Here is a 72,089-nt window from a genome sequence, read left to right as displayed (position 1 = left end):
AACTATGCTGGCTCAGTTGGGCCTGAGGCCGGAATCCCAAATCCATCAACACTGACGGCGCTTGAAAGTGGCCGTCCTGGCTTGCCCTCCCTGAATGCCCGTGATGTCCGGTTACGCTACCTGGAGTTCTTTGCGGGTAGGGGGGCTATCAATATGCCAGAGAATCTGTGACACCTTTTTCAAATAAAAAACAAACAAAAGAAATTCTTGGTGGACATTTACTGCTTGTGTTTGTTTTAGCTGACCCTGACAGAAATGTTTTGAGTGCAGAAAATGTCGTGATTGGGTAACCTTATAAAAAAGTGTTGGCTGGTACTTCCTAAATGCCAAAACACATTTCACTACAAGTGCACTTGCAACTGCACTGAACCTGCACTTGTAGTGCAAAGTGTAATTGCCCTTAGGAAATAACCCCCATTTGTGCATAAAACAGCAATTACATCACCCCAAAAGTGTTGTAGTGTTGAGACAATAATCCACACATTCTTGAGTAAGGCACTTTTTTATAGCTGCACAATCACATGTGCATTTACGCAAGGTTTTTAAAACAAACCAACATGTTTGTTGTATAACAATGTTTGCAGTAGCATTATCAAAAATCAAAATATCCATTTCAGATAAAACAGGCCTGTGTAAAACCAACAAGAAAGCCAAAAAACTTGAACTTACAAAGTTCACATATGGTAAAACCTGAAGGCTATATCAGACATGAGTATTTAGGAACTGTGTTTGATATAGCGTTCAGATGGGGGGAAATCACCCCTGGAAAAGCCAAATTTGGAAGATGCACACCAATTTACGAATGTCAACATGTGCTATCTGCCATCAGTGGGGATCAAGGGACGTGTTTTGGGGGAGCAAGCCCTTCCTCAATGCGACTTTATAATTGAGGAAGGGGTTGCACCCCCAAAACGCGTCCATTGATCTCCCGTGATGGCAGATAGCACATGTTGGCACACTGTGTGCATCCTCCAAATTTGGCTTTTCTAAACATTGTAAAAATTTTAGTAACATAAAACAGGTGATTTTGTGGGGTTTAAATTCGCCCCAAAACATCAATGATGTTATTATTTTTTTTAATAACATCAGTGATTTGTTGCTGGATGTTTTGCAATTGGAGATTACACCCCATGATCTCCCCGATGAGTATCTGGGCACTTTCAGATGTAAAGCGTTCTGGATCACGATCACCTACAAAGAGATAAAGAACAAAAAAAAAGGTCTCAAAAATCTGCCACCATCCATCTCTTTTACCTGAGCCTGTGGTCGCAGACATTCACCTGTTGTGGTGCCAATCTCCACCACATCTTCTTCCTCCTGCTCAGCTTCTTGGGTTGGTATTTCCCCTTCTTCCAGAGGTGGGGGGTCTCTGGTCTCCTGGGATGAGGGGTGTCCTCCGAGTCTTTTCTCCCCTATGTAAAACAAAAATGGTATAATTAGCACACAGATATTTGAAGGCAGAACTAGAAATAGGAAACATTGCTTGGAAGTGGGGTACAATTGTCTATTTTAGCCGAGTTCCAAGATGTATATTTTTTATTGCCCTTTGTCAAGCTGCAATACTTTACCTGTTTGGTACAAGCTTCACAGATGTAGCCCCCCTATAGTATACACTGGAGCACCTGTGTGGCCCCCCTAATAAAAAGGGTGTTCTGGGGTCCCACACTAGTGCTCCAGTGTCCAGATGTGAAAACAGCTGCTCAGTGTCCTCTCCTTACACACAATCTAGTTAGCATTTCATTCTAGTAACAAACCCATCTACACAAACAAATATTTGGCATCCAAGTAGGCCCCCAAAAATGTGTGAAAATGCAATGGTGTTCTAGAGGCCGAAAGAAAAATGTTTGATACGAACGAATAATGGGCCCATGAACATTAAAGTTGACCTTTTGAAACGTTACAATTACTAAAAGCATATGGAGCAGAACGAACGGAATAAAGACAGAAAGAATAGGAACACAGCACAACTACTTACTTTTTTGCAGCACTCTCCGGATCTTTCGGTACTGCTCTGGCTCTCTCAACTTCAGGTTCGACCACCGCTTCCTGAGCTGATCTTTTGATCGTCGTACCCCGAAATTCCTCTCAAGACTCCTGACCACTTTCGCCATGATCTTGGCCTTTCGGATGTTGGGGTTGGGGTAAGGCCCATATTTTCCGTCATAGTCGGACTTCTTCATGATGTCGACCATCTCCAACATCTCCCCAAACGACATATTTGTGGCCTTAAAACGCCTCCTTCTGGATCGGGACGTGCCTGGATCCGGGCTTTCCTCCTCCTCCTCCTCGTTGTTAGAATTATTATCACGCACCTGTTGTAAATCTGCCATCATGCTCTTCCCCCACTGCGCCAAACGAAAAGGGGCTGGGAATACACTAGAAAGAATGTCAGGGGCAGGTGGAGTTACACGCATGCGCAGTGTGTATAAAGCGTAACACTCGTGCGTATTACGTACGATCTGTGAGCGGAGGAAGGAGCATTGGACGCGCCGATCGTAAGAACGAAGGTAAGAGACAAACTTGTGCCTATACTGCTTCTAGATTGAGGCCTATATTGTAACAAGATTAGGAGAGTTTTGTCTGACATTAGGCTTTGTCTTGTGTTGTGTCTTGCAGTGAACATGGATATCTTAATGAAAGATAATGACTTCATGTCAGTATTCATAGATATGCTAAGTGAGCTGCCATGTCTGTGGGAGATTATCCACCCCCATTTCAAGAACCAAGCAAAGAGGAAGGCAGCACTGGAGCAATTGTGTGAAATTGTGAAGCAGGTGATCCCCACGGCAGACATCACCTATTTAAAGATATTAATTGGTGGCCTGAGGAGCACATATCTAAGGGAGCGCAAGAAAGTCCTGGATTCACAGAGATCCGGAGCAGCAGATGACATCTATGTCCCCAGGATGTTGTACTACGACAGGCTGCACTTTCTGGCAGTCCAGACTGAACCCAGGCCATCCCTCTCCAGTCTTCCTTCCACGCTTCCTTCCCCCCCGCTGAGTCTTCTGACGCCCAACCTGGGCCTTCCAGGCGATATGTGGAGGAGCCCAGATTGAGCCAGGTATAGCATTCCTCTAAATATTTCTGCTTGTCCAATCAATGATGTTAACTAGATGTTAGTTGGGAGTACTAATTTAGGATTGTGATTGATGAAGCAACAACTAAAACCATGTCCCTTTTTCATACACAGGGAAGTCTCAGCCAGGAGGTGGCCGGGCCGAGCCGGCTGGCTGATATCAAGGTCCCTCCACCACACCTGAAAACAGAAAGTGGCAGTAGGACGAGTACCCTAGAGGAGGCTGCTATAGCATTCTTTTGGAGGGCTACAGAGGTCCTGGGAGCACCCCACACCATGGAGGAGAACATTGCTGCATTCATAGCATATAAAATGCAGAGGATGGAGGAGGGCCAAAAAGCCATGTGTGAGGCCCTCATATCAGAGGCTCTGGAGAAAGGTATGAGGGGCCAAATTACACCTCACACACAGCTTTGGGATGGTCCTCCTCCTCCTCCTCCTGCAGGTCCTTCTCCTCCAGGTCCTCCCAGTCCTCCTCCAGGTCCCCCCAGTCCTCCTCCTCCTCCAGGTCCTACTCCTCCTCCTGCCACATCTCCAACTGCACAGCCACAGCCCGGAAGGAAATGTGGAAGGAAGACCAGACAGTGATTGCCCTGGATCCAGTCTGGTCGGCCAAAAGATGCAGCCTCTTGTGGTACCACAGCCTGGGGACACAGATGTCATCTGCTGCTATCTGGATCTCTGCGAATTCTGGACCAGACTGCCCTCCCTTACATATGGACTCCTCAGGCCACCAATTTTGATGTTGAAGAATTGATGTCTGCCGTGGGGGTCCCAGGCTTCGCTAATTTCTCATGTTGATCCAGTGTTGCCTTCCTCTTTGTTTGGTTCTGATCCCTTAATAAAGGATTTTTGTTTTGAATTATACTCTCCTATGTGTTTAACTTCAAAAATGACAGTTTGTTTGTGAGGGTTCAGGTACGTTTCAAATATACAATGTGAAATGAACAAGGGACACCAACACCAAACAATCTCTTTGAGATTAAATAATAAAAGATATCAATGGTGTTGGGGTAACTTGACACACAAAACACACACAAAAATATTCTGGAGTAAAAATAAAAATAACATTGAACAAAGATCAGCCTTGGAAAAAATCCAAACATTAGAGAAAAAAAAAGGCTGAAAATCCAAAAAAAAAAAATAAAAAAAAAATAAAAAACTGTCAGATGTGACAACTAATAACAATATATTGAGGGAATCCCACTAAAAAAACACAAATAAAACTTTGTGAGAAGTGTGTGTGAATATGAGCAGCAAAACGACTTAATTCTTGTCACATTATAAAGAAGAAGAGAGTGCGCTGTATTAAACCATTTTTAACATTGCAGCGTGACGAAAGTGCTGTATCCATTACGAACGCTAAGTTTACCAGAACGAGCTGTCCCGTGTCGGAATTTCTTCTGAGCATGCGTGGCACTTTGTGCGTCGGAACAGGCCACACACGGTCGGAATTGACGCGATCGGATTTTGTTGTCGGAAAATTTTATCTCCTGCTGTCCAACTTTGTGTGTCGGAAAATCCGATGGAAAATGTCCGATGGCGCCCACACACGGTCGGAATTTCCGACAACATGCTCCGATCGGACATTGTCCATCGGAAAATCCGACCATGTGTACGGGGCATAAGACATTATTGGAACAAACTGGGTCCAGACTGCAAAATTGGGGGGGGGGATGCACTATTAGCAGCCATAACATTAATCCACAAAGAAGATAAGAATAGGGAGCTGTGTTCGAGCTATAGACCCATTTCATTATTAAATGCCGATGTAAAGTTATTCGCTAAAGTCCTGGCAGGGAGATTAAGAGATAAAATGACCACCCTGGTTCACCCAGACCAGGTGGGGTTTGTACCGGGAAGACAGAGTAGAGACAATGGAGTGAGGTCTGTGCTCCTGGTAGAGTCCATCAAACGAGGGGGGGCCCCCAGCTCTATTCCTGTCACTGGACGCAGAAAAAGAGTTTGACAGGGTAGACTGGGGGTGGATGTTCAAAACCCTAGAAATAATAGGGATGGGCCAGAGATTCATCTCTTGGGTGAAAATACTATACACCAGTCCAACGGCATTTGTGAAGACTAATGGAGTGACCTCAGAGTCCTTCCGGATGGAGAATGGCACTAGGCAGGGGTGTCCACTGTCCCCCCTTTTATTTGTCCTAACCTTAGAACCACTATTATCTGCCATCCGTGGGGATCCAGACTGCAGGGGGGTGAGGATAGGATCAGAGGAACACAAATTAGCGGCCTTCACAGATGACGTGATGTTTTTTATTACAAATCCTAGGATTACGATCCCGAACATCTTGAAGAACCTGAAAAGATTTGGGGAGATCTCAAACTTTAAAATCAATCTCGGGAAGTCGGAGGTGCTTAATATGAATATGAGAAAAGAGGAGGAGGAGAGCCTTGTAGGTTCTTTCCCCTTCCCTTGGAAGAAGGTGATTAGTTACCTGGGGGTCAAGCTATCGAATAACCTGAAGGAACTGTATCTGAGTAACTATATCCCCTTGCTAGACTAAATCAGACGAGAGGTTGGAGTTCTGGCCTACCACCCCCTTTCATGGTTCGGACATATTAATGCGGCGAAAATGTCTATAATGCCCAAAATTCTGTACAAGTTCCAGATGCTCCCTATCCCCCTCCCTCAGGTGTACTTTAGGGCTTTAAGGGGCCTAATATTGAGGTTTGTCTGGGGTGGCAAAAAGCCCCGAATTGCTAGATCTGTCCTGAGTAGGAGGAAAGAGAAAGGAGGGCTGTCGCTACCTGATTTTCATAAATATTATAAAGCGGTGGTATTGACACAAGCCATAGAATGGTCTAAGGGGGGTCTAGAAAGGAGGTGGGTAGATATAGAACACTGTATGAGTAGTAAAGATTTAAATCACATAATTTGGGACCCACCCAAATATAGAGCACTAAACACAGAGACGCCGACACTAACACATAATGCTTTGAAGGTGTGGGATCAGGTCCACATGCAAAATAAGTGGACATACAACTCACCTTTGATATTCCTTAAAGAAAACAATTTTTTTGCACCAGGGAGGAGGGAGGTGGGAGGGAACTGGATCAAAAGGGATAGCTTACAAATAAGAGATGTAATTAGAGAGGGGAAAATATGCACTTATTCTGAATTAAAAGAGAAGCTTGAGAATCTTTCCATCGATCCATGGAGGTACATTCAGCTGTCTATATTTATTGGGAAACTGCCGAAACCTCTCAGAGGGGTGGAAGAATACAGGCCCCTGGAGCAGCTCTGTGAGAGGGTGCTTCAGAGGGGCCTGGTTTCACAAATTTATAAAATTTTGAGTGAGAGAGAGGAGCTGGAGGTGCCTCAGTATATTAAGGCTTGGGAAAGGGAATTAGGGTCACGGTGTAGTAATTCCACATTACTGAAAATTTTGAAGATGTTACACAAATCAGCAGTAGACAGTAAGAGGACCGAGATAAACTTCAAATGCCTAGCAAGGTGGTATGCCACCCCAGACAAATTGAATAAATTTGATCCGGCAAAATCAGAAGAATGTTGGAGGAAGTGTGGGGCTGTGGGGACAATGGCGCACATTTGGTGGGAGTGTGCTGCCATCAAAACCTTTTTGGAAAAAAATAATAGAATTGATCAAAACTATCACGGGTAAAACTGTGGCAGAGGATCCATGGGTATGTCTGTTTCATGGTACAGAGGAGCCCATCAAGCAATATCAAAATTCGGCAGTCCCCATACTGTTGGACCTGGCTAAGAGACAGATCGCGAAGAGCTGGACCAGATAGTCCAAATATACGAGATTGGGTCTTCTGTATAAACGAGACATATAACATGGAGGGAGTGGACGGAGAGGGACTGTTTCTGGACGAGGGGGAAAACCGGGGGGATAAATGGGCAGGATGGCGGATGTATAAAAGTACATGGAGCTACCTGGAGGAGGTGACAAGGTGGGACTGATCGAGAAAGGACCCCAGACAGCCCAGGCTGAACAGGAGTACTCCAAATCTGCAGAGGGGAGGGGAGGGGAGGGGGGGATGGATTTGGGTTTGTAATGGAATGTTGATATTAATAGTGAGGTTGTAGTCTCTCTGTTGGAGGAGAGCTACATACTGTTGTAATTTTGTATTGAAAAATGTATATAAATAAATATTAAAAAAAAAAAAAAAAAAAAAGATTCAAGCTCGAAGCTCATCCCTACTGGTGATCCAAGACTGATTCATTTTTATGAATGTGAGCTGATCAACAGAGTCTGTGGACAGGCGCACTCTGTGATCGGTTACAAAGCCTCCAGCAGTACTGAATGTGCGTTCAGAAAAAACGCTGGATGCAGGACAGGCCAGTAGCTCAATTGCGTATTGAACAAGCTCTGGCCAGTGGTCCATCCTCAAGACCCAGTAACCCAGTGGATGTTCTGTTGGAAAGGTCTCCAAGTCTGATCTTGCCCCTAGATATTCCTGCACCATGTAATTCAGATGCTGGCAATGGTTGCTGGAACCGATCAGACCTTTGCGCTGAGGACTGAAGAATTGTCTGAAGGCATCGGTCAGCCGGCCACCTTCTCCACCGCTCTTTCTGTGACTGAATGAAGCCTCAGCAACATATTGTCCAGCACCAGGAAATTGTAACCTCCCAGGCTCTGGAAATGCATTGCACAAAACTTTCTGCAAGGCCCCCCAAAGATGTTTCATCCTATGCTCCCTCTGTGAAGGCTGGATAAGTTTTGCAACCTTACCCTTGTAACGTGGATCAAGAAGGGTTGCCAGCCAGTAATGATCCCTCTCCTTGATACCACGAATCCTAGGGTCCTTTTGCAGGATCAGGGAGGCCATGCAGCGTAAGTTTGCAGAGGCATTCGATCCGGAGTCCTCTGGGTCACTAAGGATCACATGATCCACAACCACCTCCTCCCAGCCACTTACAGCTCCATGGGTTTCTGGGGACTGAAAACAATCCCTTGAAGACTGCTGCTGATTCTGAGTGTTATCCTCCACCTCCATGCTGACACAATCTTCCTCCTCCTCTTCTTCTTCCTGTGTGATCGGCGGGCCCGCAGGAATACTATTTGGATAAAGGGGGCATTGAGAGGTAAGGAGGTCCTCCTCTTCCTCCCTCTGCTCTGCCTCAAGTGCCCTTTCCATTATTCCACGAAGCATGTGCTCCAACAGGAAGGCAAGAGGGACAGTATCACTAATACATGCACTGTCACTGCTCACCATCCTCGTGGCCTCCTGAAATGGTGACATGACAGTGCATGCATCCTTGATCAGTAGCCACTGGCGTGGCGAAAAAAAGCCAAGCTCCCCTGACCCTGTCCTGGTGCCATACTCACACAGGTACTCATTGATGGCCCTCTGCTGCATGTGCAGCCGCTGCAGCATTGCCAACGTTGAGTTCCACCTGGTGGGCATGTCACAAATGAGGCGATTCTTGGGCAGGTTGCATTCCCTTTGAAGGTCAGCCAGCCAAGCACTGGCATTATATGACCGGGAGAAATGAACACAGACTTTCCTAGCCTGCCTCAGGATATCCTGTAAGCCCAGGTACCTGACCAAGAACCACTGCACCACCAAGTTAAGGACGTGAGCCAAACAGGGCACATGGGTCAGTTGTCCCTGTTGGAGGGCGGAGAGGAGGTTGGTGCCATTGTCGCAAACCACCATACCTGGCTTAAGCTGACGTGGCGTCAACCACCTCTGAGCCTGCCCCTGCAGAGCTGACAGAATCTCTGCCCCAATGTGGCTCCTGTCCCCTAAGCAGACCAACTCAAGCACCGCATGGCATCTTTTTGCCTGAGTGCTTGCGTAGCCCCTTGAACGCCTACAGAGCACCGCTGGTTCAGAGGACAAATCTGCAGAGGAAGAGGCCATAGAGGAAGAAGAAGAGGAGGGGGTGGAGGAGAGAGCTGTGACAGAATCACCACTAGCATTTTGGAGGCATGGTGGTGGAACAAGCTCCCACAATACTGAACCCTGTCCTGCATCCTTCCCAGCTGCCAGCAGAGTTACCCAGTGTGCCAAGAAAGAAAGGTAATGTCCATGCCTGTTGGACCATGAGTCAGCGGTAATATGCACCTTACTGCTGACCACCCTGTCCAGTGAGGCCAAGACATTACCTTCTACATGCTGGTAGAGAGCCGGAATGGCCTTCCGTGAAAAGAAATGGCATTTAGGAACCTGCCACTGAGGTACCGTACATTCCACAAATTCACAAGAGGGGTCAGAGTCTACCAGCTGAAAAGGCAGCAGTTGCAGTGCTAGCAAATTGTCCAAGCTAGCATTCAGACACTGAGCATGTGGATGGCTGGGACTGAATTTCTTTTGACGGTTTAGCAACTGGGGTAGGGAAATTTGTCTACTAAAATCGGATGTTGGTGTACAGCTAGCAGATTGGCCGCAAGTACTTGGGGTAGCTATTTCTATACCTTCATTCCTCTCGGTGCAGGTTTCTGAGAGGACTGGAGGTATAGTGGGCTTGGAGATCCCAGCTGATGAGTAAGGAGAGGTCCGCCTTGTTCTTTGATGTGGGTCTTTTAAGTGCTGTTGCCAACAGACTGCATGTGAGGTCATTATATGTCTGGTCAAGCATGTGGTGTCCAAGTGGCTGCTCTTTTGGCCACGATTGATACGCTTCAGACATATGTTGCAAACCGCAACAGTGCGATCTGCTGCGCCCATGTCAAAAAAGGCCCACACCAAAGAACTTTTCAAAATATGGGGGGAGCCAGCAGCGACCTGAACCTGCTTAGCTCTGCGGTGTGATGCAATAGGGTGGCTGCACTTAAGCTGCCCCCTGGAGGGCATCCTGCCTCGTTGGAGATGTGTCTCCTCCTCCTCCCCTCTTCTATCTGGCACCCAAGTAGAGTCAGTGACCTCATCATCCCCTCTCTCCTCGTCACTGGAGAAAACTTGGCAGTATACGGCAGCTGGGGGAACATGACTGCCAGTTTCTTGTCCTTCTTGGGCACCCCCTCTCTCTAGGCTCACGTTACTCCCTTCCTCAACCTGGGTACTATCATCAGAGCCTTCAAATCGCTGCGCATCCTCCTGCAGCATGTACCCGACACTGTGGTCGAATTGTTCGGGAGACTCCTCCGTGCATGATGGTGGGGCTAGGAAAGGAATGACTGTTGACATGGAGCCGATGGAATAGGCCGCTTTGGCAGCTGCATTGGCAGGCAAACTACTCTGAGCCTGGGTGACAGAGGATGAGGACGGCTTTGTTATCCATTTCACCAACTCTTCTGCATGTTGTGGCTCAATAACACTGCCAGCTGCAGAAAGTACAAGCGTGCCCCACGGCCACGTGCTGAGGATGCACTGTGTCCATGACAAGCACTGTTGACTGTAGACACAGAGCCTGCTTGCCCTCTTTTATTGGCCTGTGAGCATCTGCCTCTCCTTGGTGGCCTTCCGGACGTGCTGTAAATTTTGTTTAGCAAAACCACACTACACTGTATTGTGTACTGTGTACACCATCAGAAAAGTAGTAGCAAATGCACTATGGGTGCACGGTACTGTGTACAACAACAGAAGTGTAATAACAACCTATGGGTGCACTGTATTGTGTACACCGCCAGAAAACTAGTAGCAACTGCATTAGGGGTGCATGGTATTGTGTACACCACCAGAAGTGTAACAACAACTATGGGTGCACTGTATTGTGTACTGTGTACACTACCAGAAAAGTAGTAGCAACTGCACTAGGGGTGCACGGTACTGTGTACACCACCAGAAGTGTAATAGCAACTATGGGTGCATTGTATTGTGTACACCATCAGAAAAGTAGTAGCAACTGCACTATGGCTGCACGGTACTGTGTACACCGCCTGAAGTATATTGAAAAAAGTACACCAGGAATGGCCTGCAGTCAGATATAGCTACATTGGATGCAGCGTATATGTGTGTGTATGTATATATATATATATATATATATATATATATATTTTATATATATATATATATATATATATATATATATATATATATATATATATATATATATGTATTAAATATACTGCAGCTAACTAAATAACCTGCCTGCTCAATCTAAATCACACTCTCTCTCCGTCCACGCCAACAACACACTACACAGGGCCAACGTGTAGGTAGCCTTATATAGTGTTGAGCGTGGACTTAGTCCCCCTGAGCCATAATTTACCAAAGGCACCCTGCCTTTGGCCAATTATGTCTCTCTTAGCTGAGAGCGCTGGGATTGGCCAAAGCATGCAGGTCATGATGCATGCTTTGGCCAATAATCATACAGCAATGCACTGCGATCTCGCAGTGCATTATGGGGTGTTACGCGGCTCTCGTTTTCCGACGAACGGGCGAACAACCGATGTTCGACTGAACATAAAGCTCATCCCTACCCATTATTATGATTGACCATCGTGCACAATAGACGATTGACCAATGGCATCGACTTATTTAGGCACGGTTGTCTGCTGGCAAATGTATATAATTACACATGCATGTGTTTTGACATGTTAGTGCAGATGTTAGTTAATTATGTTTACAGTTTATAGTTTATAATTTACTTCCTGGTGGTATATGTGTATACATTTTTCAGGTATTTATACCTGTATTTGTATTCTCGTGTACACCGATATCCATATGATGTCCTCTTGATAGATCCTCCACAGTTTCATGTATGCTATACTTATAAATGTTTTTAGTTTTTGGTTTGCTCATGTACTGTTTTATGTTTTTAGAATGATTCTTTGTTATATCGTTTTTTTTCTCTTTTTTTTTTTGTTTCATTATCGATTTTGCATCGTTCATACTATATCAAATGTTGTTTAAATTTGATTGTGCATAACGGGAACTTGAAACAGGAAATGCTAGTGCGGAATTGGATACACCTGAATTCAATTCTGAAATGTATTCACATACAGTATATATATTGAGACAACACTCGCATCTCCATATGGCATTGACAAAGCATGATTTTGTCTGAAATGCTTCTGTCTTTGTTCCCCTGCCCGGGTGAATTGTTTTTACATGTTTTGGATACAAAACATAAAAGAAGAAAAGAGCCTATTAAAGTGCTGAGCACCCCCATTCTGCGGAGAATGTAAACTAGCACTTCATTAGAACTGTGCATAGCATCAGCCAGCTGAATGTCTTGGCTGAACCACCAATGTCAGAGGCTTTAAGCTGAGAACAAGTGGTCCCGTCTGATGGTGCACGTTCAAACATAAAAGAAGAAAAGAGCCTATTAAAGTCCTGAGCACCCCCATTCTGCGGAGAATGGAAAGCAGCACATCATTAGAATTGTGCATAGCATCAGCCAGCTTAATGTGTTGACTGAACCACCAATGTCAGAGGCTTTAAGCTGAGAACAAGTGGTCCCGTCTGATGGTGCACGTTCAAACATAAAAGAAGAAAAGAACCTATTAAAGTGCTGAGCACCCCCATTCTGCGGAGAATGGAAAGCAGCACATCATTAGAATTGTGCATAGCATCAGCCAGCTGAATGTGTTGGCTGAACTACCAATGTCAGAGGCTTTAAGCTGAGAACAAGTGGTCCCGTCTGATGGTGCACGTTCAAACATAAAAGAAGAAAAGAGCCTATTAAAGTGCTGAGCACCCCCATTCTGCGGAGAATGTAAACTAGCACTTCATTAGAACTGTGCATAGCATCAGCCAGCTGAATTGTCTTGGCTGAACCACCAATGTCAGAGGCTTTAAGCTGAGAACAAGTGGTCCCGTCTGATGGTGCACGTTCAAACATAAAAGAAGAAATGAGCCTATTAAAGTGCTGAGCACCCCCATTCTGCGGAGAATGTAAACTAGCACTTCATTAGAACTGTGCATAGCATCAGCCAGCTGAATGTCTTGGCTGAACCACCAATGTCAGAGGCTTTAAGCTGAGAACAAGTGGTCCCGTCTGATGGTGCACGCTCCATCATAAAAGAAGAAAAGAGCCTATTAAAGTGCTGAGCACCCCCATTCTGCGGAGAATGGAAAGCAGCACATCATTAGAATTGTGCATAGCATCAGCCAGCTTAATGTGTTGACTGAACCACCAATGTCAGAGGCTTTAAGCTGAGAACAAGTGGTCCCGTCTGATGGTGCACGCTCGAGCATAAAAGAAGAAAAGAGCCTATTAAAGTGCTGAGCACCCCCATTCTGCGGAGAATGGAAAGCAGCACATCATTAGAATTGTGCATAGCATCAGCCAGCTGAATGTGTTGGCTGAACCACCAATGTCAGAGGCTTTAAGCTGAGAACAAGTGGTCCCGTCTGATGGTGCACGTTCAAACATAAAAGAAGAAAAGAGCCTATTAAAGTGCTGAGCACCCCCATTCTGCGGAGAATGTAAACTAGCACTTCATTAGAACTGTGCATAGCATCAGCCAGCTGAATGTGTTGGCTGAAACACCAATGTCAGAGGCTTTAAGCTGAGAACAAGTGGTCCAGTCTGATGGTGCACGCTCGAGCATAAAAGAAGAAAAGAGCCTATTAAAGTGCTGAGCACCCCCATTCTGCGGAGAATGTAAACTAGCTCTTCATTAGAACTGTGCATAGCATCAGCCAGCTGAATGTCTTGGCTGAACCACCAATGTCAGATGCTTTAAGCTGAGAACAAGTGGTCCCGTCTGATGGTGCACGCTCCATCATAAAAGAAGAAAAGAGCCTATTAAAGTGCTGAGCACCCCCATTCTGCGGAGAATGGAAAGCAGCACATCATTAGAATTGTGCATAGCATCAGCCAGCTGAATGTGTTGGCTGAACCACCAATGTCAGATGCTTTAAGCTGAGAACAAGTGGTCCCGTCTGATGGTGCACGCTCGAGCATAAAAGAAGAAAAGAGCCTATTAAATTGCTGAGCACCCCCATTCTGCGGAGAATGTAAACTAGCACTTCATTAGAACTGTGCATAGCATCAGCCAGCTGAATGTCTTGGCTGAAACACCAATGTCAGAGGCTTTAAGCTGAGAACAAGTGGTCCCGTCTGATGGTGCACGTTCAAACATAAAAGAAGAAAAGAGCCTATTAAAGTGCTGAGCACCCCCATTCTGCGGAGAATGTCAACTAGCACTTCATTAGAACTGTGCATAGCATCAGCCAGCTGAATGTGTTGGCTGAAACACCAATGTCAGAGGCTTTAAGCTGAGAACAAGTGGTCCCGTCTGATGGTGCACGTTCAAACATAAAAGAAGAAAAGAGCCTATTAAAGTGCTGAGCACCCCCATTCTGCGGAGAATGGAAAGCAGCACATTATTAGAATTGTGCATAGCATCAGCCAGCTGAATGTGTTGGCTGAACCACCAATGTCAGAGGCTTTAAGCTGAGAACAAGTGGTCCCGTCTGATGGTGCACGCTCGAGCATAAAAGAAGAAAAGAGCCTATTAAAGTGCTGAGCACCCCCATTCTGCGGAGAATGGAAAGCAGCACATCATTAGAATTGTGCATAGCATCAGCCAGCTGAATGTGTTGGCTGAACCACCAATGTCAGATGCTTTAAGCTGAGAACAAGTGGTCCCGTCTGATGGTGCACGCTCCATCATAAAAGAAGAAAAGAGCCTATTAAAGTGCTGAGCACCCCCATTCTGCGGAGAATGTAAACTAGCACTTCATTAGAACTGTGCATAGCATCAGCCAGCTGAATGTCTTGGCTGAACCACCAATGTCAGAGGCTTTAAGCTGAGAACAAGTGGTCCCGTCTGATGGTGCACGTTCAAACATAAAAGAAGAAAAGAGCCTATTAAAGTGCTGAGCACCCCCATTCTGCGGAGAATGTCAACTAGCACTTCATTAGAACTGTGCATAGCATCAGCCAGCTGAATGTGTTGGCTGAAACACCAATGTCAGAGGCTTTAAGCTGAGTACAAGTGGTCCCGTCTGATGGTGCACGTTCAAACATAAAAGAAGAAAAGAGCCTATTAAAGTGCTGAGCACCCCCATTCTGCGGAGAATGGAAAGCAGCACATTATTAGAATTGTGCATAGCATCAGCCAGCTGAATGTGTTGGCTGAACCACCAATGTCAGATGCTTTAAGCTGAGAACAAGTGGTCCCGTCTGATGGTGCACGCTCCATCATAAAAGAAGAAAAGAGCCTATTAAAGTGCTGAGCACCCCCATTCTGCGGAGAATGTAAACTAGCACTTCATTAGAACTGTGCATAGCATCAGCCCGCTGAATGTCTTGGCTGAACCACCAATGTCAGATGCTTTAAGCTGAGAACAAGTGGTCCCGTCTGATGGTGCACGTTCAAACATAAAAGAAGAAAAGAGCCTATTAAAGTGCTGAGCACCCCCATTCTGCGGAGAATGGAAAGCAGCACATCATTAGAATTGTGCATAGCATCAGCCAGCTGAATGTGTTGGCTGAACCACCAATGTCAGATGCTTTAAGCTGAGAACAAGTGGTCCCGTCTGATGGTGCACGCTCCATCATAAAAGAAGAAAAGAGCCTATTAAAGTGCTGAGCACCCCCATTCTGCGGAGAATGTAAACTAGCACTTCATTAGAACTGTGCATAGCATCAGCCAGCTGAATGTCTTGGCTGAACCACCAATGTCAGAGGCTTTAAGCTGAGAACAAGTGGTCCCGTCTGATGGTGCACGCTCCATCATAAAAGAAGAAAAGAGCCTATTAAAGTGCTGAGCACCCCCATTCTGCGGAGAATGGAAAGCAGCACATCATTAGAATTGTGCATAGCATCAGCCAGCTGAATGTGTTGGCTGAACCACCAATGTCAGAGGCTTTAAGCTGAGAACAAGTGGTCCCGTCTGATGGTGCACGTTCAAACATAAAAGAAGAAAAGAGCCTATTAAAGTGCTGAGCACCCCCATTCTGCGGAGAATGTCAACTAGCACTTCATTAGAACTGTGCATAGCATCAGCCAGCTGAATGTGTTGGCTGAAACACCAATGTCAGAGGCTTTAAGCTGAGAACAAGTGGTCCCGTCTGATGGTGCACGTTCAAACATAAAAGAAGAAAAGAGCCTATTAAAGTGCTGAGCACCCCCATTCTGCGGAGAATGGAAAGCAGCACATTATTAGAACTGTGCATAGCATCAGCCAGCTGAATGTCTTGGCTGAACCACCAATGTCAGAGGCTTTAAGCTGAGAACAAGTGGTCCCGTCTGATGGTGCACGTTCAAACATAAAAGAAGAAAAGAGCCTATTAAAGTGCTGAGCACCCCCATTCTGCGGAGAATGTCAACTAGCACTTCATTAGAACTGTGCATAGCATCAGCCAGCTGAATGTGTTGGCTGAAACACCAATGTCAGAGGCTTTAAGCTGAGAACAAGTGGTCCCGTCTGATGGTGCACGCTCGAGCATAAAAGAAGAAAAGAGCCTATTAAAGTGCTGAGCACCCCCATTCTGCGGAGAATGGAAAGCAGCACATTATTAGAATTGTGCATAGCATCAGCCAGCTGAATGTGTTGGCTGAACCACCAATGTCAGATGCTTTAAGCTGAGAACAAGTGGTCCCGTCTGATGGTGCACGCTCCATCATAAAAGAAGAAAAGAGCCTATTAAAGTGCTGAGCACCCCCATTCTGCGGAGAATGTAAACTAGCACTTCATTAGAACTGTGCATAGCATCAGCCAGCTGAATGTCTTGGCTGAACCACCAATGTCAGAGGCTTTAAGCTGAGAACAAGTGGTCCCGTCTGATGGTGCACGTTCAAACATAAAAGAAGAAAAGAGCCTATTAAAGTGCTGAGCACCCCCATTCTGCGGAGAATGGAAGGCAGCACATCATTAGAATTGTGCATAGCATCAGCCAGCTGAATGTGTTGGCTGAACCACCAATGTCAGATGCTTTAAGCTGAGAACAAGTGGTCCCGTCTGATGGTGCACGCTCCATCATAAAAGAAGAAAAGAGCCTATTAAAGTGCTGAGCACCCCCATTCTGCGGAGAATGTAAACTAGCACTTCATTAGAACTGTGCATAGCATCAGCCAGCTGAATGTCTTGGCTGAACCACCAATGTCAGAGGCTTTAAGCTGAGAACAAGTGGTCCCGTCTGATGGTGCACGTTCAAACATAAAAGAAGAAAAGAGCCTATTAAAGTGCTGAGCACCCCCATTCTGCGGAGAATGGAAAGCAGCACATCATTAGAATTGTGCATAGCATCAGCCAGCTGAATGTGTTGGCTGAACCACCAATGTCAGAGGCTTTAAGCTGAGAACAAGTGGTCCCGTCTGATGGTGCATGTTCAAACATAAAAGAAGAAAAGAGCCTATTAAAGTGCTGAGCACCCCCATTCTGCGGAGAATGGAAAGCAGCACATCATTAGAATTGTGCATAGCATCAGCCAGCTGAATGTGTTGGCTGAACCACCAATGTCAGATGCTTTAAGCTGAGAACAAGTGGTCCCGTCTGATGGTGCATGTTCAAACATAAAAGAAGAAAAGAGCCTATTAAAGTGCTGAGCACCCCCATTCTGTGGAGAATGTAAACTAGCACTTCATTAGAACTGTGCATAGCATCAGCCAGCTGAATGTCTTGGCTGAACCACCAATGTCAGAGGCTTTAAGCTGAGAACAAGTGGTCCCGTCTGATGGTGCACGCTCCATCATAAAAGAAGAAAAGAGCCTATTAAAGTGCTGAGCACCCCCATTCTGCGGAGAATGGAAAGCAGCACATCATTAGAATTGTGCATAGCATCAGCCAGCTGAATGTGTTGGCTGAACCACCAATGTCAGAGGCTTTAAGCTGAGAACAAGTGGTCCCGTCTGATGGTGCACGTTCAAACATAAAAGAAGAAAAGAGCCTATTAAAGTGCTGAGCACCCCCATTCTGCGGAGAATGTCAACTAGCACTTCATTAGAACTGTGCATAGCATCAGCCAGCTGAATGTGTTGGCTGAAACACCAATGTCAGAGACTTTAAGCTGAGAACAAGTGGTCCCGTCTGATGGTGCACGCTCGAGCATAAAAGAAGAAAAGAGCCTATTAAAGTGCTGAGCACCCCCATTCTGCGGAGAATGTAAACTAGCACTTCATTAGAACTGTGCATAGCATCAGCCAGCTGAATGTCTTGGCTGAACCACCAATGTCAGATGCTTTAAGCTGAGAACAAGTGGTCCCGTCTGATGGTGCACGTTCAAACATAAAAGAAGAAAAGAGCCTATTAAAGTGCTGAGCACCCCCATTCTGCGGAGAATGGAAAGCAGCACATTATTAGAATTGTGCATAGCATCAGCCAGCTGAATGTGTTGGCTGAACCACCAATGTCAGAGGCTTTAAGCTGAGAACAAGTGGTCCCGTCTGATGGTGCACGTTCAAACATAAAAGAAGAAAAGAGCCTATTAAAGTGCTGAGCACCCCCATTCTGCGGAGAATGGAAAGCAGCACGTTATTAGAATTGTGCATAGCATCAGCCAGCTGAATGTGTTGGCTGAACCACCAATGTCAGAGGCTTTAAGCTGAGAACAAGTGGTCCCGTCTGATGGTGCACGCTCGAGCATAAAAGAAGAAAAGAGCCTATTAAAGTGCTGAGCACCCCCATTCTGCGGAGAATGTAAACTAGCACTTCATTAGAACTGTGCATAGCATCAGCCAGCTGAATGTCTTGGCTGAACCACCAATGTCAGAGGCTTTAAGCTGAGAACAAGTGGTCCCGTCTGATGGTGCACGTTCAAACATAAAAGAAGAAAAGAGCCTATTAAAGTGCTGAGCACCCCCATTCTGCGGAGAATGGAAAGCAGCACGTTATTAGAATTGTGCATAGCATCAGCCAGCTGAATGTGTTGGCTGAACCACCAATGTCAGATGCTTTAAGCTGAGAACAAGTGGTCCCGTCTGATGGTGCACGTTCAAACATAAAAGAAGAAAAGAGCCTATTAAAGTGCTGAGCACCCCCATTCTGCGGAGAATGGAAAGCAGCACATCATTAGAATTGTGCATAGCATCAGCCAGCTGAATGTGTTGGCTGAACCACCAATGTCAGAGGCTTTAAGCTGAGAACAAGTGGTCCCGTCTGATGGTGCACGTTCAAACATAAAAGAAGAAAAGAGCCTATTAAAGTGCTGAGCAACCCCATTCTGCGGAGAATGGAAAGCAGCACATCATTAGAATTGTGCATAGCATCAGCCAGCTGAATGTGTTGGCTGAACCACCAATGTCAGATGCTTTAAGCTGAGAACAAGTGGTCCCGTCTGATGGTGCACGCTCCATCATAAAAGAAGAAAAGAGCCTATTAAAGTGCTGAGCACCCCCATTCTGCGGAGAATGTAAACTAGCACTTCATTAGAACTGTGCATAGCATCAGCCAGCTGAATGTCTTGGCTGAACCACCAATGTCAGAGGCTTTAAGCTGAGAACAAGTGGTCCCGTCTGATGGTGCACGCTCCATCATAAAAGAAGAAAAGAGCCTATTAAAGTGCTGAGCACCCCCATTCTGCGGAGAATGGAAAGCAGCACATCATTAGAATTGTGCATAGCATCAGCCAGCTGAATGTGTTGGCTGAACCACCAATGTCAGAGGCTTTAAGCTGAGAACAAGTGGTCCCGTCTGATGGTGCACGTTCAAACATAAAAGAAGAAAAGAGCCTATTAAAGTGCTGAGCACCCCCATTCTGCGGAGAATGGAAAGCAGCACATCATTAGAATTGTGCATAGCATCAGCCAGCTGAATGTGTTGGCTGAACCACCAATGTCAGAGGCTTTAAGCTGAGAACAAGTGGTCCCGTCTGATGGTGCACGTTCAAACATAAAAGAAGAAAAGAGCCTATTAAAGTGCTGAGCACCCCCATTCTGCGGAGAATGTAAACTAGCACTTCATTAGAACTGTGCATAGCATCAGCCAGCTGAATGTCTTGGCTGAACCACCAATGTCAGAGGCTTTAAGCTGAGAACAAGTGGTACCGTCTGATGGTGCACGCTCCATCATAAAAGAAGAAAAGAGCCTATTAAAGTGCTGAGCACCCCCATTCTGCGGAGAATGTAAACTAGCACTTCATTAGAACTGTGCATAGCATCAGCCAGCTGAATGTCTTGGCTGAACCACCAATGTCAGAGGCTTTAAGCTGAGAACAAGTGGTCCCGTCTGATGGTGCACGTTCAAACATAAAAGAAGAAAAGAGCCTATTAAAGTGCTGAGCACCCCCATTCTGCGGAGAATGGAAAGCAGCACATCATTAGAATTGTGCATAGCATCAGCCAGCTGAATGTGTTGGCTGAACCACCAATGTCAGAGGCTTTAAGCTGAGAACAAGTGGTCCCGTCTGATGGTGCATGTTCAAACATAAAAGAAGAAAAGAGCCTATTAAAGTGCTGAGCACCCCCATTCTGCGGAGAATGGAAAGCAGCACATCATTAGAATTGTGCATAGCATCAGCCAGCTGAATGTGTTGGCTGAACCACCAATGTCAGATGCTTTAATCTGAGAACAAGTGGTCCCGTCTGATGGTGCATGTTCAAACATAAAAGAAGAAAAGAGCCTATTAAAGTGCTGAGCACCCCCATTCTGTGGAGAATGTAAACTAGCACTTCATTAGAACTGTGCATAGCATCAGCCAGCTGAATGTCTTGGCTGAACCACCAATGTCAGAGGCTTTAAGCTGAGAACAAGTGGTCCCGTCTGATGGTGCACGCTCCATCATAAAAGAAGAAAAGAGCCTATTAAAGTGCTGAGCACCCCCATTCTGCGGAGAATGGAAAGCAGCACATCATTAGAATTGTGCATAGCATCAGCCAGCTGAATGTGTTGGCTGAACCACCAATGTCAGAGGCTTTAAGCTGAGAACAAGTGGTCCCGTCTGATGGTGCACGCTCGAGCATAAAAGAAGAAAAGAGCCTATTAAAGTGCTGAGCACCCCCATTCTGCGGAGAATGTAAACTAGCACTTCATTAGAACTGTGCATAGCATCAGCCAGCTGAATGTCTTGGCTGAACCACCAATGTCAGAGGCTTTAAGCTGAGAACAAGTGGTCCCGTCTGATGGTGCACGTTCAAACATAAAAGAAGAAAAGAGCCTATTAAAGTGCTGAGCACCCCCATTCTGCGGAGAATGGAAAGCAGCACGTTATTAGAATTGTGCATAGCATCAGCCAGCTGAATGTGTTGGCTGAACCACCAATGTCAGATGCTTTAAGCTGAGAACAAGTGGTCCCGTCTGATGGTGCACGTTCAAACATAAAAGAAGAAAAGAGCCTATTAAAGTGCTGAGCACCCCCATTCTGCGGAGAATGGAAAGCAGCACATCATTAGAATTGTGCATAGCATCAGCCAGCTGAATGTGTTGGCTGAACCACCAATGTCAGATGCTTTAAGCTGAGAACAAGTGGTCCCGTCTGATGGTGCACGCTCCATCATAAAAGAAGAAAAGAGCCTATTAAAGTGCTGAGCACCCCCATTCTGCGGAGAATGTAAACTAGCACTTCATTAGAACTGTGCATAGCATCAGCCAGCTGAATGTCTTGGCTGAACCACCAATGTCAGAGGCTTTAAGCTGAGAACAAGTGGTCCCGTCTGATGGTGCACGCTCCATCATAAAAGAAGAAAAGAGCCTATTAAAGTGCTGAGCACCCCCATTCTGCGGAGAATGGAAAGCAGCACATCATTAGAATTGTGCATAGCATCAGCCAGCTGAATGTGTTGGCTGAACCACCAATGTCAGAGGCTTTAAGCTGAAAACAAGTGGTCCCGTCTGATGGTGCACGTTCAAACATAAAAGAAGAAAAGAGCCTATTAAAGTGCTGAGCACCCCCATTCTGCGGAGAATGGAAAGCAGCACATCATTAGAATTGTGCATAGCATCAGCCAGCTGAATGTGTTGGCTGAACCACCAATGTCAGAGGCTTTAAGCTGAGAACAAGTGGTCCCGTCTGATGGTGCACGTTCAAACATAAAAGAAGAAAAGAGCCTATTAAAGTGCTGAGCACCCCCATTCTGCGGAGAATGTAAACTAGCACTTCATTAGAACTGTGCATAGCATCAGCCAGCTGAATGTCTTGGCTGAACCACCAATGTCAGAGGCTTTAAGCTGAGAACAAGTGGTACCGTCTGATGGTGCACGCTCCATCATAAAAGAAGAAAAGAGCCTATTAAAGTGCTGAGCACCCCCATTCTGCGGAGAATGTAAACTAGCACTTCATTAGAACTGTGCATAGCATCAGCCAGCTGAATGTCTTGGCTGAACCACCAATGTCAGAGGCTTTAAGCTGAGAACAAGTGGTCCCGTCTGATGGTGCACGTTCAAACATAAAAGAAGAAAAGAGCCTATTAAAGTGCTGAGCACCCCCATTCTGCGGAGAATGGAAAGCAGCACATTATTAGAATTGTGCATAGCATCAGCCAGCTGAATGTGTTGGCTGAACCACCAATGTCAGAGGCTTTAAGCTGAGAACAAGTGGTCCCGTCTGATGGTGCACGCTCGAGCATAAAAGAAGAAAAGAGCCTATTAAAGTGCTGAGCACCCCCATTCTGCGGAGAATGGAAAGCAGCACATCATTAGAATTGTGCATAGCATCAGCCAGCTGAATGTGTTGGCTGAACCACCAATGTCAGATGCTTTAAGCTGAGAACAAGTGGTCCCGTCTGATGGTGCACGCTCCATCATAAAAGAAGAAAAGAGCCTATTAAAGTGCTGAGCACCCCCATTCTGCGGAGAATGTAAACTAGCACTTCATTAGAACTGTGCATAGCATCAGCCAGCTGAATGTCTTGGCTGAACCACCAATGTCAGAGGCTTTAAGCTGAGAACAAGTGGTCCCGTCTGATGGTGCACGTTCAAACATAAAAGAAGAAAAGAGCCTATTAAAGTGCTGAGCACCCCCATTCTGCGGAGAATGTCAACTAGCACTTCATTAGAACTGTGCATAGCATCAGCCAGCTGAATGTGTTGGCTGAAACACCAATGTCAGAGGCTTTAAGCTGAGTACAAGTGGTCCCGTCTGATGGTGCACGTTCAAACATAAAAGAAGAAAAGAGCCTATTAAAGTGCTGAGCACCCCCATTCTGCGGAGAATGGAAAGCAGCACATTATTAGAATTGTGCATAGCATCAGCCAGCTGAATGTGTTGGCTGAACCACCAATGTCAGATGCTTTAAGCTGAGAACAAGTGGTCCCGTCTGATGGTGCACGCTCCATCATAAAAGAAGAAAAGAGCCTATTAAAGTGCTGAGCACCCCCATTCTGCGGAGAATGTAAACTAGCACTTCATTAGAACTGTGCATAGCATCAGCCCGCTGAATGTCTTGGCTGAACCACCAATGTCAGATGCTTTAAGCTGAGAACAAGTGGTCCCGTCTGATGGTGCACGTTCAAACATAAAAGAAGAAAAGAGCCTATTAAAGTGCTGAGCACCCCCATTCTGCGGAGAATGGAAAGCAGCACATCATTAGAATTGTGCATAGCATCAGCCAGCTGAATGTGTTGGCTGAACCACCAATGTCAGATGCTTTAAGCTGAGAACAAGTGGTCCCGTCTGATGGTGCACGCTCCATCATAAAAGAAGAAAAGAGCCTATTAAAGTGCTGAGCACCCCCATTCTGCGGAGAATGTAAACTAGCACTTCATTAGAACTGTGCATAGCATCAGCCAGCTGAATGTCTTGGCTGAACCACCAATGTCAGAGGCTTTAAGCTGAGAACAAGTGGTCCCGTCTGATGGTGCACGTTCAAACATAAAAGAAGAAAAGAGCCTATTAAAGTGCTGAGCACCCCCATTCTGCGGAGAATGGAAAGCAGCACATCATTAGAATTGTGCATAGCATCAGCCAGCTGAATGTGTTGGCTGAACCACCAATGTCAGAGGCTTTAAGCTGAGAACAAGTGGTCCCGTCTGATGGTGCATGTTCAAACATAAAAGAAGAAAAGAGCCTATTAAAGTGCTGAGCACCCCCATTCTGCGGAGAATGGAAAGCAGCACATCATTAGAATTGTGCATAGCATCAGCCAGCTGAATGTGTTGGCTGAACCACCAATGTCAGATGCTTTAAGCTGAGAACAAGTGGTCCCGTCTGATGGTGCATGTTCAAACATAAAAGAAGAAAAGAGCCTATTAAAGTGCTGAGCACCCCCATTCTGTGGAGAATGTAAACTAGCACTTCATTAGAACTGTGCATAGCATCAGCCAGCTGAATGTCTTGGCTGAACCACCAATGTCAGAGGCTTTAAGCTGAGAACAAGTGGTCCCGTCTGATGGTGCACGCTCCATCATAAAAGAAGAAAAGAGCCTATTAAAGTGCTGAGCACCCCCATTCTGCGGAGAATGGAAAGCAGCACATCATTAGAATTGTGCATAGCATCAGCCAGCTGAATGTGTTGGCTGAACCACCAATGTCAGAGGCTTTAAGCTGAGAACAAGTGGTCCCGTCTGATGGTGCACGTTCAAACATAAAAGAAGAAAAGAGCCTATTAAAGTGCTGAGCACCCCCATTCTGCGGAGAATGTCAACTAGCACTTCATTAGAACTGTGCATAGCATCAGCCAGCTGAATGTGTTGGCTGAAACACCAATGTCAGAGACTTTAAGCTGAGAACAAGTGGTCCCGTCTGATGGTGCACGCTCGAGCATAAAAGAAGAAAAGAGCCTATTAAAGTGCTGAGCACCCCCATTCTGCGGAGAATGTAAACTAGCACTTCATTAGAACTGTGCATAGCATCAGCCAGCTGAATGTCTTGGCTGAACCACCAATGTCAGATGCTTTAAGCTGAGAACAAGTGGTCCCGTCTGATGGTGCACGTTCAAACATAAAAGAAGAAAAGAGCCTATTAAAGTGCTGAGCACCCCCATTCTGCGGAGAATGGAAAGCAGCACATTATTAGAATTGTGCATAGCATCAGCCAGCTGAATGTGTTGGCTGAACCACCAATGTCAGAGGCTTTAAGCTGAGAACAAGTGGTCCCGTCTGATGGTGCACGTTCAAACATAAAAGAAGAAAAGAGCCTATTAAAGTGCTGAGCACCCCCATTCTGCGGAGAATGGAAAGCAGCACGTTATTAGAATTGTGCATAGCATCAGCCAGCTGAATGTGTTGGCTGAACCACCAATGTCAGAGGCTTTAAGCTGAGAACAAGTGGTCCCGTCTGATGGTGCACGCTCGAGCATAAAAGAAGAAAAGAGCCTATTAAAGTGCTGAGCACCCCCATTCTGCGGAGAATGTAAACTAGCACTTCATTAGAACTGTGCATAGCATCAGCCAGCTGAATGTCTTGGCTGAACCACCAATGTCAGAGGCTTTAAGCTGAGAACAAGTGGTCCCATCTGATGGTGCAAGTTCAAACATAAAAGAAGAAAAGAGCCTATTAAAGTGCTGAGCACCCCCATTCTGCGGAGAATGGAAAGCAGCACGTTATTAGAATTGTGCATAGCATCAGCCAGCTGAATGTGTTGGCTGAACCACCAATGTCAGATGCTTTAAGCTGAGAACAAGTGGTCCCGTCTGATGGTGCACGTTCAAACATAAAAGAAGAAAAGAGCCTATTAAAGTGCTGAGCACCCCCATTCTGCGGAGAATGGAAAGCAGCACATCATTAGAATTGTGCATAGCATCAGCCAGCTGAATGTGTTGGCTGAACCACCAATGTCAGAGGCTTTAAGCTGAGAACAAGTGGTCCCGTCTGATGGTGCACGTTCAAACATAAAAGAAGAAAAGAGCCTATTAAAGTGCTGAGCACCCCCATTCTGCGGAGAATGTAAACTAGCACTTCATTAGAACTGTGCATAGCATCAGCCAGCTGAATGTCTTGGCTGAACCACCAATGTCAGAGGCTTTAAGCTGAGAACAAGTGGTCCCGTCTGATGGTGCACGTTCAAACATAAAAGAAGAAAAGAGCCTATTAAAGTGCTGAGCACCCCCATTCTGCGGAGAATGTCAACTAGCACTTCATTAGAACTGTGCATAGCATCAGCCAGCTGAATGTGTTGGCTGAAACACCAATGTCAGAGGCTTTAAGCTGAGAACAAGTGGTCCCGTCTGATGGTGCACGCTCGAGCATAAAAGAAGAAAAGAGCCTATTAAAGTGCTGAGCACCCCCATTCTGCGGAGAATGGAAAGCAGCACATTATTAGAATTGTGCATAGCATCAGCCAGCTGAATGTGTTGGCTGAACCACCAATGTCAGATGCTTTAAGCTGAGAACAAGTGGTCCCGTCTGATGGTGCACGCTCCATCATAAAAGAAGAAAAGAGCCTATTAAAGTGCTGAGCACCCCCATTCTGCGGAGAATGTAAACTAGCACTTCATTAGAACTGTGCATAGCATCAGCCAGCTGAATGTCTTGGCTGAACCACCAATGTCAGAGGCTTTAAGCTGAGAACAAGTGGTCCCGTCTGATGGTGCACGTTCAAACATAAAAGAAGAAAAGAGCCTATTAAAGTGCTGAGCACCCCCATTCTGCGGAGAATGGAAGGCAGCACATCATTAGAATTGTGCATAGCATCAGCCAGCTGAATGTGTTGGCTGAACCACCAATGTCAGATGCTTTAAGCTGAGAACAAGTGGTCCCGTCTGATGGTGCACGCTCCATCATAAAAGAAGAAAAGAGCCTATTAAAGTGCTGAGCACCCCCATTCTGCGGAGAATGTAAACTAGCACTTCATTAGAACTGTGCATAGCATCAGCCAGCTGAATGTCTTGGCTGAACCACCAATGTCAGAGGCTTTAAGCTGAGAACAAGTGGTCCCGTCTGATGGTGCACGTTCAAACATAAAAGAAGAAAAGAGCCTATTAAAGTGCTGAGCACCCCCATTCTGCGGAGAATGGAAAGCAGCACATCATTAGAATTGTGCATAGCATCAGCCAGCTGAATGTGTTGGCTGAACCACCAATGTCAGAGGCTTTAAGCTGAGAACAAGTGGTCCCGTCTGATGGTGCATGTTCAAACATAAAAGAAGAAAAGAGCCTATTAAAGTGCTGAGCACCCCCATTCTGTGGAGAATGTAAACTAGCACTTCATTAGAACTGTGCATAGCATCAGCCAGCTGAATGTCTTGGCTGAACCACCAATGTCAGAGGCTTTAAGCTGAGAACAAGTGGTCCCGTCTGATGGTGCACGCTCCATCATAAAAGAAGAAAAGAGCCTATTAAAGTGCTGAGCACCCCCATTCTGCGGAGAATGGAAAGCAGCACATCATTAGAATTGTGCATAGCATCAGCCAGCTGAATGTGTTGGCTGAACCACCAATGTCAGAGGCTTTAAGCTGAGAACAAGTGGTCCCGTCTGATGGTGCACGTTCAAACATAAAAGAAGAAAAGAGCCTATTAAAGTGCTGAGCACCCCCATTCTGCGGAGAATGTCAACTAGCACTTCATTAGAACTGTGCATAGCATCAGCCAGCTGAATGTGTTGGCTGAAACACCAATGTCAGAGACTTTAAGCTGAGAACAAGTGGTCCCGTCTGATGGTGCACGCTCGAGCATAAAAGAAGAAAAGAGCCTATTAAAGTGCTGAGCACCCCCATTCTGCGGAGAATGTAAACTAGCACTTCATTAGAACTGTGCATAGCATCAGCCAGCTGAATGTCTTGGCTGAACCACCAATGTCAGATGCTTTAAGCTGAGAACAAGTGGTCCCGTCTGATGGTGCACGTTCAAACATAAAAGAAGAAAAGAGCCTATTAAAGTGCTGAGCACCCCCATTCTGCGGAGAATGGAAAGCAGCACATTATTAGAATTGTGCATAGCATCAGCCAGCTGAATGTGTTGGCTGAACCACCAATGTCAGAGGCTTTAAGCTGAGAACAAGTGGTCCCGTCTGATGGTGCACGTTCAAACATAAAAGAAGAAAAGAGCCTATTAAAGTGCTGAGCACCCCCATTCTGCGGAGAATGGAAAGCAGCACGTTATTAGAATTGTGCATAGCATCAGCCAGCTGAATGTGTTGGCTGAACCACCAATGTCAGAGGCTTTAAGCTGAGAACAAGTGGTCCCGTCTGATGGTGCACGCTCGAGCATAAAAGAAGAAAAGAGCCTATTAAAGTGCTGAGCACCCCCATTCTGCGGAGAATGTAAACTAGCACTTCATTAGAACTGTGCATAGCATCAGCCAGCTGAATGTCTTGGCTGAACCACCAATGTCAGAGGCTTTAAGCTGAGAACAAGTGGTCCCATCTGATGGTGCACGTTCAAACATAAAAGAAGAAAAGAGCCTATTAAAGTGCTGAGCACCCCCATTCTGCGGAGAATGGAAAGCAGCACGTTATTAGAATTGTGCATAGCATCAGCCAGCTGAATGTGTTGGCTGAACCACCAATGTCAGATGCTTTAAGCTGAGAACAAGTGGTCCCGTCTGATGGTGCACGTTCAAACATAAAAGAAGAAAAGAGCCTATTAAAGTGCTGAGCACCCCCATTCTGCGGAGAATGGAAAGCAGCACATCATTAGAATTGTGCATAGCATCAGCCAGCTGAATGTGTTGGCTGAACCACCAATGTCAGAGGCTTTAAGCTGAGAACAAGTGGTCCCGTCTGATGGTGCACGTTCAAACATAAAAGAAGAAAAGAGCCTATTAAAGTGCTGAGCACCCCCATTCTGCGGAGAATGTAAACTAGCACTTCATTAGAACTGTGCATAGCATCAGCCCGCTGAATGTCTTGGCTGAACCACCAATGTCAGAGGCTTTAAGCTGAGAACAAGTGGTCCCGTCTGATGGTGCACGTTCAAACATAAAAGAAGAAAAGAGCCTATTAAAGTGCTGAGCACCCCCATTCTGCGGAGAATGGAAAGCAGCACATCATTAGAATTGTGCATAGCATCAGCCAGCTGAATGTGTTGGCTGAACCACCAATGTCAGAGGCTTTAAGCTGAGAACAAGTGGTCCCGTCTGATGGTGCATGTTCAAACATAAAAGAAGAAAAGAGCCTATTAAAGTGCTGAGCACCCCCATTCTGCGGAGAATGGAAAGCAGCACATCATTAGAATTGTGCATAGCATCAGCCAGCTGAATGTCTTGGCTGAACCACCAATGTCAGAGGCTTTAAGCTGAGAACAAGTGGTCCCGTCTGATGGTGCACGCTCGAGCATAAAAGAAGAAAAGAGCCTATTAAAGTGCTGAGCACCCCCATTCTGCGGAGAATGTAAACTAGCACTTCATTAGAACTGTGCATAGCATCAGCCAGCTGAATGTCTTGGCTGAACCACCAATGTCAGAGGCTTTAAGCTGAGAACAAGTGGTCCCGTCTGATGGTGCACGTTCAAACATAAAAGAAGAAAAGAGCCTATTAAAGTGCTGAGCACCCCCATTCTGCGGAGAATGGAAAGCAGCACGTTATTAGAATTGTGCATAGCATCAGCCAGCTGAATGTGTTGGCTGAACCACCAATGTCAGATGCTTTAAGCTGAGAACAAGTGGTCCCGTCTGATGGTGCACGTTCAAACATAAAAGAAGAAAAGAGCCTATTAAAGTGCTGAGCACCCCCATTCTGCGGAGAATGGAAAGCAGCACATCATTAGAATTGTGCATAGCATCAGCCAGCTGAATGTGTTGGCTGAACCACCAATGTCAGAGGCTTTAAGCTGAGAACAAGTGGTCCCGTCTGATGGTGCACGTTCAAACATAAAAGAAGAAAAGAGCCTATTAAAGTGCTGAGCACCCCCATTCTGCGGAGAATGTAAACTAGCACTTCATTAGAACTGTGCATAGCATCAGCCAGCTGAATGTCTTGGCTGAACCACCAATGTCAGAGGCTTTAAGCTGAGAACAAGTGGTCCCGTCTGATGGTGCACGTTCAAACATAAAAGAAGAAAAGAGCCTATTAAAGTGCTGAGCACCCCCATTCTGCGGAGAATGTCAACTAGCACTTCATTAGAACTGTGCATAGCATCAGCCAGCTGAATGTGTTGGCTGAAACACCAATGTCAGAGGCTTTAAGCTGAGAACAAGTGGTCCCGTCTGATGGTGCACGCTCGAGCATAAAAGAAGAAAAGAGCCTATTAAAGTGCTGAGCACCCCCATTCTGCGGAGAATGGAAAGCAGCACATTATTAGAATTGTGCATAGCATCAGCCAGCTGAATGTGTTGGCTGAACCACCAATGTCAGATGCTTTAAGCTGAGAACAAGTGGTCCCGTCTGATGGTGCACGCTCCATCATAAAAGAAGAAAAGAGCCTATTAAAGTGCTGAGCACCCCCATTCTGCGGAGAATGTAAACTAGCACTTCATTAGAACTGTGCATAGCATCAGCCAGCTGAATGTCTTGGCTGAACCACCAATGTCAGAGGCTTTAAGCTGAGAACAAGTGGTCCCGTCTGATGGTGCACGTTCAAACATAAAAGAAGAAAAGAGCCTATTAAAGTGCTGAGCACCCCCATTCTGCGGAGAATGGAAAGCAGCACATCATTAGAATTGTGCATAGCATCAGCCAGCTGAATGTGTTGGCTGAACCACCAATGTCAGAGGCTTTAAGCTGAGAACAAGTGGTCCCGTCTGATGGTGCATGTTCAAACATAAAAGAAGAAAAGAGCCTATTAAAGTGCTGAGCACCCCCATTCTGCGGAGAATGGAAAGCAGCACATCATTAGAATTGTGCATAGCATCAGCCAGCTGAATGTGTTGGCTGAACCACCAATGTCAGATGCTTTAAGCTGAGAACAAGTGGTCCCGTCTGATGGTGCATGTTCAAACATAAAAGAAGAAAAGAGCCTATTAAAGTGCTGAGCACCCCCATTCTGTGGAGAATGTAAACTAGCACTTCATTAGAACTGTGCATAGCATCAGCCAGCTGAATGTCTTGGCTGAACCACCAATGTCAGAGGCTTTAAGCTGAGAACAAGTGGTCCCGTCTGATGGTGCACGCTCCATCATAAAAGAAGAAAAGAGCCTATTAAAGTGCTGAGCACCCCCATTCTGCGGAGAATGGAAAGCAGCACATCATTAGAATTGTGCATAGCATCAGCCAGCTGAATGTGTTGGCTGAACCACCAATGTCAGAGGCTTTAAGCTGAGAACAAGTGGTCCCGTCTGATGGTGCACGTTCAAACATAAAAGAAGAAAAGAGCCTATTAAAGTGCTGAGCACCCCCATTCTGCGGAGAATGTCAACTAGCACTTCATTAGAACTGTGCATAGCATCAGCCAGCTGAATGTGTTGGCTGAAACACCAATGTCAGAGACTTTAAGCTGAGAACAAGTGGTCCCGTCTGATGGTGCACGCTCGAGCATAAAAGAAGAAAAGAGCCTATTAAAGTGCTGAGCACCCCCATTCTGCGGAGAATGTAAACTAGCACTTCATTAGAACTGTGCATAGCATCAGCCAGCTGAATGTCTTGGCTGAACCACCAATGTCAGATGCTTTAAGCTGAGAACAAGTGGTCCCGTCTGATGGTGCACGTTCAAACATAAAAGAAGAAAAGAGCCTATTAAAGTGCTGAGCACCCCCATTCTGCGGAGAATGGAAAGCAGCACATTATTAGAATTGTGCATAGCATCAGCCAGCTGAATGTGTTGGCTGAACCACCAATGTCAGAGGCTTTAAGCTGAGAACAAGTGGTCCCGTCTGATGGTGCACGTTCAAACATAAAAGAAGAAAAGAGCCTATTAAAGTGCTGAGCACCCCCATTCTGCGGAGAATGGAAAGCAGCACGTTATTAGAATTGTGCATAGCATCAGCCAGCTGAATGTGTTGGCTGAACCACCAATGTCAGAGGCTTTAAGCTGAGAACAAGTGGTCCCGTCTGATGGTGCACGCTCGAGCATAAAAGAAGAAAAGAGCCTATTAAAGTGCTGAGCACCCCCATTCTGCGGAGAATGTAAACTAGCACTTCATTAGAACTGTGCATAGCATCAGCCAGCTGAATGTCTTGGCTGAACCACCAATGTCAGAGGCTTTAAGCTGAGAACAAGTGGTCCCATCTGATGGTGCACGTTCAAACATAAAAGAAGAAAAGAGCCTATTAAAGTGCTGAGCACCCCCATTCTGCGGAGAATGGAAAGCAGCACGTTATTAGAATTGTGCATAGCATCAGCCAGCTGAATGTGTTGGCTGAACCACCAATGTCAGATGCTTTAAGCTGAGAACAAGTGGTCCCGTCTGATGGTGCACGTTCAAACATAAAAGAAGAAAAGAGCCTATTAAAGTGCTGAGCACCCCCATTCTGCGGAGAATGGAAAGCAGCACATCATTAGAATTGTGCATAGCATCAGCCAGCTGAATGTGTTGGCTGAACCACCAATGTCAGAGGCTTTAAGCTGAGAACAAGTGGTCCCGTCTGATGGTGCACGTTCAAACATAAAAGAAGAAAAGAGCCTATTAAAGTGCTGAGCACCCCCATTCTGCGGAGAATGTAAACTAGCACTTCATTAGAACTGTGCATAGCATCAGCCAGCTGAATGTCTTGGCTGAACCACCAATGTCAGAGGCTTTAAGCTGAGAACAAGTGGTCCCGTCTGATGGTGCACGTTCAAACATAAAAGAAGAAAAGAGCCTATTAAAGTGCTGAGCACCCCCATTCTGCGGAGAATGGAAAGCAGCACGTTATTAGAATTGTGCATAGCATCAGCCAGCTGAATGTGTTGGCTGAACCACCAATGTCAGATGCTTTAAGCTGAGAACAAGTGGTCCCGTCTGATGGTGCACGTTCAAACATAAAAGAAGAAAAGAGCCTATTAAAGTGCTGAGCACCCCCATTCTGCGGAGAATGGAAAGCAGCACATCATTAGAATTGTGCATAGCATCAGCCAGCTGAATGTGTTGGCTGAACCACCAATGTCAGATGCTTTAAGCTGAGAACAAGTGGTCCCGTCTGATGGTGCACGCTCCATCATAAAAGAAGAAAAGAGCCTATTAAAGTGCTGAGCACCCCCATTCTGCGGAGAATGTAAACTAGCACTTCATTAGAACTGTGCATAGCATCAGCCAGCTGAATGTCTTGGCTGAACCACCAATGTCAGAGGCTTTAAGCTGAGAACAAGTGGTCCCGTCTGATGGTGCACGCTCCATCATAAAAGAAGAAAAGAGCCTATTAAAGTGCTGAGCACCCCCATTCTGCGGAGAATGGAAAGCAGCACATCATTAGAATTGTGCATAGCATCAGCCAGCTGAATGTGTTGGCTGAACCACCAATGTCAGAGGCTTTAAGCTGAGAACAAGTGGTCCCGTCTGATGGTGCACGTTCAAACATAAAAGAAGAAAAGAGCCTATTAAAGTGCTGAGCACCCCCATTCTGCGGAGAATGGAAAGCAGCACATCATTAGAATTGTGCATAGCATCAGCCAGCTGAATGTGTTGGCTGAACCACCAATGTCAGAGGCTTTAAGCTGAGAACAAGTGGTCCCGTCTGATGGTGCACGTTCAAACATAAAAGAAGAAAAGAGCCTATTAAAGTGCTGAGCACCCCCATTCTGCGGAGAATGTAAACTAGCACTTCATTAGAACTGTGCATAGCATCAGCCAGCTGAATGTCTTGGCTGAACCACCAATGTCAGAGGCTTTAAGCTGAGAACAAGTGGTACCGTCTGATGGTGCACGCTCCATCATAAAAGAAGAAAAGAGCCTATTAAAGTGCTGAGCACCCCCATTCTGCGGAGAATGTAAACTAGCACTTCATTAGAACTGTGCATAGCATCAGCCAGCTGAATGTCTTGGCTGAACCACCAATGTCAGAGGCTTTAAGCTGAGAACAAGTGGTCCCGTCTGATGGTGCACGTTCAAACATAAAAGAAGAAAAGAGCCTATTAAAGTGCTGAGCACCCCCATTCTGCGGAGAATGGAAAGCAGCACATCATTAGAATTGTGCATAGCATCAGCCAGCTGAATGTGTTGGCTGAACCACCAATGTCAGAGGCTTTAAGCTGAGAACAAGTGGTCCCGTCTGATGGTGCATGTTCAAACATAAAAGAAGAAAAGAGCCTATTAAAGTGCTGAGCACCCCCATTCTGCGGAGAATGGAAAGCAGCACATCATTAGAATTGTGCATAGCATCAGCCAGCTGAATGTGTTGGCTGAACCACCAATGTCAGATGCTTTAAGCTGAGAACAAGTGGTCCCGTCTGATGGTGCATGTTCAAACATAAAAGAAGAAAAGAGCCTATTAAAGTGCTGAGCACCCCCATTCTGTGGAGAATGTAAACTAGCACTTCATTAGAACTGTGCATAGCATCAGCCAGCTGAATGTCTTGGCTGAACCACCAATGTCAGAGGCTTTAAGCTGAGAACAAGTGGTCCCGTCTGATGGTGCACGCTCCATCATAAAAGAAGAAAAGAGCCTATTAAAGTGCTGAGCACCCCCATTCTGCGGAGAATGGAAAGCAGCACATCATTAGAATTGTGCATAGCATCAGCCAGCTGAATGTGTTGGCTGAACCACCAATGTCAGAGGCTTTAAGCTGAGAACAAGTGGTCCCGTCTGATGGTGCACGTTCAAACATAAAAGAAGAAAAGAGCCTATTAAAGTGCTGAGCACCCCCATTCTGCGGAGAATGTCAACTAGCACTTCATTAGAACTGTGCATAGCATCAGCCAGCTGAATGTCTTGGCTGAACCACCAATGTCAGATGCTTTAAGCTGAGAACAAGTGGTCCCGTCTGATGGTGCACGTTCAAACATAAAAGAAGAAAAGAGCCTATTAAAGTGCTGAGCACCCCCATTCTGCGGAGAATGGAAAGCAGCACGTTATTAGAATTGTGCATAGCATCAGCCAGCTGAATGTGTTGGCTGAACCACCAATGTCAGAGGCTTTAAGCTGAGAACAAGTGGTCCCGTCTGATGGTGCACGCTCGAGCATAAAAGAAGAAAAGAGCCTATTAAAGTGCTGAGCACCCCCATTCTGCGGAGAATGTAAACTAGCACTTCATTAGAACTGTGCATAGCATCAGCCAGCTGAATGTCTTGGCTGAACCACCAATGTCAGAGGCTTTAAGCTGAGAACAAGTGGTCCCGTCTGATGGTGCACGTTCAAACATAAAAGAAGAAAAGAGCCTATTAAAGTGCTGAGCACCCCCATTCTGCGGAGAATGGAAAGCAGCACGTTATCAGAATTGTGCATAGCATCAGCCAGCTGAATGTGTTGGCTGAACCACCAATGTCAGATGCTTTAAGCTGAGAACAAGTGGTCCCGTCTGATGGTGCACGTTCAAACATAAAAGAAGAAAAGAGCCTATTAAAGTGCTGAGCAACCCCATTCTGCGGAGAATGGAAAGCAGCACATCATTAGAATTGTGCATAGCATCAGCCAGCTGAATGTGTTGGCTGAACCACCAATGTCAGATGCTTTAAGCTGAGAACAAGTGGTCCCGTCTGATGGTGCACGCTCCATCATAAAAGAAGAAAAGAGCCTATTAAAGTGCTGAGCACCCCCATTCTGCGGAGAATGTAAACTAGCACTTCATTAGAACTGTGCATAGCATCAGCCAGCTGAATGTCTTGGCTGAACCACCAATGTCAGAGGCTTTAAGCTGAGAACAAGTGGTCCCGTCTGATGGTGCACGCTCCATCATAAAAGAAGAAAAGAGCCTATTAAAGTGCTGAGCACCCCCATTCTGCGGAGAATGGAAAGCAGCACATCATTAGAATTGTGCATAGCATCAGCCAGCTGAATGTGTTGGCTGAACCACCAATGTCAGAGGCTTTAAGCTGAGAACAAGTGGTCCCGTCTGATGGTGCACGTTCAAACATAAAAGAAGAAAAGAGCCTATTAAAGTGCTGAGCACCCCCATTCTGCGGAGAATGGAAAGCAGCACATCATTAGAATTGTGCATAGCATCAGCCAGCTGAATGTGTTGGCTGAACCACCAATGTCAGAGGCTTTAAGCTGAGAACAAGTGGTCCCGTCTGATGGTGCACGTTCAAACATAAAAGAAGAAAAGAGCCTATTAAAGTGCTGAGCACCCCCATTCTGCGGAGAATGTAAACTAGCACTTCATTAGAACTGTGCATAGCATCAGCCAGCTGAATGTCTTGGCTGAACCACCAATGTCAGAGGCTTTAAGCTGAGAACAAGTGGTCCCGTCTGATGGTGCACGCTCCATCATAAAAGAAGAAAAGAGCCTATTAAAGTGCTGAGCAATCCCATTCTGCGGAGAATGTAAACTAGCACTTCATTAGAACTGTGCATAGCATCAGCCAGCTGAATGTCTTGGCTGAACCACCAATGTCAGAGGCTTTAAGCTGAGAACAAGTGGTACCGTCTGATGGTGCACGCTCCATCATAAAAGAAGAAAAGAGCCTATTAAAGTGCTGAGCACCCCCATTCTGCGGAGAATGTAAACTAGCACTTCATTAGAACTGTGCATAGCATCAGCCAGCTGAATGTCTTGGCTGAACCACCAATGTCAGAGGCTTTAAGCTGAGAACAAGTGGTCCCGTCTGATGGTGCACGCTCCATCATAAAAGAAGAAAAGAGCCTATTAAAGTGCTGAGCACCCCCATTCTGCGGAGAATGGAAAGCAGCACATCATTAGAATTGTGCATAGCATCAGCCAGCTGAATGTGTTGGCTGAACCACCAATGTCAGAGGCTTTAAGCTGAGAACAAGTGGTCCCGTCTGATGGTGCACGTTCAAACATAAAAGAAGAAAAGAGCCTATTAAAGTGCTGAGCACCCCCATTCTGCGGAGAATGGAAAGCAGCACATCATTAGAATTGTGCATAGCATCAGCCAGCTGAATGTGTTGGCTGAACCACCAATGTCAGAGGCTTTAAGCTGAGAACAAGTGGTCCCGTCTGATGGTGCACGTTCAAACATAAAAGAAGAAAAGAGCCTATTAAAGTGCTGAGCACCCCCATTCTGCGGAGAATGTAAACTAGCACTTCATTAGAACTGTGCATAGCATCAGCCAGCTGAATGTCTTGGCTGAACCACCAATGTCAGAGGCTTTAAGCTGAGAACAAGTGGTCCCGTCTGATGGTGCACGCTCCATCATAAAAGAAGAAAAGAGCCTATTAAAGTGCTGAGCAATCCCATTCTGCGGAGAATGTAAACTAGCACTTCATTAGAACTGTGCATAGCATCAGCCAGCTGAATGTCTTGGCTGAACCACCAATGTCAGAGGCTTTAAGCTGAGAACAAGTGGTACCGTCTGATGGTGCACGCTCCATCATAAAAGAAGAAAAGAGCCTATTAAAGTGCTGAGCACCCCCATTCTGCGGAGAATGTAAACTAGCACTTCATTAGAACTGTGCATAGCATCAGCCAGCTGAATGTCTTGGCTGAACCACCAATGTCAGAGGCTTTAAGCTGAGAACAAGTGGTACCGTCTGATGGTGCACGCTCCATCATAAAAGAAGAAAAGAGCCTATTAAAGTGCTGAGCAATCCCATTCTGCGGAGAATGTAAACTAGCACTTCATTAGAACTGTGCATAGCATCAGCCAGCTGAATGTCTTGGCTGAACCACCAATGTCAGAGGCTTTAAGCTGAGAACAAGTGGTCCCGTCTGATGGTGCACGTTCAAACATAAAAGAAGAAAAGAGCCTATTAAAGTGCTGAGCACCCCCATTCTGCGGAGAATGGAAAGCAGCACATCATTAGAATTGTGCATAGCTTCAGCCAGCTGAATGTGTTGGCTGAACCACCAATGTCAGAGGCTTTAAGCTGAGAACAAGTGGTCCCGTCTGATGGTGCACGCTCGAGCATAAAAGAAGAAAAGAGAAAAGAATTTTTAGGTGCTGCAACTGGACACCAGAGGGATTGCCTGTGTGTGAACGCTGATGAGTGACAAGTTTCGATTTCCTTGTGAAACTCGCTCCACAGTCCAAACAGGAAAAAGGTTTCTCCCCTGTGTGAGACCTCTCATGTGTAATCATGTGGGGCTTCTGTGCAAAGCATTTACCACATATGGAGCACACATAGGGCTTTTCCCCTGTGTGAGTTCTCCTGTGCGTAATAAGATTGGACTTGTGCGCAAAACACTTCCCGCATACGCTGCAGGAGTATGGCTTCTCCCCCGTGTGAGTCCTTTCGTGGTCATCAAGGACATACTTTTGTACAAAGCTCTTCCCACAGACAGAACACGAATACGGCATCTCCCCAGAGTGAGCCTTCTCATGCATAGCCAGGGTGTATTTGTGAGCGAAGGGTTTCTCACACACTCTGCAGGAAAATGGCTTCTCCTTCGTGTGGGTCCTTTCGTGCATGGCCAGGATGTATTTTTGGGCAAAGTTCTTCCCACACACAGGGCATGAATGTGGTTTCTCCCCCGCATGTGCCCTTTCGTGTGTTGTCAGGTTTGACTTATAGGCAAAGCATTTCCCACACATGGAACATGAAAATGGTTTCTCTCCCGTGTGTGTCTTTTCATGCTCATTCAAGTTGGACTTTTGTGAAAAGCTTTTTCCACATTCAGAACACGTATAAGGCTTCCCCCCCGTGTGCACCACTATGTGTCGCTCCAGTCGGGCTGCATCTGGAAAACCTTTTCCACATTCAGAACAGGAATATGGTTGCTCCCGCTTGTGGTTCCTTTCATGCTTGCTGACGTAGGATTTAGAAGAAAAGTATTTCCCGCAGACCGAACAAGAGTAGGGCTTTTGCCCTGTATGGGTTATCTCATGCCGGTCTAAGCAGCCTTTATCTGGAAAGCTTTTTCCGCACTGAGAACAGGAAAATGGCCTCAACCCCGTGTGAAACCTTGCATGCTTAATGAGACCGCCCTTCAAGAGGAAGCATTTCCCGCATTCTGAACAGGAGTATGGCTTCTCTCCTTTGTGGATTTTTCGATGCGTGAGCAGGTTCCCCCTTTGGGTGAAAGCTTTTCCACATTCAGAGCAGGAAAATGGCCTCTCTCCAGTATGACTTCTCTGATGTGTAATGAGTTTTGCTCTCTGGTTAAAACACTTCCCACACTCGGAACACTGGAACATTTCTGCCCCGCTAAGAGTGGGATGGGAAAACTCTGGAAAACTCCCACCATATATAGAGGGATCAGCTGATGGACTTGCACTTTGATAGATTGGATGGAGACTTGGAGTAGTGGGGTTTCCCTCTGAAGATCTTCCTGTAATACCGTCTGGTGCTTCCAAACTGCACTTTGTGTTGGGTTTATCTGGAAGAGATAGGAAGTCCTTTTATTTTAACCACTTCAATACTGGGCACTTTCACCACCTTTCAATTTTCAGCGCTCTCACACTTTGAATGACAATTACTCAGTCATGCAATGATGTACCCAAATTAAATTTGTATTTAAAAAAAAAATACACAGATGGTGGTATTTAATCAGCACTGGGTTTTTTATTTTTTGCTAAAATACATTTTGGATTTTTTTCTTTTCTTAGTTTCTGTTATAAAATGTTGAAAATAAGTTGTTTTTCTTCTTCATTGATGTGCACTGATGAGGAGACACTAATGGGAACTGATAGGCAGCACTGATGGGGCTGCACTGACAATTAGGGCACTGATGATTAGCTCTGATAGATCAGCTCTCCTTTCCTCACACGTTGTCTTTGTGTGAGGAAAGTAGAGCCGATAACTGGGAAGTCTGATTACATGTGACCAGCTGTGATTGAACACAGCTGATCACATGGTAAAGGGCAGCTGTGTGTTTGGCCATTTACCCTAATCTGTTATTTAAGGGACACAGATCACAGACATTTCCTGATGCGCACCCCAGGGGGCTTGCGGGAAGTGCGTTCTCAAAAGGACGTCCAGGGACGCCATTGGAGGACTGAAAAGCCATGCTGTAGCCATATATCGGCTATACTGCAGTGTTAAAATGGTTAAGGTTCCAAATCTTAGAAGGAATTACAGCAGTTTAGTGTGTTGTAGCTTCCTAAACATGCTCACACTAGTTCTGAGGTTACTGTCTTCATGGAATGCCAGTTAGCAATATCCAACATAAATGACCTCACAATCTGTGTGCTTAGTGGAGGATCTGACCCCTCCATGTGCCCACAAACGAGTCCTACTCTTTTATACTAAGAAACCTATTCTTCAGTGGAATAGACCATACCTGCTTACCTTGTCAAATAGCTTTCCTTGATTAACACTAATTTATATTCCACAAAGAAAGCATGCTGTACCCCAGATTACCTGGGAGACTGGGAACCGGTGATCTGGCCCAAATGCCTTTGAAATGTAGCAATATTCCTCTGATACAATGAAGCCGGCTACTCAGTCACATCCATTGGAACAATTCTTTATTGGCTACCTAACAAGATACAGCAGTAACGTGCTAATGCGTTTCGTCCAAAGCCTTACTCATAGCATGCTTTATCCTGCTATGTAGCCAATAAAGAATTGTTCCAATGGATGTTCCTGAGTAACCAGCTTCTTGTATCAGAGGATTAACATTAATTTATGCTTTTATAAACTAATTCATGTGCTTAGAGTTAATATGAAACAAATTGACAAGATCTGAGGAGACTGGATTTATTCTAGGTTCCATTTTTGTAACACCAATTTGCCATACACTAAAATAAGAGGTCCTGACTGTTTGGGATTTTTATTGTAATGTTCTTGTTTTTGTGTTTTCTTTATTGCAACATTTAATTAAAACATTTCCTTACAAAAAATGCACACCCTTTTGCTGACAGAATGTATAAGAAGTGAGAGACAATGGTGGAAGATGACACCAGGTATAAAAAAGGGAGAAGAGTTTGTTGCGACAAAACAAGGATAATCTGTGAATTTGGTTGCTGTAACTCACCTTTGCTGCTCTTTGGAGGAGTTTCCTCATCTTTAATCTTCAAAAGTATTTTTCCCTCCTCAGCTTTGAATGTCCTCTCATTCATTCGGAGGTCTTTTTGATCTGTGCACGAAAAAAAGAGATAATTATTTCAGATGTGTTTGCAGGCATCGGTCCTCAGCTTGTATAGTACCCTGCGGGGTGGACCTCTCTGCAAAAACTCCTCGTCTCTCGATCCCCCTCCATCCTGCAATTTTGCAGGATAGGCTGGATGCTACAATTGTGCCCTCCATTCAAACTGTGCTTACTTACTCACTGTAGCTAGAGAAGAAAAGAGCGTGGAAGTCAAAAGGTAAGGCTCAGATGTAAAGAGGGAACTGTATGATTGAGGGGAACTGTATGATTGAGGGGGCTCTGTGATGGGGGGGAACTGTATGATGGGATGGGGCAGACTGTGTGCTTGGGGAGCGCTATAGAGGGGATTTTGTATAGCTGGCACTCTGATGTGATAAGGGACCTCTGACCTGATGGGGGGACTCTGATGTGATTGAGGGGGGGGAGGCTGTGATGTTATAGGGAGACCTGTGATGTGGTGGGGAATAGAGGAACCTCTGATGTGATGGGAGACCTCTAACATGACTGTGATGGAGGGTGACCTGTGATGTGATAGGGAATGGGGAAACCTCTGATGTGATGGGGAGACCTCTGACCTGATGGGGGACCTCTAATGTGAAGGGGGACTCTGATGTGATAGGGAATGGGAAAACCTCTAATGCGATGGGAAACCTGTGATGTGACGGGGAGACCCCTGATGTGATGGGAAGATCTCTGATCTGATGGGTGACTCTGATATGATGGGGTGGGGGGGAACCTGCGATGTGATGGGGAGACCTGTGATGGCGAATAGGGAAACCTCTGATGTGATTGAGAGACCTGTGATGTGATGGGGAAACCCCTCATGTAATGGGAGACCTGTGATGGAGAATGGGGAAACCTCTGATGTGATGGAGTGTGACCTGTGATGTCATAGGGAATGGGGAAACCTCTGATGTGATGGGGAGACCTCTGACCTGATGGGGAACCTCTAACCTGAAGGGGGCACTCTGATGTGATAGGGAATGGGGAAACTTCCCTCTAATGTGATGGGAGACCTGTGATGTGATGGGGAGACCCGTGATGGGGAGACCTCTGACGTGATGGGGAGACCTCTGACGTGATCAAGAATGGGAAAACCTCTGCTGTAATCGAGAAACCTGTGATGTGATGGGGTAACCCCTCATGTGATGGGAGACCTGTGATGTGATGGAGAATGGGGAAACCTCTGATGTGATGGAGCGTGACCTGTGATGTTATGGGGAATGGGGAAACCTCTGATGTGATAGGAGACCTCTCACATGAATGTGATGGAGGGTGACCTGTGATGTCATGGGAGACCTGTGATGTGATGGGGAAACCTCTGACCTGATGGGGGACCTCTAAACTGAAGGGGGGACTCTGATGTGATAGCGAATGGGGAAACATCCCTCTAATGTGAGGGGAGACCTGTGATGTGATGGTGAGACCCCTGATGTGATGGGGAGACCCATGACGTGACGGGGAGACCTCTGACATGACGGGGAGACCTCTGACGTGACGGGGAGACCTCTGACGTGACGGGGAGACCTCTGACGTGACGGGGAGACCTCTGACGTGAAGGGGGACACCTGTGACGTGATGGAGAATGGGGAAACCTCTGATGTGAAGGTGTGTGTGACCTGTGATGTGATGGGAAACCTGTGATGTGATGGGGAATAGGGAAACTTCTGATGTGATGGAGAGACATGTGATGTGATGGGGAAACCTGTGATGTGATGGAGCATGACCTATGATGTAATGGGGAATGGGAAAACCTCTGATGTGATGGAGGGTGACCTGTGATGTAATGGGAAATCTGTGATGTGATGAGGAATGGGGAAACCTCTGATGTGATGGGAGACCTCTAACATGAAGGGGGACCTGTAATGTGAGTGGGGGAGACCTGTGATGGGATGGAGAATGGGGAAACCTCTAATGTGACGGAGCGTGACCTGTGATGTGATGGGGAAACCTCTGATGTGATGGGAGACCTCTAACATAAATGTGATGGAGGGTGACCTGTGATGTCATGGGAGACCTGTGATGTGATAGGGAATGGGGAGACCTCTTACCTTATAGGGGACCTCTAACGTGAAGGTGGGAATCTGATGTGATGGAAGGGGACCTGTGATGTGATGGGGAATAGGGAAACTTCTGATGTGAAGTTAGTTACATCCAGGCAGTTGTGTGCACCATCCCAGGCTCTGATTTTGACACATCAGATGCTGACACCATAATTTAGCACCAAAGTCCACTTAATGCTTAAAAGTCATTAGGCCCACATGTTATTTCATTCAGTTACTAAGACTTCTGTCAAAGTCAACATTTATGAGCTATAGGCCTACAACTAGACCATTGTATTGTGTATTTACAGCACTGGATGCAGCCAAACAATCAGTAAACAAGGAATGGCCAGTTCTGTGGTGGCTAGATTGTAGATGGGGAGTCTGTGTATCTGAAAAGGTTAAGGTATCCAGTCCTAAGGCCATTTTTGTTCTACAGCTGAAGAAGATCATACAGACTAAATAAAGATCTGTCAATCTTTTCAATGTGAATAAATGTCTTAGTAAATATATATCCTACCTGTGCCAATCTTTATAGGAACTTCCTCCTGTTTAATCCTCACATGTCCGTCTTCCTCCTCCTCAGCATTGACATCTCTCTGAGTCTCTCCGGGGTCTGTAAATAAAGATGAGAGTGAAGCCCCCTGTACTGAGATGTATGAGAGACCCCAGAGAGTGTGTGTGGGGGGAGACTGGTCACGTCTCTTGGCTGGTAACACACAATGACATGATGTGATGAGGAGATCCGGAGTCTAATAGAGGCTGATGTCTCCTGACTCCCCCACTGGGCACATACTGTCTCCCCATTACTGTCTACTGACAGAGGAGGGGGGAGAAGAAGAGATTGTTGTAGTGACTGAACAAGGAGAATCTGAGACTCTTCTCTGGATTTAGTGTTTATTCCTCACCTGTGCTGATCTCTGGAGGATCTTCTTCTTTGCATGCCTCATCACTGCTTACATACAGATCTTCTTCTTTAACTTCAACTTTGACAGTAGTCAAATTTATACGCTAATAAAAAAATAAAAGATAAAAGACAATGTTAAACCATACAGACCCTTCTATTATTAAACTACTATCCAAGACGACTCTCTATTCTATCTACCTGATCCTCCTGAGGGATCTCCTGATGTTCCTGTGTGGAGTCCCGGGAATACAGAGGACGGGGACATCTCTCTGGGGGATTTCTGTTACTGGATCCATCTGTAGGAAACACACACACTGACTGAATACATTGTTTCTATGTCTTTATATCCACTTTCGGACCAGCGACATACCCATACGACATAATCCTAGCAGCCCCTCCTGTCGCCTTCCATGGTTTCTCGGGCCCTCCCGTTCCACCAGGAGGCCCAAACAACCAGCCGGCGTGCTTGCTGAAGGTCAGAGAGCCGAACAAAGTCCAAATCAGCTTTGATTGGCTCTCGGGTATGATAACATGGAAGCGATGGCCTAACATCACTTCCGGTTTACCCGGATGTAAACGGCACCATTTTTAAAAAATCAATTCAAAAGCATTCGAAAAAAAACGATCTTGGTGTTTTGAATGCTTTTAATGGCAGAGGAGGGATTTGGGGTCTTGTAGACCGCAGATCTCTCCATAAAGAGGACCTGTCACATGTCTATTGCTGTCACAGGGATGTTTACATTTCTTGTGACAGCAATAACAGTGATCATTTTTTTTTTTTAAAGCAACAGTGTAAAAATAAAAAAAATTAATACATTAATAATAATAAAAAAAGTTAAAGTGCCCCCTCCACCCTGTGCTCACGCACGTGTCGGCCCCGCACGCACGCAAACAACGATCGTCCTACACATGTGAGGTATTGCCACAAATGTCAGATCATGGGCAGTAATTCTAGCACTAGACCCCCTCTGTGGTAACCTGAAAAGGCTTTTGAAGTGTCGCCTATAGACAATAAAATTTACGTTGTTTGTCACCGTTGCATTAGCGTGCACAATTTTAAAGAGTGACATGTTTGCTATCTATTTACTCGGCATAACATCATCTTTATATTTTATAAAAAAAAATTGGGTTACGTATTGTGGTTTTTTTGCATCAAAAATTTAAATAAGTGTATTTTTTCCCAAAAAAATGCCTTTGAAAAACCGCTGTGCAAATACCATGTGACATAAAAAAAATGCAAAACCCACCAATTTATTCTCTAAGGCAGTGATGGCGAACCTTGGCACCCCAGATGTTTTGGAACTACATTTCCCATGATGCTCAAGTACACTGCAGAGTGGATGAGCGTCATGGGAAATGTAGTTCCAAGACATCTGGGGTGCCAAGGTTCGCCATCACTGCTCGAGGGCCTCTGCTTTAAAAAATATATAATGTTTGGGGGTTCTAAGGTATTTTCTAGCAATAAATACTGATTATTACATGTAAACAAAAGTGCCAGAAAAGGCCTGCTCTGGAAGTGGATATCAGAGGATGTGTGTATCTAGGTGGTTCCTCAATACTCTTCTCTCCTTTACAAGAAATGAAAGTCTCCTCTTACCCGGTGATGTGAGGGGCGGCCGGTTCTCCATCATGACGACCTTGTTGTGTGCTTCAAAGTACTCCCACTTTATCATATGTCTGAGCCAGTACACAGACAATACACAGATCGAGCTGCAATAAAAAAAAATGTGATTGAAGGAAATATTTTAAGCAAAAGATACCACACAGGTCTCAACTGAACACTTTTTATCTTCATTAGATCTTTGAAGGTAGAAGTGTATCCGGTCATCAGCTCGTTCCTATTTCTAGATTAATACGGTGTATTCAGTTACTAAGACTGATTATTGACAGAGAATAATAAAGGGTAAATCCACAGAAAACTGGCTCATGGGTGGATCGGTTTGCCAACTAGGGGCTCAGGAACCCTGGTGGAGAACCACCCTACTAAAACTCAGGTCCACTCTTCAACTGAAACCTTCCACCAGGCTAATCTCCGCTTTACCTACGACTAGGGTTGCCACCTCATCCCTTTAAACCCGAACACATATTAAATTACACAGGTTCTGTGGCTGATTAAGGTGGCAATTAAACTCACTTTGTGCCTTATCTGCATTAAATTAGCCTCAGAACCTGTGTCATTCATATGTGTTCGGGTTTAAAGGGATGAGGTGGCCAACCCTACCTGCGACAGTTGTGTACCATGTTCACGCTGAGCACATATGAGCGTCGTCAGAATGTGGCCATCATGGAACACTGGGACTTCCCAACACAAGTCCCTCCCCCGAGGATTTACAGTGTCCACGTCCCAGAGATCCGCTTTATTAGGTTGGCCACAGACGGTGGTGTCTCCAGTGAACACGGACTTTTCCATTCACAGCATGGTCCTTATGTTAGTGTTCATGCCTACGCGTCTGATGTTTGTCCTTTTTTAAACCAATCCAATTATTCTTGGGATTAGAGAAAAGACAGTGGATTGATCCTCAGGTCGAACTTCTCAGATGTGGGAACAATTTATCAAAACAAACTGTATGAGCTTCAAATAGGAGCGGATAACGCAAGGAATATTTTGTCCGACCAGATGTCCCGTCCAATCGGAAACTCCAGCTGCTTCCATCAACAATCGGTCGTTATGATCATTGATTGGTCAGATCGAAACCAACAGCAGAGGAGAATAGGAGATTTTATGATTGACTTGTGCTGTCACCTTCATCTAGATTATTAGATATTGGGGTGTCATACCACACTTCCCCAACAGTGATGGTAACCCTATCCATCCTCCAATACTTTATAATAATAATATTAATACAATATTACCTCCTCCTCACTGTGCAGCCTGCCCCCAGCTATGCTCAGCCGCTAGATATAAAGAAAAGCTCTGTGAAGTCTGAATTCCTCATTTGAGCTGCAAGAAAATAGCTTCCGCCCTTCCCCTATCGAAAGTCCATTTTCTCTCCACTGCAACCAGGAAGCAGTTGGGGGGCCGTGGAACGCAGAGGAACCACGGGCCGGAAGTGGGCGTTCCTCAGAATGTGTAAAGGAAATGACGTTCCGTCGCCGCCATCTTGCTACACCCCGCACTCGTCCACAGTAAGGATACAGTGAGAAGGGGGCAAGCAGACATCTTGTTACACCCATCGGAGTTTTGCATTTTAAACTTTTTTTAACAGTAAACTGAGCTTATATAGTGAAAAAAAAGTACTTACAACTACGTGTATGTTGGATTTTAAAAGCAGCGGTGTTCTGTTCGATTAGTAAACCTGTGAGATCAGCGTGCTTGCCGCTGCTTTTAAAATTCAACATCTTAACAGTCAGATGGAGTTCTAAGTACTGTATTTCACTATATAATCTCAGTTTACTGTTAAAAATAAGTGAAAAATGTAAAAACTCCGGTGGGTGTAATAAGACGTCCGCTTGCCCCCTTCTGAGTGTATCCCTACTGTGGACGGGTGCGGGGTGTAGCAAGATGGCGGCGACTAAACATCACTTCGGTTACCCATTCCGACGGGTCGCCTAATCTGATGAAACACCTGGCAGAGACGCTCTCCTATGGGCTGTTATATCCTGATTAGACGCTAGAGGGCGAATAGAGCACGCATTTATTTTCACCTAGGAGACTGGCGGCCATTTTCTTGTAGCCTATCAATGCTGAATAAGCAATACAATTAATAGTGTTATTAAATCAATTACATTATTATAAAATAATGTTATTAATTCTTTTTACCTTTGAGCCTGCCAACAGACTGCAGTAATCTGTTCAGCTTAAATGGTATAAAGTGAATAATGATCAGCGCAGCTTAATGATATATGTAAAAAATAAACAATATGCAATATGTTATGTGCAAAATCGCTAAATTGCAACTGTGCAAAATTTTAGTGATACTGTGCAAAATAACTAAAAGCGATAGTAGCCCTATGTTCAGTATTGATGGACACTGAAATGCTAATGTTGCAACTGTGCAAAAAAACGCATAATGATGTTATGTAAAAATTGCTAAAAGCAACAATAAACAGTGCTAAACAAAGCAATATAGGAGAGTGCGCAAAGCGCTGTGCAAATGCAATAGTGATCCTGGGTGTTAATACACTAATTACAGTGTAAAATACAAAATATGCAATAATAAATGAATAAATAAATATTTTGAATAAATATATTCCAATGTGACAATGCTTTGTGCTAATAGTTGTAACTATGTGCTGACAATTCCCAATATCACATAGTTATCACAATCAGAAATGCAAGAGTTCACATAGTGAAAGTAATAGAGCCTATGATAAATAAAAGTGCAAATAGTGCTCCAATGTGCTCTTCAATACAATCGCCGGTGAATCACTCTTCATGTATAGCACTCAGTGTGCACTAGCCTCTTACCTCCATGAGGATAGTAAATAGTAATTTTTGCGATTTTTACACAACATCATTATGCGTTTTTTTTTGCACAGTTGCAACATTAGCATTTCAGTGTCCATCAATACTGAACACAAGGCTACTGTTGCTTTTAGTTATTTTGCACAGTATCACTAGAATTTTGCACAGTCGCAATTTAGCGATTTTGCACATAACACATCGCATATTGTTTATTATTTACATATATCATTAAGCTGCGCTGATCATTATTCACTTTATACCATTCAGGTGCACTCATACACTTTAGATCCAGCTGCAACTTATTTGATCAGTATATATATTCACTTTGATAGCGCGAAGGATCTCACTCACATTAATCTGTTCAGCTTGAAACGAAGGTATAAAGTTATAGATCATACAATATAGTTTTATAGCATATTGGGCACAATTTACGAAAGCTTATCGCATGCGTTTTGTCGGTCACATGATCACTTACCGCATGCGATAACGAAAATGTCATTTTACTATTGCTTGTATGTTGTATTTAACAGAAACACCAAAAACTTTCGGTAAATAACGCATAAAAAGGCATTAAAGTCAATTCACTAAGGGCTAGTTTACACTTGCTTCAAAAAATGGCTTCAGACACGATTTGTTAAAGCTCTCTGAACTCCAGTCAAAGCTCCTGTCAGTAAATAAAATGGGTAGATTACAGTCCTGTTTACACCTGCTTTTGTTTGGTGCTTTGATGAGGCTTCGATGGGACTTCGGTGGAGCTTCGGTGGGGCTTCGATGAGGCTTCAAGCGAGCTTTGCCATAGACTTCTATAGAGACTTTGAAGACGCTTTGAAGCACCACTGAAGCTACATGGGGTATAATTTTTGAAGCGAAGCCAAAAGCAAAGTGTAAACAGTACTGTAAGCTAACCATTTTATTTAGTGATAGGACCTTTGACTAGGTTCAGAGAGCTTTAACAAAGCCTGTCCGAAGCCTTGTTGAAGCCGAAGCAAGTGTAAATGAGCCCTAAAGGAAATAAATAAATAAATGCATGCGGTAATTAAGTACTGCTCCAAGCTTGTGATAACTATGTGGTAAAAAAGAACTTGTGGGTTTAGTCAATCATATGTTGCTAATGGAGTCTTCATGGTCCGTGTAACTGGGGGACATGGCCTTTGTTTGCATATTATGTGCCTAAAATGTCTCGAAAAGTGTGTGTCTCTTATCTTAGGAAGTTAGGGGGTTCGACTTAAGGATATTCTCTCTCAGCAGTGCATTAGAGGCTGCAGAAAGTCAGATGGATCCCTTCTTCGTTTCCTGGTTGAGGGATGTCCACCATCATCTAGCTCAGTGGTCATCAACCCTGTCCTCAGGACCCACTAACAGGCCAGGTTTGCAAGATAACTGAGATACATCACATGTGATATCATTTGCTGCTCAGTGATTGCAGTATTCTAGTCTGTATCTCCCCAAGGTAATACATAAAACCTGGCCTGTTAGTGGGCCCTGAGGACAGGGTTGATGACCATTGATCTAGCTCTTCCCCACTCCATCTGACTGTCCCTGGTCAATCATGGAACATCACATGTGGGTGTTACCTAGGAATGCCGACTCCTCCAGACTGACATTCACCCCTCAATTAGGAATGTTGATATTTGCATAACTCCTTCCACTGCCAGCATCAGGATTAAGGGCTCTTGGAAGGAGTACTGAGGCACGGGGCTGTGATGCTAGCCCCTTCCCTTAGCCATGATCTGCCTGCATTGCACAGAGAACCACACAGAGCCAGTGACTCTGTGCTTGCTTGCCTGCTTTATGCCCGGGCATGATCTGGGTCCAGTTGGTATCTTTATCTTATTTTTATAAGGGATGGTTGTTCCTCCCTTTCTATTATTGCAACAATCTTGATACACACTGAGGAATGGAGCCCCTGTGTCTGCCCACCGGACGTATTTGGCATGTGTCTCTTTCCGCCATGTTATATGTGTTATTTAATATCATGAATTTTAAGTATGTATAAAAAGTAATACGTATTTAAGCGTATTTATCAGAATTAGATACTCAATAGGTTGGTCCTGAGGAAGCTACACAATCAGCGAAATGCGTTGACTAGCGGATGAGAATATACATACCCCCACATATAAGTTACAGTATTTACCCTATAAGAATAGAGGTGTCTGTGTTATGATTCCAATTTGAACATATGTATCATATGACATACTGTGATACTATTGATTTTAAAATAGTTTGTATACACAATGGTGTTAATTTAGTAATGTTGTAAATAAAGATTGTAATTTTTTAAATATTTGTGTCTGTCTCATGTGGGTGCCAGTAAAATCCATGCATCAGCAGGACCTGTCCCTGCAAATTTTGTGGAAATTGTGATGTGACCACCCTACAAAGGGGTGGGGCAAGGTGGATATTGTGAAGCCATTGACAAGGCCATTTTAGGCCAATCATTTGAGGTCACTCCCAGCCTGGTTGTGCCCATCATGCATGTAAGAACAGATGGGGTGTATTATAAAATGGTCTTGTCAGTAGCAATGTCATTGACTTAATTTGGCCGAATTAGATCAATGATGTCACCAGCATCCTTTCCCATGGGGTGGTGACATCACAATTTCCACCTCGTTCAATCATTAAAGATTTTTCATTCGTTGAACAAAATGCAGTGTTCTCTGAATGGTGCCCATGCTGAGCAGGCAACCCCCAGTGGTTAGGGTAGCCACTTGGCACAGGACTCAGAAGACAGCAAGGATCACTGTAGTAGTGGAGCCTACTACAGTGGTTCTCCAGTTCCACAAGGTTTAGGCATGTATGGGACATGTATACCTGCATTGGTCCAAGCTGGACCAATGTAACTATGTCAAACATCCATTCCTGGAATTCAGCTTTAAAAGTGGGGGGAAAAAAATGCAAAAATAGAACTAGACCCTATAAAAGTTCTTATTTTCATCAAGGCAGGAGTTTATAGATCACACAGTAAATTTACAATAGGCAAAGCTGTCTGCAGTTTACTAATAAATAAGGGCAAAAACATTTGATGACATTGCTTTACATAACTATTGTAGTATTACAACCTTTCCTAATGTTGACCCAAGGTATTGGAGGAGGAGGGGGTAGAGCTCACAGGTCTGGCATCATCACCACCAGCTGTATGGAGATGTGGGGGCACAATAAGCTGCAGCACCGAGCCCTGTCCTGCATCCTTTCGAGTTGCAAGCAGCATTACCCAGTGTGCGGTGAACAAAATATATCATCCCTGCCCATGGTTGCTGGACCACGTGTCAGCAGTAAGGTGGATTTTACGGCTGACTGCCTTGCCCAACGATGCCAGAACATTCCCTTCCAAGTGATGGTAGAGAGATGGAATGGTCTTATATGAAAAGTAGTAGCAACTGGGAACCTGCCATTGTGGTACAGCACACGCGGGTGGCAGGGACTGTATTTTTTTTTTCCGCTGCAGCAGATGGGACAGAGAAATTTGCCGGCTACAGTCTACAGCTGGTGGTGTGCGGCTGGCAGATGTGCTGCTAGGACCTGGGACACCCTGTGCTATACCATCATCCCTGTCAGTGGAGGCTGCTGAGAGGTAATGACTCGGTATAGCAGGGGCAGACTGAAGTGGGTAAAGAAGAGGAGGAGGAGGGACAGATTTGTGCCCCTTTTGTGTGGCTTTTAGGTGCTCTTGCCAACGGGCTGAGTGGTTGGACGTTAAATGCCTTGTTAAGCATGTGGTACCCAAATGGTTGGTGTTTTTGCCATGTTTGATCTGCCTGATACACAGTTTGCAGATAGCAACAGTGTGATCTGCTGCAGATGTGCTGAAAAAGGCCCAGACAGCTGAGCTTTGGAGAGTGGGCCAGGAGATAACAGCTGCAGAATGTGATGGAATAGGGTGGCTGCTCTCTACTCTTTCTTGATGTCGGCCTCCTTTGGGTTGTGCTGCCTCACCTTCAGTTTCCTCCTCTGCTCTATCTGGCACCCAAGTCACATCAGTGACCTCATCATCATCATCATCATCATCATCTCCATCTCCTCCATCTTCATTATTACCACTGGAGACAACTTGGCAATACACTGCGGCTTGGGGGAACATGAGTACCAATTTGTCTACCAGTGTTCCTCCCTCTCTCTAGACTCATGTTCCTGTCATCCTCAACCTCAGAACCAACATCTGAATCCAGTAATGGCTGGGCATCATCAAGGAGCAAGTGGCTGACGCTGTGGTCAAATAACTCAGCTGACTCCTCAATGGCTGATGTTGGGGCTATGGCAGGAATAGATGTGGACAAGGAGGCAGGTTTATCCACTCTGTCATGCAAGCACAGATAAGTGTGCTGTCCCCTACAGTTGCCAGAGGATGAGGAGGATGAGGGAGGTTTAGTAAGCCAGTCCACCACCTCCTCTGCATGCTGTGGCTGGATAGCACGGGCAAACTCACTAAACAGAGGAAATGATGCCCTGCCTGAGGACTGACCACCATGTCCACCTTTGCCTGTGGACACATTTATTGCTGGCCCCCTTACAGTGCCAAGGGAACGTCTGCCTCTCCTTGTTGTCCTCCCAGACATTATTGGGAGGGAGGGGGCGGTGCTTATAAGCAAATGTAAAGAAGAAGTGGAAATCTGTACGTAGATGCACTTTAATCAATGTAAAGTGGTGTTTGGTGCACTTTAATTTGAGTACTCACACTACACAGACATACTCCACGAATACACTATAATATACTGCAATATAATGCACCAAACGTACAGTGACACACAGAACTATATGGCATTAAACTGGCAGTAACGCACACAGAAGTAAATGGCGTTAAACTGGCAGTAACGCACACAAAACTATATCACGTTAAACTGGCAGTAACACACAGACGTAAATGGCGTTAAAACTGGCAGCAACGCACACAGAACTATATGCCGTTAAACTGGCAGTAACACACAAATTATATGGCGTTAAACTGTCAGTAACACACACAGAACTATATGGCATTAAACTGGCAGTAATGCACACAGAAGTAAATGGTGTTAAACTGGCAGTAACACACTGTCAGATACCATGAATCAGACTGAGACAGAAGTACAGTTAAATCACACTTGTTTAATAATATAAAAATAATATAAAATAATAAAATAAGGTAAAACAGAATAAATGTAGTCAAAACATAGCCAGAGTTCAGGAACCGGAATGGATAGTCAGACAAGCCAAAATGTCAGGGAGCCAGAGAACAGCGTAGTAGAACAGCAAGCAGGATCTGGAGCCAGAAAGAATGTCAGCCAAGCAAGTCTTTAACAGAAACACAGGAGAGCGTCTCTAGAGATGTGACCAAGGCGAAGGCAGTGATCATCTGGACTGGACAGTTTAAGTAGGCAGGACTGACGAGCAGAACATCATCAACAGGTGAGTCACTGTGGAGAGATAGGAGCTGGCAATTAGCCGACAGCTGAGCGGCCAGCTCAGAGAAGGAAGGGATGAGCCCAGCCCTGACACACACACAGAACTATATGGCATTAAACTGGCAGTAACGCACATAAAACTATATGGCGTTAAACTGGCAGTAATGCACACAGAACTATATGACGTTAAACTGGCAATAATCGCACACAGAATTAAATGGTGTTAAATGGGGTCTTCAGCCCCAGAAGATTTTACCCCCTTCCTAACCAGAGCGTTTTTTTGCGATTCGGCACTGCGTCGCTTTAACTGACAATTGCGCGGTCGTGCGACGTGGCTCCCAAACAAAATTGACGTCCTTTTTTCCCCACAAAAAGAGCTTTCTTTTGGTGGTATTTGATCGCCTGTGCGATTTTTATTTTTTGCGCTATAAACAAAATAAGAGCGACAATTTTGACATTCTGCTATAATAAATATCCCCCAAAATATATAAAAAAACATTTTTTTCTTCAGTTTAGGCCGATCGTATTCTTCTACATAATTTTGGTAAAAAAAAAATCGCAATAAGCGTTTATTGATTGGTTTGCGCAAAAGTTATAGCGTTTACTAAATAGGGGATAGTTTTATGGCATTTTTATTAATATTTTTTTTTTTTACTAGTAATGGCAGCGATCAGCGATTTTTATTGTGACTGACGTTATGGCGGACATGTTGGACATTTTTGACACATTTTCGGGACCATTGTCATTTATACAGCGATCAGCGCGATTAAAAATGCACCGATTACTGTGTAAATGACACTGGCAGTGAAGGGGTTAACCACTAGGGGGCGGGGAGGGGTTAAGTGTGTCCTAGGGGAGTGATTACTAACTGTAGGGGGATGGGCTAGCAGTGTCATTACTCTGATCACTGCTCCCGAGCAGTGACACTTGTCACTAGGCAGAACGGGGAGATGCTGTTTACATCAGCATCTCCCCGTTCGTCCTCTCCATGAGGCGATCGCGGCTATCCCCGCAGCGATCGAGTCCGCGGGACCTGCGACCCGACTCACGGAGCTCCCGGCCGGCGCGCACGCAATGGCATGGCGGGGAATTCAAATGGACGTACCTGTAAGTCCATTTGCCCAGGCGAACAAACGATCGAACGACCTGCTTGTTCGGATGTTTGCCGAACATCCAAACAACGAAAGTTCGGCCCAAACTTATGCTCCAGCCGAACCGTTCGCCCATCCCTAGTCAGTAGGAGGGGGAATAGTACCCCATTGTTGGTGTCAGTGAGAGGAATAGTGCCCATCATTGGTGTCAGTGGAGGAAATAGTGCCCTATTGTTGGGGTCAGTGGAAGGAATAGTGACTGATATCAGTGGTAGAAACAGTGCCCCATGGGCCAGATAAAGGCCAGCAAAGGGCCATATCTGGCCTTTGACTACGTCTGAAGGCCACCTGCCTTGACCCAGGCTTCTCACTGGATTTTGCTTCTGCCTTCCGCTTCACTTGATCTGCTCCACAGGTAATGACCATGACCTGACTACTCTTCTATCTACAGTTTTTGCTTGATCTGCTCATGTGTTACTGACCTAGCTTGTCTGACCCTGTATCCTGCCTAACTAGGAATGCTGACTGGCCTTCTTCCTAATCAGTCCTCACCAGCCTGCCCAGCATCGGTAACCATTCATGTGCCTACCAAACATCTTTCATCCTGCTGTCTTCCCGCCTGGGTCTGCCAGCACCTACCTGCTGTTTCCGCCACCTGGCACACCCCTGAGGAAGCACCAGCTGCCTACCCACGTGGATCCTTGGACAAACTAAAGCCCCTCACACCTCGCAGTGCTCTTGTGGCCACTGTCTCACTATCCTGAGCCGGAGCTGTAAGAGAGGCCCACCTTTTCATGTCAGGCTCTACCACCAGGCACGTGACGGTTTACCATAGTAGCCTAGGTCTACTCTTTCTCTAAGAAAGAAATATGGTCGATTTGAAATGCGTTAGGCATGATGAGAATTGTACCTAACATTATCTGATCATTTCCATGGCCTGATATATTGTTTCTATGTTTATCTATTTTATATTTACATGTCCGTGGAGTGCCTCCCTCAACAGGCCCCAAGGCACCACTTCTTCTATATAGGGTTTGCTTGGGATAGTAAAAGATTTCCTTGAAGTTAAGAAAAAACCCACACTTTAAATAATGGCCGATCCCAAAGAGTGAGTGGTTGGGACAATCAACAGGGAAGAGATTACTCAGAACACCATCCAGCCTGAAGTCCGAAATAGAGCCATTTCAAGTAAATCTTGTACCATCCCAAGCAATACCCATAGAAAAGAAGTGAGAGAAGTGGGACTTTAAATGAAGCACACAGCAGCACAACGCAGGTCAAGTGACCAACATTCATTAATTAGGTATAATCCATGGTATGTAAAAAACATTTTTGGCATCCAACCTCTAAAATGCTGTGGGCATCAAGCCTCTATATAATAATAAACCATGGATTGATTATACATAAAATACAAATAAATTACACAATAGGTCATGATCCATTGTCACACAGACAGCACAGATAACAATCAATATGCATGAGTACATTTGTTACTATGATTAGACCCAAAAAGAGCCATGAAAATTAGGACAAATAATTATAATAATAATAAAAGAGATTTAATGCCATGACAGATACTTATGGAGGTAAGTGGAATCATTGAAATCTTAGTATTCCATGATATGGGAAGATTGGTAATAATCAAAGCTCTACACGTTTCGCGGTATAGCAACCGCTCATCAGGAGCATACGTCATGGAATGATTCCAAAAAAGTTTTTTATATTTAAAAAAGTAAAAGGCAAAAAAGAATTTAGTCAGCCACCAATTGTGCTAGTTCTCCCACTTAAAAAGATGAGAGAGGCCTGTAATTGTCATCATAGGTATACCTCAACTATGAGAGACAAAATGTGGAAACAAATCCAGACAATCACATTGTCTGATTTGGAAAGAATTTATTTGCAAATTATGGTGGAAAATAAGTATTTGGTCAATATCAAAAGTTCATCTCAATACTTTGTTCTATATCCTTTGTTGGCAATGACAGAGGTCAAACGTTTTCTGTAAGTCTTCACAAGGTTGTCACACACTGTTGCTGGTATGTTGGCCCATTCCTCCATGCAGATCTCCTCTAGAGCAGTGATGTTTTGGGGCTGTCGCTGGGCAACACGGACTTTCAACTCCCTCCAAAGGTTTTCTATGGGGTTGAGATCTGGAGACTGGCTAGGCCACTCCAGGACCTTGAAATGCTTCTTACGAAGCCACTCCTTCGTTGCCCGGGTGGTGTGTTTGGGATCATTGTCATGCTGAAAGACCCAGCCACGTTTCATCTTCAATGCCCTTGCTGATGGGAGGAGGTTTGCACTCAAAATCTCACGATACATGGCCCCATTCATTCTTTCATGTACAGTGGCTTGCGAAAGTATTCGGCCCCCTTGAACTTTTCAACCTTTTGCCACATTTTAGGCTTCAAACATAAAGATATAAAATTTTAATTTTTTGTGAAGAATCACCAACAAGTGGGACACAATTGTGAAGTGGAACGAAATCTATTGGATATTTTTTAAACTTTTTTAGCAATTAAAAAAACTGAAAAGTGGTGCGTGCAAAATTATTCGGCCCCTTTACTTTCAGTGCAGCAAACTCACTCCAGAAGCTCAGCGAGGATCTCTGAATGATCCAATGTTGTCCTAAATGACTGATGGTGATAAATAGAATCCACCTGTGTGTAATCAAGTCTCTGTATAATTGCAACTGCTCTGTGATAGTCTCAGGGTTCTGTTGAAAGCACAGAGAGCATCATGAAGACCAAGGAACACACCAGGCAGGTCCGTAATACTGTTGTGGAGAAGTTTAAAGCCGGATTTGGATACAAAAAGATTTCCCAAGCTTTAAACATCCCAAGGAGCACTGTGCAAGCGATCATTTTGAAATGGAAGGAGTATCAGACCACTGCAAATCTACCAAGACCTGACTGTCCCTCTAAACTTTCAGCTCAGACAAGGAGAAGACTGATCAGAGATGCAGCCAAGAGGCCCATGATCACTCTGGATGAACTGCAGAGAACTACAGCTGAGGTGGGAGAGTCTGTCCATAGGACAACAATCAGTCGTACACTGCACAAATCTGGCATTTATGGAAGATATCCATAAAAAGTCTCGTCTAAAGTTTGCCACAAGCCACCTGGGAGACACACCAAACACGTGGAAGAAGGTGCTCTGGTCCGATGAAACCAAAATCGAACTTTTTGGCCACAATGCAAAACAATATGTTTGGCGTAAAAGCAACACAGTTAATCACACTCAACACACCATCCCCACTGTCAAACATGGTGGTGGCAGCATCATGGTTTGGGCCTGCTTTTCTTCAGCAGGGACAGGGAAGATGGTTAAAATTGAGGGGAAGATGGATGCAGCCAAATACAGGACCATTCTGGATGAAAACCTGTTGGAGTCTGCAAAAGACCTGAAACTGGGACGGAGATTTATCTTCCAACAAGACAATGATCCCAAACATACAGCAAAATCTACAAAGGAATGGTTCACAAATAAACGTATCCAGGTGTTAGAATGGCCAAGTCAAAACCTGAATCCAATCGAGAATCTGTGGAAAGAGCTGAAAACTGCTGTTCACAAACACCCTCCATCCAACCTCACTGAGCTCGAGCTGTTTTGCAAGGAAGAATGGGCAAGAATTTCAGTCTCTCGATGTGCAAAACTGATAGAGACATACCCCAAGCGACTTGCAGCTGTAATCGCAGCAAAAGGTGGCTCTACAAAGTATTAACGCAAGAGGGCCAAATAATTTTGCACGCCCCACTTTTCATTTTTTTATTAGTTAAAAAAGTTTCAAAAATCCAAAAGATTTCGTTCCACTTCACAATTGTGTCCCACTTGTTGGTGATTCTTCACAAAAAATAAAAATGTTATATCTTTATGTTTGAAGCCTGAAATGTGGCAAAAGGTTGAAAAGTTCAAGGGGGCCGAATACTTTTGCAAGCCACTGTACATGGATCAGTCGTCCTGTTCCCTTTGCAGAGAAACAGCCACAAAGCATGATGTTGCCACCCCCATGCTTCACAGTAGGTATGGTGTTCTTTGGTTGCAACTCAGCATTCTCTCTCCTCCAAACACGACGAGTTGTGTTTCTACCAAACAGTTCTACTTTGGTTTCATCTGACCATATGACATTCTCCCAGTCCTCTTCTGGATCACCCAAATGCTCTCTAGCAAACCTCAGACTGGCCCGGACATGTACTGGCTTAAGCAGGGGGACACGTCTGGCACTGCAGGATCTGAATCCCTGGCGGCGTAGTGTGTTACTGATGGTAGCCTTTGTTACGTTGGTTCCAGCTCTCTGCAGGTTATTCACTAGCCCCCCCCCCCCGTGTGGTTCTGGGATTTTTGCTCACCCTTCTTGTGATCATTTTGACCCCACGGGGTGAGATCTTGCGTGGAGCCCCAGGTCAAGGGAGATTATCAGTGGTCTTGTATGTCTTCCATTTTCTAATTATTGCTCCCACAGTTGATTTCTTCATACCAAGCGTCTTGCCTATTGCAGATTCAGTCTTCCCAGCCTGGTGCAGGTCTACAATTTTGTTTCTGGTGTCCTTCGACAGCTCTTTGGTCTTCACCCTAGTGGAGTTGAGTGTGACTGTTTGAGGTTGTGGACAGGTGTCTTTTATACTGATAACAAGTTCAAACAGGTGCCATTAATACAGGTAATGAGTGGAGGACAGAGGAGCCTCTTAAAGAAGAAGATACGGGTCTGTTAGAGCCAGAAATCTTACTTGTTTGTAGGTGACCAAATACTTATTTTCCACCATAATTTGCAAATAAATTCTTTCTAATATCAGACAATGTGATTGTCTGGATTTGTTTCCACATTTTGTCTCTCATAGTTGAGGTATACCTATGATGACAATTACAGGCCTCTCTCATCTTTTTAAGTGGGAGAACTTGCACAATTGGTGGCTGACTAAATACTTTTTTGCCCCACTGTAAGTTGCATGAGAAAAAAGAGTGAAACAGTAGCTTCTAAGTCAATCTTAGTCGAGAGAAAAAGATTTGTTCGAGTCCTCTCATCTTTGATTTTTGTTTACTTGGTTTGATTGTAATTTTTACATGATGAAATAAATTTGGGGTGGTTTGGATCTCCCCTCTTTATTATAAATATGTATAATCTTGTCTATTCCTATAATCAGCTAGTCTATCAAAGCTTTGATGAGGTTAATGGTGAGGATATAATAACAATGTTAGCTATAGAAATAAACACACTGCTTAAGGCCGGGTTCACACTGGTGCGACATGACAGTCGTATGACTGTGGATCTGACTTTGCCCTGCGACTTGAAGTCCGACATCTGTCCGACTTCAATGAACGGGGATCTGACTTTAATCCCGACAATGCCAGGCGCACTTTGTGTCTGGTATGAATCTTTAGGGGGAACTCCACGCCAAATTTAAAAAAACAAAAAAAACAAAAAAAACAAAAAAAATGGCATGGGTTCCCCCTCCAAGAGCATAACAGACCTCTTGGTTTGGTATGGATTTTAAGGGAAACCCCAAAATTCATACTAGACCCTTATCCGAGCACGCAGCCTGGCAGGTCAGGAAAGGGGGTGGGGATGAACGAGCGGCCCCCCTCCTGAACTGTATCAGGCCGCATGCCCTCAACATGGGAGGGTGGGTGCTTTGGGGTGGGGGGGGGGGCAGGCGCCCCTCTACCCCCCAAAACACCTTGTCCCCATGTTGATGAGAACAAGGACCTCCTCCCGACAACCCTGGCCATTGGTTGTCGGGGTCTGCAGGTGGGGGCTTATCAGAATCTGGAAGCTCCCCTTAACAAGGGGGCCCCCAGATCCCGCCCTATGTAAATGAGTATGGGGGTACATCGTACCCCTACCCATTCACCTAGAAAAATAAAAAAGTTTTAGAAATAAACACAGTACACAGGTTTTTAAAGTTTTTTTTTATTAAGGCAGCTCCAGCATCTCTTCAGACTTCTCCCCTCTCCGGCTCTTCTGGTGACATCTTCTCCCTCTGCCGGTTCTCCTCCCTCTCCGGTTCTTCCCCTTGTTACATCATCGCCCCCATCATGCCTCTGGACAATGACGTCACAAGGAGGTGGGGCCTCCATATGATGTCAGCAGGTGGCCTCGCCCCATGCCAATCTAAGTCATTGCACACGACGGACCCAGCATTATACCGGGAGATCGTGTCAACATCGGAAGAAGAACAAAAAGAGCGAGAAGACAGTGGAGAAGACCCGGCAGAAGACAGCGGACAGAGAGAAGAACCGGAGAGGGCTAGAAGACATCAGCGGAGAGAGGAGAAGACCTGGAGAGGGGAGAAGAAATCAGAAGAAATGCCGGAGTTGCCTTAATAAATTACTTTAAAAACCTGTGTACTGCATTTTATTTTTTTAAACTTTTAGGTGAATGGGTAGGGGTACAATGTACCCGATACTCATTCACATAGGTTGGGGGCTGGGGGCTTCCAGATTCCAATAGGCCCCCTGCCCGCAGACCCCGACAACCAAACGGCCAGGGTTGTCGGGAAGAGGCCCTTGTCCTCATCAACCCCCCCCCCCCCTCATGTTGAGGGCATGCGGCCTGGTACAGTTCAGGAGGGGGGGGGGGGGGGGGCGCTCGCTCGTCCTCATCCCCTTTCCTGACCTGCCAGGGAATGTCAATTGTTTGGTTTCAAATTTTTCAATGTTTTTCTAGTCAAAAATGTACAAATAGTATGTGTAATTAACTTTTTGAAATGGTTATAAAAAAACTTGGGAATGGGATAATCAAGAGAGGGACATTCTGGAAGCGGCTTACCATGAAGGACATGAAGGCAATATAATACCATCGAAGCAGTAACTTCTTGGACGTCAGTCCTGGATGCCATTAACAAATTTTATGAAGTCAACCTTACTTTGTACCCAAGACATGTCCGCTGGGGTGGTTGGATGAGGAATTCTACACTCCTACTTATGTTGCCACTACCTGTTTATTTTTTAACCCCTCCTTCCCATGCCTTGTGGGTGAAAGCTTTTAATGATATTCTACTTCACGAAAAACTGGTAAATCAACATAGGGGTGGCCCTGGAAAAATGACCAAACTCTGGGCCAATTAGCTAGGCTCTCCATACCTAGCCCCCAATTGGTCAGAGACAGGCTATTGAGTAGGGTATCTCCTCTGGTCTAGTGCGAGACCAAAAGAACAGTGTTGTGCTGCCATATGTGTATAATACACAACTCAAACGTGTATAAATGTTGTATAAACCAATAATTATAACATTAATCAAACACCACAGAACAAATATAATCATGCAATGTGAATGCAAGAATATAGCGCACAAGATAGGAAAGTGTTATTCACATAAAAATGTAGTCAAAAAAATTAAGTATTGATCCAACCAGTGCCAGGTGACTCCTATTTCAACTTCAGTGAATTAACACCCAGTACTCCCCTTCCAGTTCAAACACACATAGCCTGTTACCAGAATCTCAGCTCTATGAAGGTCATTAACTGCCTTAGTGAGCTTCACCTCTCACGTTTGGGCTAGCTTTCCCTTCTCCAATCGTCTTTTAAGATAGCAATGCTGGGAAGCACCTCATGGGCTCATCCAGGACAGTCTCAAACCAGATGATTCCACACAACAATGAGAAAACAATCTCATTGCACAACATCCAGTAGGATCAAAGAGGATTTATTTAACATCTATTTACAGCAGCAAGGATAAAAACAAGCATTGAAATAGACACAATCCGTCCTACACCATTCCATGGGCGTGCTGACGTCACCACTATTTCCTGTGCCTTGCCTGATGTACGTTTCGTCTTAACAGACTTCTTCCAAAAGGCAGTCTAGTGTGAGACCACCCTTTTCCTCATTCACAACTCCCCTGAGCTGGGTATAAATAACCACGCAGATACGGATTGTTGATTTTACACTCTCTTTATTGCATTTGTCATCTCTTCAATGGTACTTTGACATAGGTGTACATATTGTTATTATTTTCATACACGGCTGAACTATAATTATTCAAAAGATAATTAAATTACATCATGCCCAGGTACTGTTTTACAATATTGTCATACGACAAATGTTACATACTACTTACCTTATAGTAATGTCTTGGCCTTGATCTGTCTATTTGTGCTGTAGCCAATATATAACAGTTATATACTACACAGGTGTCCATTTATGAAACTGATCAGTGGTGATTCCAAGGATCACCGCTGATCACAGTCCATTAACGGTTTATGAAACAGAGATGGTCGGGGGAGACACGTTCTCCCCCGATCATCTCCGCACACAGAGAAGCTGTGATAGACTGACAGAAACGGCCAGTTTATGAAGCTGTGATCTCAGCACTTCACTGGCGACCTGTGTCAGAATTCACCCTCCCAGATTCAGAGGTGGAGAATTGGGGAGTGAAGAGAGAATCTCGGTGAAAGGAGAAAGATTTTTGACTCCCTCCTTCCTCGTTCAGAACCCCCAAGCCACTACCATGTCCATGTGTATATACAGTATCTCACAAAAGTGAGTACACCCCTCACATTTTTAATAATATTTTATTCTATCTTTTCATGTGACATCACTGAAGAAATGACACTTTGCTATAATGTAAAGTGGTGAGTGTACAGCTTGTATAACATTGTAAATTTTCTGTCCTCTCAAAATAACGCAAAACACACTGCCATTAATGTCTAAACTGCTGGCAACAAAAGTGAGTCCAACCCTAAGTGAAAATGTCCAAATCGGGCCCAATTAACCATTTTCCCCTCCCCGGTGTCATGTGACTCATTAGTGTTACAAGGTCTCAGGTGTGAATGGGCAGCAGGTGTGTTAAATTTGGTGTTATCACTCTCACTCTCTCATACTGGTCACTGGAAGTTCAACATGGCACCTCATGGCAAAAAACGCTGAGGATCTGAAAAAAAAGAATGGTTGCTCTACATAAAGATGGCCTAGGCTACAAGAAGATTGCCAAGACCCTGAAACTGAGCTGCAGCACGGTGACCAAGACCATACATCAGTTTAACAGGACAGGTTCCACTCAGAACAGGCCTCACCATGGTCGACCAAAGAAGTTGAGCGCACGTGCTCAGCGTCATATCCAGAAGGTTGTCTTTGGGAAATAGACATATGAGTGCTGCCAGCATTGCTGCAGAGATTGAATGGGTGGGAGGTCAGCCTGTCAGTGCTCAGACCATATGCCGCACACTGCATTAAATTGGTCTACATGGCTGTTGTCCCAGATGGAAGCCTCTTCTAAAGAAGATGCACAAGAAAGCCCGCAAACAGTTTGCTGAAGACAAGCAGACTAAGGGTAAATGTATTTGGTTCAGATGGGTTCAATGGTTCAGATTTGGTTCAGATGGGGTCAAGTGTGTGTGGTGGCAACCAGGTGAGGAGTACAAAGACAAGTGTGTCTTGCTATAGCATGGTGGTGGGAGTGTCATGGTCTGGGGCTACAGAAGTGCGGCCAGCACTGTGGAACTATAGTTCATTGAGGGAACCATGAATGCCAACATGTACTGTGACATACTGAAGCAGAGCATGATCCCTCCATTCAGAGACTGGGCCGCAGGGCAGTATTCCAACATGATAACGACCCCCAACACACCTCCAAGAAGACCACTGCCTTGCTAAAGAAGCTGAGGGTAAAGGTGATGGACTGGTCAACCATGTCTCCAGACCTAAACCCTATTGAACATCTGTGGGGCATCCTCAAACGGAAGGTGGAGGAGCGCAAGGTCTCTAACATCCACCAGCTCTGTGATGTCCTCATGGAGAAGTGGAAGAGGACTCCAGTGGCAACCTGTGAAGCTCTGGTGAACTCCATGCCCAAGAGGGTTAAGGCATTGCTGGAAAATAATGGTGGCCACACAAAATATTGACACTTTGGGTGCAATTTGGACATTTTCACTTAGGGGTGTACTCACTTTTGTTGCCAGCGGTTTAGACATTAATGGCTGTGTGTTGAGTTATTTTGAGGGGACAACAAATTTACACTGTTATACAAGCTGTACACTCACTACTTTACATTGTAGCAAAGTGTCATTTCTTCAGTGTTGTCACATGAAAAGATAGAATAAAATAGTTACAAACATGTGAGGGGTGTACTCACTTTTGTGAGATACTGTATATAATGCCAAAAGGGGACTGCCAGAGACTGCAGACCTAACAGAGGAAATGGAGGTGGGGAAGATGCTGTAGAAGACAAATTTGAAGCTGGGAACACGTTACATGAGGCTAGTAGAGATCAATATGATTACCCTAATCAATGTTCCCACTATAGACTGCTGAGGGCTGTACGTGGCTGGTTGGGTTGGGATATAGATGAAAAGGTCTTATAAATCAGAAATAAGGGCAGTAGATTTAGGGACACCTATCAGTAAGCAGTGTACATACTCTGGTCCCCCAACCAGTGAAGTAAAGGACCCCAATTTATCAGCCAAAGCCAGCAGCACTTCATCTTCATCATAGATCGTATCTGCAAGACAAAGGAATGTCAGTCAAGGCTCTGTGCTCTGCCTTTCAGGAGCTCACAGAAGTATGGCCAGAAGATCTTTGCCCGTCCCTCTCATTTAAACCCCTCCACAGTTCATCAATATGTTAGTAACAATTTTTATTATATTGGGGTTGATTTACTAAAACTGCAAAATCTGGTGCAGCTGTGCATGGCAGCCAATAAGCTTCTAACTTCAGCTTGTTCAATTAAGTTTAAACAAAAAAACAAACAAAAGGAAGCCGATTGGTTACTATGCAGAGTTGAACCAGGTTTTTGCACTCTCCAACCCCCCATATTTAAAGTAACAGTCTCCAGTGTTACCTGTACCATTTCTGAAGCTAATCTTTTTCCACACTACTACCATATAATGCCTTTTACTGCACTGTATCTTCGTGCCGGGGCAGCCATCATTGTAGAGATTAGGGTTTTGCTCCCATATGTCAGTGTTGCCTCCAATGACTGGTAGGGAATATTCAAAAGGAAGCAGGAAAACGTATATCCACAAAATGAATGAAGCAGGGAGATCCTCACACTGCAGGTTCTCATTTACAGCTTCCTCTCCAGCAAGGAGAACACTCCAAATCTCAACTAACAGGGAATATAAACACCCCAGCACCAATATTACTGCCTTGTCATGTGTAGATTGTCCTTTTTTTGAGGATCCTTATTTCTACAAGTTACCCTTCTCTGACCTTATACCTCTATGCTAACCAGCCTTCTTCTGTAACTTGAAGCCTCCTGGTAACTTAAAAAGGACTAAATTACATCTAGCTTTCCTTTTACAATTACTGAACACTTAAATGCTATATACAGTAACCACTTGCCGACCGCCCTATAGCAGTTTTACTGCAACAGGGTGGCCATGCTACGCAGCATCACCTGTATCTATCTATCTATCTACACATATATACACACACACACGTGATCCTACACTTCTGTATTGGGCACAAATGCCCGCCGCCTGTGGCTTGCTCCCGCTGTGATTCTACACAGCAGGAGCTGATCAGCGGCTCCCGTAGACCCGGTTTTCGCTGGCACCCGCTGATCGTTCAGTACACAGGCAGAACGGCGATCTGCCTATGTAAACAAAACGGAATCGCTGTCCTTTCAGTAGGAAAGCATGGATCCGGTATTCCCGCAAAGCAGGAACATGGATCCATGACTTCCCCTAGTAAAAGCACATCCCACACTGTTGGAAAACACAGGCTAGGCACACCGGGTTTTCATCGCCCTCAATGTTTAACCCCTTCCCACCCAGTGTCAGTACAGTGACAGTGCATATTTTTAGCACTGATCACTGTATTAGTGTCACTGGTCCCCAATAAGTGTCAAAAGTGTCAGTTAATGTCCTGACTGTCCACCGCAATATTGCAGTCCTGCAAGTCGCTGATCACCGCCATTACTAGTAAAAAAAAAAAAAAATCCCATAGTTTGTAGACGCTAGAACCTTTGCACAAACCAAGCAATATACGCTTATTGGGATTTTTTTTTATTGGCTATGTTTTATAGCAGAAAAAAAAAAAAAAAAAAAAAAAAAAAAAAAAATTATATATATATATATATATATATATATATATATATATATATATATATATATAATTTTTTTTTTTTTAAATTGTCACTTTTTTTCTGTTTATAGCGCAAAACATTAAAACTGCAGAGGCGATCAAATACCACCAAAAGAAAGCTCTATTTGTGGGAAAAAAAAAGGACATCAATTTTATTTGGGTACAGTGCCGCACGACCGCGCAATTGTCAGTTAAAGTAACGCAGTGCCGTATCGCAATAAATGGCTTGGTCATGAAGGGGGGTAAATCTTCCAGGGGGAAAGTTGTTAAAGAGACTGTCAACTTGACCATGCAGGGAAAAGGGACAACGTTCTGGGAAAGGCCTCCCCTGACCCCCCCCCCCCCCATACTCCCTTTTCCTGCACTCCGCTCCTTTACAGCCTTTCACATTTGTGCAATTTGTCATGCGACTGAGTCGTAGCCAATGTTTTCCAATATTAACGATTCATATATGAGCAACTTAAAAAGAGGAGGTCCAGCCCCCCCCCCACAAAAAAAATTACAGCTGCTGACTTTTAATATATGGACACTTACCTGTCCAGGAAGCCCTCAATGACGGCACCCTGGCCAATCTTCGGATCAGCTGTCGGGTGCAGCTGCCGCCATTCCTGTTAAGGGAACCCAGCAGTGAAGCCTTTTTGGCTTCACAGCCGGTTCCCCACTGTGCAAAGCATGCTGCGCTTTCTAAATGGTCCAGCGGCGCAGGAAGGGGCCGAACTTCCGGGAGATGGGGCCATGGGGGGGGGGGGGGGGGGGGGACAGTACCTGTCAAAAAACACGTACCCGTTCCCCCCTCCCCACTGAAAGGTGCCAAATGTGACACTGGGGACGGGACACATAAGCGGAAGTTCCACTTTTGAGTGAAACTCAGCTTTAAAGTCACAGCGACTTCAAAGTAGTTCATCCACTACTTTGGTCCGACTTGCATGCATGAGGGCCATAGACTTCAAGGTTAACCCTTAAAAGTTGCATGAAAGTCGTACCTGAATGTTCTACAAGCAACAATGGTGCAAACGTGGGTCTGCATCTGCAGAGGGACGACAAGTCACATCCAAGTTGCACCCCAAAGTCACGTGACTTTGGAGTTGTACAAGCGTGAACGGAGCCTTAGAGAATAACCGGCACTTTTGGGTATGGAGAATCATATGACCCATTTTCCTGCATGGGCAAGAGACAGCATCTCTTTCAGAATTGGTGTAAACAGTAAATGCCATTTTCCATTATAAGCAAAAGAAAGTCGGTTCTCTTCTCCCATAAGACACACTTACCTGTCAGGAATGGCAGAAGCTCACTGCAGGTCCTTTCTACACACAAAACAATCGTGGAGAACTTCTTAATACTGTTCAGACGGAGCTGCAGACAAATAAGAAATAACGTCAGAACCTCCAATGTGACTGCTGGGGACCAGGGCTGTTTTTCTCAGAGAATAGATGCAGGTACGCCCCTATTTCAAGTCACCACTTGTTTCCATCCCCTACCCACTTCCAAGGACCATTCCGTGGTTCCACCCCCTACCCACCTCCAAGGACCGTTCCTCGGTTCCACCCACTACCCCATTCCAAGGACCGTTCCGTGGTCCCACCTCCAAGGACCGTTCCGTGGTCCCACCTCCTACCCACCTCCAAGGACCATTCCGTGGTCCCACCCCCTACCCACCTCCAAGGACCGTTCCGTGGTCCCACCCCCTACCCACCTCCAAGGACCGTTCCGTGGTCCCACCCCCTACCCCATTCCAAGGAATGTTCCATGGTCCCACCTCCAAGGACCGTTCCGTGGTCCCACCCCCCTACCCACCTCCAAGGACCGTTCCATCTCGAAGGACCATTCCACCCCCCTACCCACCATTCCATGGTCCCACCTCCAAGGACCGTTCCATAGTTCCACCCCCTACCCACCTCCAAGGACCGTTCCATGGTCCCACCTCCAAAGGACCGTTCCACCCCCTACCCACCTCCAAGGACCATTCCATAGTTCCACCCACTGTTCCATGGTCCCACCTCCAAGGACCGTTCCACCCCCTACCAATCGTTCCATGGTCCCACCTCCAAGAACCGCTCCACCCCCCCCCCCTACCCACCTCCAAGAACTGTTCCACCCTCTACCCACCTCCAAGAACCGTTCCACCCCCCTACCCACCTCCAAGGACCGTTCCATGGTTCCACCCCCTACCCACCGTTCCATGGTCCCACCTCCAAGGACCGTTCCATGGTTCCACCCCCTACCAATCGTTCCATGGTCCCACCTCCAAGGACCATTCCACCCCCCTACCCACCTTTAAGGAGCGTTCCATGGTTCCACACCCTATCCACCTCCAAGGACCGTTCCATGGTTCCAACCTCCACCCACCTCCAAGGGCCGTTCCATGGTTCCAACCCCCACCCACCTCCAAGGGCCGTTCCATGGTTCCAACCCCCACCCACCTCCAAGGGCCGTTCCATGGTTCCAACCCCCACCCACCTCCAAGGGCCGTTCCATGGTTCCAACCCCCACCCACCTCCAAGGGCCGTTCCATGGTTCCAACCCCCACCCACCTCCAAGGGCCGTTCCATGGTTCCAACCCCCACCCACCTCCAAGGGCCGTTCCATGGTTCCACCGCCTACCCACCTCCCAGTACCACCCCATTTAAAGAAAACAGAACCATTTATAAATTTTGCTAGGTAGATCGTATGGAATTTTTTAAGGATAACATTAAAAGCAGTAAAATAGATCCCCTACAGCCAGCAACAATAGCCATTAAGCAACAACAGATACCCTGAAACAAAATACACCTTAAAACAACAGACCCCCAGCAGGCAGCATCAATGCACACCCCAACACCCCCTGCTATTAGATGCATTCAGTGTTGGGTGTTCCGGAACTGCATTCTCGCTGAAAAGAAGCCCTGCAAGGAACACTTTGCTTCCTCTAGATCTTTTTGGTGCAGCGCCAAAAATGGAGCCAATGGGCAGCATAGTAACTCAAGTCTTGAACCATTGATGTTTGGATCCAGGCCAGGACACCACCTGCATGGGGATCAGCCAGGTATTTTAGGGGATAGAAGGGTCCAATTTACACAGCAAAGCTCTGTGCTGTTATTCATACTTTAAGGGAACAGAATCCTCTTTTTTTTGGGTTACAAACAATGTAAATCTCATAGAGGTAGAAGACACCTCTGTGTCATACATTGGAAGTTGCTCCCAGACTGGATCTACAGGGCTGAATGAAAATAAAAAGTCCAGGAACACAACTCTAAGGAAAAACCTTTTAGTTTTGTATAGACTGGGGGAGGATTAGACCCTCTGTCAGGCTTTTATTGCTGTGGGAATTCATTGGGGAAACTCCCCCCTTTATTAGTCCCGGTGATCACTGAAAGACAACGAGGGGAGAAATCCAAAATGGTAGCGTTGTCACCACAGCAGGAAGCGAAGGGAAATCTTTTAATGGGGGACACCCGTTCTGGTGACAATTAATGGGAGGAGAGATTCCTCTCACTTCCTGTTGTGTCTCTGGGACAGGAAGTGACATTTTTAAAACATTACCCAAATCTTAAAAAGAAAAAAAATGGCCCCGACCCTGCTTACTATCAGGGGCCCCTCGTTCTCAGGCTTAAAGGGTAACGTCCTCCCAGATAGCATGGGGGCCGTACACTTCAAGCCTGATACAAAGGGGCCCCTGATAGTATTCATCATTGGGGGGGTGCTCAGAGCATGCTTTCAGGGGCCCCTCCTCAGGCATACATGGTAAAGGCTCCCCTTACTGTGCACTATCAGGGGCCCTTACTGCTTAAACCTCCAGAACAGGGCCTAAGAACTGTGAGGGGCCCCTCCACCCCCTCCTCTTTTGTCCTACAGACCCCCTCAAAATAACCACTGTGAGGGGCCCCTCCACCTCCTCTGTCCTACAGCCCCCCTCAAAATAACCACTGTGAGGGGCCCCTCCACCCTCATACTGACACTGCCAGGGACCCCTGACTTTTTAATCCTACAAGGTAAGGGCCCCCCATACCAACACTGTGAGGGACCCCCCAACTCAGAACCCCTTTTATTGCCAAAGTCCCCTTCTTTTGTCTGACAGGGTAAGAGCCCCTCAAATTAACTTCTGTAGGGCCCCTCCACTTCATGTCTGCGGAGTGAGGGCCCCATTGATGGTCAGGGGCCAATACACTGTCATCATACAAGGTAAGGGCCCCTCCTCCTCCATACTGACACTATGAGGGGCCCCTCCACCTCAGGCCTGCATAGTAAGGGCCCCCCACCAATGTTACACTATGAGGGCCCCCCCTCTTTAGGAATAGAAGGTGAAGGACTCCCCCTCAGGGTAAGGGCCCCTATACAGACACTAAGGGGCCCCTCCACCTCAGGCCTGCATAGTAAGGGCCCCCCACCAATGTTACACTATGAGGGGCCCCTCCTCTTCAGGAATAGAAGGTGAAGGTCTCCCCCTCAGGGTAAGGCTCCCTATACAGACACTGAGGGGCCCCTCCTGAGGCCTGCACTGCCCCCAGCCGGCGGTGGTAATAGTATCATGGCTCCTCATTCCGCAGCTCATCATTGAGGACGGCGATGGGATACAGAGAATCGTCCCCGTCAGCCGCAGCCATGATCACTTCTTCCTACCAGGAGGAGAGGGTGGGGGGAGGAGCCTGGGAAACAAAACACGCCCACCAATCTAATGTTTATAGAGCCACGTGCCCTGTAACCGCCAGGAGGGAGGAGACGAGGGAGGAGACAAGGGAGGAGACGGGCTACTAGAGGATTCCCAGAGAAAAGGTGGACACTTCTGAAGCCATTTATTATAAGAGATGAAGGGAAACCAAAGCGGGTGGCAAATAAATATCACACCCAGATCATTGTATTATATTATACCAGGCGGTGATTATATTATACATTATGTTTAAATTTCCCACACACACAGATGATAGGATTGAGGGCGGAGCCAACTCCGGCGAGGGGCGGGGCCTTTAGATGGAATGTGGTAAAAGAGCGACGTCACAGAGGGGCGGAGCCTCTAGCTGGAACGTGGTAAACAAGTGACGTCACAGAGTTGCAGAGCCGTTATAAGCGCGCTGAGCTCAGAGAGCGATCAGTATACAGAGAGCCGCCCACAGGAGCGGTTCAGTGTGTCTGCGCTCCGTGTTATATAAAACAGTGTGAGCCCAGATAAATGTAACCACTGGGAGGGAGGAGACGGAGGAGGAGCTGTGGAAGCAAAGCACGCCCACCAATCTAATGTTTATAGAGCCACGTGCCCTGTAACCGCTAGGAGGGAGGAGACGAGGGCGGAGACGGGGGAGGAGACAAGGGAGGAGACGGGCTACTAGAGGATTCCCAGAGAAAAGGCGGACACTTCTGAAGCTATGTCGGCCATTTATTATAAGGGTTGAAGGGAAACCAAAGCGCGGGACAAATTAATATCACACCCAGATCATTGTGTTATACTATAAAGGGCGGTGATTATATTATACATACGGCGAGGGGCGGAGCCTCCAGGGGAGGGCTGACAGCCTTAGGCCTGGGTGGGCAGGTCCTGTCAAGTGGCCCATTAAACCACCGAATCAGCTCACCATCGCCAGTGCCCATCAATGCAGCCTCGCCAGTGCCCATCAA

General features: G+C 45.5%; 1 protein-coding gene across 1 annotated transcript; it reads right to left on the bottom strand.

Annotated features, from left to right (window-relative positions):
- Positions 1 to 37,186: 37,186 nt before the first annotated feature.
- Positions 37,187 to 46,621, bottom strand: LOC141105370 (uncharacterized). Its single transcript, XM_073595237.1, has 7 exons — positions 46,466 to 46,621; positions 45,210 to 45,322; positions 43,811 to 43,908; positions 43,614 to 43,716; positions 43,226 to 43,321; positions 40,550 to 40,651; positions 37,187 to 38,950 (listed from the first exon to the last, which is right to left on the bottom strand). Exons 2-7 carry the CDS (start codon positions 45,283 to 45,285, stop codon positions 37,452 to 37,454), a joined length of 1,974 nt encoding a protein of 657 aa, XP_073451338.1. The 5' UTR covers positions 45,286 to 45,322; positions 46,466 to 46,621; the 3' UTR covers positions 37,187 to 37,451.
- Positions 46,622 to 72,089: the final 25,468 nt, after the last annotated feature.

Source organism: Aquarana catesbeiana, linkage group LG08 (genome assembly GCF_042186555.1).
Source record: "Aquarana catesbeiana isolate 2022-GZ linkage group LG08, ASM4218655v1, whole genome shotgun sequence".
Lineage (NCBI taxonomy): Eukaryota > Metazoa > Chordata > Amphibia > Anura > Ranidae > Aquarana > Aquarana catesbeiana.
Note: the sequence above shows the minus strand (reverse complement) of the source record. Positions and strands in the feature narration are given on the sequence as shown.

Bases quoted from the DNA above. Each gene is read 5' to 3' on its own strand.
- LOC141105370 (XM_073595237.1), bottom strand. From the start codon at position 45,285: ATGATAAAGTGGGAGTACTTTGAAGCACACAACAAGGTCGTCATGATG. The intron at 43,717-43,810 runs GTAGATAGAATA...TTTTTTTATTAG, and splicing joins AGATCCCTCAGGAGGATCAG to CGTATAAATTTGACTACTGT. The intron at 38,951-40,549 runs GTGAGTTACAGC...TATCTCTTCCAG, and splicing joins TCCTCCAAAGAGCAGCAAAG to ATAAACCCAACACAAAGTGC.